General features: G+C 44.5%; 1 protein-coding gene across 1 annotated transcript; it reads right to left on the bottom strand.

Annotated features, from left to right (window-relative positions):
* Positions 1-12,978: 12,978 nt before the first annotated feature.
* Positions 12,979-68,031, bottom strand: PRSS23 (serine protease 23). Its single transcript, XM_073662035.1, has 2 exons — positions 67,703-68,031; positions 12,979-20,859 (listed from the first exon to the last, which is right to left on the bottom strand). The coding sequence occupies exon 2, from the start codon at positions 20,842-20,844 to the stop codon at positions 19,717-19,719; it is 1,128 nt and encodes a 375-aa protein (XP_073518136.1). The 5' UTR covers positions 20,845-20,859; positions 67,703-68,031; the 3' UTR covers positions 12,979-19,716.
* Between the last annotated feature and the right edge of the window lie 4,058 nt (positions 68,032-72,089).

The following is a 72,089-nucleotide window of genomic DNA, read 5'->3' as shown; positions in this document are numbered from 1 at the left end:
AAAAGGTCAATTACGCCCGTATAGCTTGTTTACGCTCTGCAGGAGTATTTCTTTCTGGGAGTACTATTCTGCAGGGAGATTTGATTGAATTTCAGGTAGTTGTGGATTGTGGTTCAACACTTAATGTGATTGATAAAGGGTTTTTGGAAAACCTTAAATTGAAATCCAAACCTTTGTCATCACCTATTTCTGTGGTTGCAATTGATAACACTCCTTTGAAATGTAGTACTCACAAGACTGCTGCATTTCCTCTCACTATCAATGGAGTTCACCAAGAAATTTTGGACTTGGTTGTTTTGGATAATTTACCCTCTCCAATTGTTCTAGGATTGCCTTGGTTAAAACTGCACAATTCTTTATTGGACTGGTCTACTAATGTGATTAAGTCTTGGAGTCCGAAGTGCTATGATAAATGTTGTAATGGTCGCGTTATGGCTGTGGAAAAAGGGGAATTACCTGTACCTATTCAAGATTTTTGGAGGGTTTTTTCGGAGGAGGAGTCGCAAGTTTTACCTCCTCATAGGGATTATGATTGCGCCATTGAGTTTGTTCCTGGAGCTACTCTTCCCAAAAGTCACTTGTTTAATCTGACTGCCCCTGAAAGAAAGGCTTTGGAGGAGTACATAGAGACTAGCCTGGCTGCTGGTCACATTAGACCTTCTAAGTCGCCTGTGGCAGTTGGATTCTTCTTTGTTAAAAAAAAGGACGGCGGTTTACGTCCATGTCTGGATTTTCGTGAAATTAATAAGATTACCGTACGCAATTCCTACCCATTACCGTTAATTCCTGACTTGTTTAACCAGTTAGTGGGAGCCAGGTGGTTCTCCAAAATTGATCTCCGGGGGGCACACAATTTGTTACGTGTGAAGGAGGGTGATGAATGGAAAACTGCTTTAACACTCCGGTAGGTCATTTTGAGAATCTGGTGATGCCCTTCGGTCTTACCAATGCACCTGCATTTTTTCAGAACCTTATTAATGACATCCTGAGACCTTTGATTGGTAAGAATGTGGTTGTGTATTTGGATGATATTTTGATTTATTCACCAGATCTGGAGTCCCATTGGCAGAGTGTACGTGACGTTTTGCAGTTATTGGGTGATAATTCACTCTTTGCTAAACTGGAGAAATGTGAGTTTGCTGTGCAGAAAATTAGTTTTTTGGGCTACATTGTCTCCAGCGAGGGCTTTGAGATAGACCCTGTGAAGGTTCAGGGTGTGCAGGAATGGCCTAGGCCTATTGGTTTGAAATCTATACAGAGATTTTTGGGTTTTGCCAATTATTACAGGAAATTCATTAAGAATTTTTCTGTAATTGTTAAACCTCTAACCGATCTCACCAGGAAAGGTGCGAATACGGCCCAGTGGACTACTGAGGCCATTGAAGCATTTGAGTATCTCAAAGAGAGGTTCAGTTCTGCCCTTATCCTTACGCAGCCTGATGAGACCAAGCCTTTTTTGGTCGAGGTCGATGCTTCATCGGTGGGGGTCGGAGCAGTTTTTGTCTCAGGAGAACAAGGGTGGAGTACATCCTTGTGCCTTCTTTTCGAAAAAATTTTCGGAAACCGAACTGAGTTATGATGTTGGAAATCGAGAGTTGCTGGCTTTTAAACTCGCGTTTGAACATTGGCGTCATTTTTTGGAAGGCGCTAGATTTCCTATTCAGGTTTTCACAGATCATAAGAATTTGATCTATCTGGATGCTGCCAATTGCTTGAATGCCCGTCAAGCTAGGTGGGCACTTTTTTTTTCTCGGTTTCATTTTTCTGTTACCTATATCCCTGGTACTAAGAATGTTAAAGCCGAAGCTTTATCTCGCAGCTTTTCTCCTATGGCCGTTGCCGAGGAGGAGGAGAGCATTTTACAGAAAGGAGTTGTGGTGGTGGCTTTGGACTCCGTTTTGGAGAATGGGATTCTGAAAGCTCAAGATGAGCTAACACTCCCCATGGGAGGTTGTTCGTGCCTAGAGCCTTTAGGAGAGATTTGTTTGTGGAGTGTCATGAGTCTCTGCTGGCAGGTCATCCAGGAAATTCGGAGACTAAGAGACTGATCAGTCGCAGTTTTTGGTGGCCTGGATGGCAGAAGGAAGTCATCAAGTGGGTGCATCAGTGTACTGTGTGCGCTAGGTCAAAGGCTTCACATACTCCTGCTGCGGGGTTGCTTTGCCCTCTGGAGGTTCCTAGTGCGCCTTGGACGCATCTCACTATGGATTTTATTACTGATCTTCCTGTGTCCAAGGGTTTTACTGTCATCTGGGTGGTCGTGGACCGTTTTAGTAAGATGTGTCATTTGGTTCCATTCATAAAGTTGCCCTGCGCCAAGACACTCGCTAAGGCGTTTGTTAAGGAGAATGTCACGCTCCATGGCGTTACCACGGATATTGTTTCTGATAGAGGACCTCAGTTTGTGGCTCGCTTTTGATGTGCTTTTTGTGACAGGTTGGGAGTCCATTTATCATTTTCGTCTGGTTATCATCCTGAGTCGAATGGACAGACTGAAAGAAAGAATCAGGATGTAGAACAGTTTTTGCGTTGTTTTGTGGCGGACAATCAAGAGGTGTGGTCGGAGTTTCTGCCTCTCGCAGAATTTTCTCTTAACAATCATACATCCTCCTCTGCTGGGTGTTCTCCTTTTTTTTGTTGTACTTGGAGACATCCGTCTTTTGGTTCTTTTTTCAAATTGGGGTCGGCGGTGCCGGAGGAGGAGAATTTTTCTGGTGATTTGGAGAGAGTTTGGACTAATGTAGGTTGTAACCTTCAAGAGGCCAACAAAAAGTCCAAGAAGTATTTTGACAGGAAACGTCAAGAGGTTTTGTTTACTGTGGGTGACATGGTTTGGTTGTCCTCGAAGAACCTGTGGTTAAGGATTCCCTCTAAAAAACTGGGTCCTAAGTTTGTGGGTCCATTTAAAGTGCTTCAGGTTGTTAACCCGTCTGCTGTTAGGTTGGATGTCCCTACTTCCTGGAAGATTAATCCTGTGTTTCATGTTTCCTTGTTGAAAAAGGCTGACGTATCTGATAGGGACGCCACTGTCACAGTTCCACCTGTGGTGGAAGACGGCGAATATGAAATTTCACGTATCTTGAATTCTAGATGGCATAGAGGGAGATTGCAGTATCTCGTCTCCTGGAAGGGTTTCGGTCCCGAAGACAACTCCTGGGTGTAGCGTCGGCGTCCCTGCCTCCTGCTAGGCTGGGACACCGTTCCCCTCACCTCTCCGCTCCGTGCCCGGTGTCTTCCTCCCGCTCTGCTGGCAGCGCGCGCTCCTTCCCGGTCACTGTGCTTAGGGCGCGCGCGCGCTCTCTCTCTCTTAAAGGGGCCGCGCGCGCCGTCCTAAGGAGTCCCCAGCCAATGGCCGGAGGATCCCACCATGTATGGGGCACCTCCTCCAAAGTGGAGGTGCCCGAGCAATGTTGTTGCAAAGCCGTTCAACTCTGCTTCAGCCCTCAGGTTCCATTGCCAGCTTGTCTTCCAGTGCTGTCTACCTGCTTGCAATCCTGCGGTCCGACAGTCTGCCTACCAGCACCTGCCAGTCTGTCTATGGATCAGTCCGCCCGCGGACCAGGAAGTACCTGCCAGTTACCTGCCTGATACCTGCCTGCCTGCCAGCCTGTCCAGAGACTCTTTCCCGCTCACCTGGGAGCGCTCACCTGCTACCCGCCTGCTAGCCTACCTGGTGGCTTAGCCGTCACTTGCTGTGACCACCTGCCTGTCCAGAGACTCTTATCCGCTCACCTGGGAGCGCTCACCTGCTACCCGCCTGCTAGCCTACCTGGAGGCTTAGCCGTCACTTGCTGTGACCACCTGCCTGTCCAGAGACTCTTATCCGCTCACCTGGGAGCGCTCACCTGCTACCCGCCTGCTAGCCTACCTGGAGGCTCTGCCGTCACTTGCCGTGATCACCTGCCAGCTAGCTGAGAGACTCTTACCTGCTCACCTGGGAGCGTTCACCTGCTACCAGCCTGCTAGCCTACCTGGAGGCTCTGCCGTCACTTGCCGTGACCCCCTGCCTGTCTAGAGACTCTTACCCTGCTGTCACTTGCCGTGACCACCCGCCTGTCAAGAGACTGTCCCCATCACTTGCTGTGACCGTCCTGCCCTTCTACCCTGAGACTGTTCTTGTCACTTGCCGTGTCTACCTACCCGCCTTCCCTGGGAGCCACCCGCTTCCTTACAAGGACTGCCCCTTTGTATAGTATCTCAGAGGTTCCACCTCCCATACCCGTTACAGTGGGTAAGGACGGATGATGTTTCTGCTCCTAGGCTTGTTAAAGCTTTCCACAGGAGGTTTCCGGATAGGCCTGGGCCTGGAGGATCCGGAGGATCCGCATAAAAGAGAGGGTACTGTTATAACCCTCCTGTTAGTTTTTTCTATCTTGTGATTTGCGGTCACGTGACCATCTGCCTATATATTCCAGCTCCGCCCTTCTGGCCTTGCTGGACTTCAGTGTTGTTTGACTGTCTCTCTAGCCAGGTGCTTCGATACCAATCTCTATCTAGTTCGCTTGGTCCTCTGGGACCTCTAGTACTTTTTGTCAGTTTGCCTTTTGTGCCTTGTAATAACTTCTGTTTAGGAGGTGTCCCATTTTTGTCCCAGTTCTTAGTTCATTTAGGGACCCTCCCTTAATTCTATAGGTCTTCGTTCAGACTAGCTAAGGACTAAGGCGGGTCTGTTCACAAGGAACAGGCAGCCAGCTACATCGTAGGGACTCAGCTTAGTCTTACTGTAGGGACAGCTTTCCCCTATCTTTCCTTAGTTTATGTTGCATAACAATGAGCTGCCACAATCCTCCTATATACAGCGGGAGGCCGCACGTAGCCATCTATACACAGCAGGAGGCCGCACGTAGACATCTATACACAGCAGGATGCCGCACGTAGCCATCTATACACAGCAGGAGGCCGCACGTAGCCATCTATACACAGCGGGAGGCCGCACGGTGCCATCTATACACAGCAGGAGGCCGAACGCCGCCACCCAGATACAGCGGGAGGCCGCACGCAGCCATCTATACACAGCGGGAGGCCGCACGGCGCCCCCCAGATACAGTGGGAGGCTGCACGGTGCCCCCCAGAGACATCGGGAGGCCATCCAGTGCCCCCCCCAGAGACAGGGTGAGGCCGCACGTAGCCACCGATACACAGCGGGAGGCCACACGGCGCCCCCCAAATACAGCAGGAGGCCGCACAGCGCCCCCCCAGAGTCAGCGAGAGGCCGCACGCAGTCACGCACACACACAAACATATACAGACATATACATACACGCATAAACACATTTGAAACACAAAAATACATATAAACAGACATCACACAATGATATCTGCACACACACACTCACACACTCACTCACCATCCCCCGGCTCGGCTCCAGTCGACCAGCTCCTCTCCGGTGCTGCAGTGCAGGGCGCACACTGCGTGACGTCATACTAGCAGACACGGTTGCGCACAGGGCTGTGTCTCCTAGCTGTGACGAGGCCGGGCCAGCACACAGGGAAGTTAACAGGTGCAGTGCTGGCCCGGCCGAAGAAGAAGCAGCGGCCGTGCGCAGCTGCTGGGGGATCGGTCCAGGGCCCCCCACCTCTGCCTGCCGGTATGTGCCGCATTGGCGCCCACATATTATAATGAGGTCAAACTGGCCATGGGCCGCTCGGAGCCTCGGGCGGTAGCCCAGATTGCCCTCATTATATTCCGCCGATGATCCCCAGAATGTGTATAGAGACCTATTAAATCCACTGGATTGCATTGCAGTCACAGACACAGCTGCAGCTGCAATGCAGGAATGAAGGCGAGCATTGACCTGGTCAGGCTATCTGACTAAGGCAGATTAAGTAAAACCTGGCAGGGCCTTCATTTCTTGGAGGAGGTCACAGGAGGCAGTGGGGCGGCCTCCTCCCTCCAACCCGGGTTTTCCAGTGGCTCTTGCCCCAGGTCCTTTAAAAACCCTGCACTAAGGATTAGTGTTGTTCAGTGTTGGGACCTGATAGGAGGATAGCAGGAAATCTTGGCGGGCCTGTAAATAGCTGAACCCACGCCTGGGAAGGCTCTGCACCTGTCAGGCTCTGAGCGGCCTGGCGCGGCCGTTGCCCACGGCAACTGTTGTTATGGACTTATGTTAACCTGCCTGCGAACCGGAGGACTTTCTGTTTACCCATGAGTGCTGAATAAAAGCTGCTTATGTTGGACTTGCTTGGGTCACTGCCTCAGTTACTGCACGGTCTGAACACCGCTGCCTTACAATGGTCAACAGTTCTTGGAAACAGACAGTGTTGTATGGTCTTTATAAATCCAGGGCGGCTACATGGCAAGTTTTGCTCAGACGCAGATGATGTGGAAAAATCACAATCAATTGTTCGATATAATAAATAAGGTCCACAAAGGTCTTGCCATCAAGTTCAAACACGGTAATACGGTTGGATTTTCTTTTGATGTTCAAAAGGTTACATACTATTTGGTTTTCCATTGCAAAACACTTAGGTTCCATTAAAGGGGGTGTCCGGTCCAAGTCTTCCATCACTCTGTGTGATCAGTGGTCAGAGGCATGGTCGAATTGAGGAGGCCGAGCCTGACCACTACTGAGTAAGATACGGAAGTACAAGGTGTTCAGTGCTCAGGGACACGGCAGAAGTGGGGAGGCTGAGCCCGTCCACCACTGAACAAGACACAGAAGTACAAGGTGTTCAGTGCTCAGGGACATGGCAGAAGTGAGGAGGCTGAGCCCGACCACCACTGAGCAAGACACAGAAGAGGAAGTGTGAAGACTGGGCCAGGAAACAGACAGATTGTGCAAAGATTCTATGGACTGAAGAGATGAGAGTGACGCTTGATGGATCTGATGGATGGGCCCGTCACTGGGTCAGTAACGGGCGCAGACCTCGGAGAGGTGGAGGTAGGCACTGCTATGGGCTGGTATTATTAAAGATGAGCTAGTTGGACCTTTTTGGGTTGAAGATGAACTCAAAATCACCTCCCAAACATACTGCCAATTTTTAGAAATCACTTTCTTCCAGCAATGGTCCAGGAAAAAGTCTGCGTTTTCCAAGAAAACTAGGGTGTTTCTGCAGGACAAAGTTCACAACATCGAAGTCTCCACGGCTCGGGACCAGGAAAGGCCTTAAAGTTGAAAGAATAATGACCTGACCCCTTCGTCACCGGACCTAAACCCTACTGAGAACTTGTGGTCCTTCTTACATGGGAGATTAACAATGAAGGAGAACGGTCGCCTCTCTGATCAGTGTCTGGGGCTGTGGTTGGTGCTGCCCAAAGAGTGGATCATGAACAGATGAAGAAACTGACAGACCCCAAGGATGGAGCTCATGGCTGTTATTGAGAAGACGGGCGGCCATATTACTTTATACACTGCTCAAAAAACTAAAGGGAACACTCAAATAACCCATCCTAGATCTGAATGAATGAAATATTCTCATTGAATACTTTGTTCAGTACAAAGTTGAATGTGCTGACAACAAAATCACACAAAAAATCATCAATGGAAATCAAATTTATTAACCAATGGAGGCCAGGATTTGGAGTCACCCCCAAAATTAAAGTGGAAAAACACACTACAGGCTGATCCAACTTTGATGTAATCTCCTTAAAACAAGTCAAAATGAGGCTCAGTATTGTGTGTGTGGCCTCCACGTGCCTGTATGAACTCCCTACAATGCCTGGGCATGCTCCTGATGAGGTTACGGATGGTCTCCTGTGGGATCTCCTCCAGGATGGCACATCAATGCGAGCTGTGGCAAGAAGGTTTGCTGTGTCTATCAGCGTAGTGTCCAGAGGCGCTATCAGGAGACAAGCCAGTACACTAGTAGATGTGGAGGGGGCCGTAGGAGGGCAACAACCCAGCTGCAGAACCGCTACCTCCACCTTTGTGCAAGGAGGAACAGAAGGAGCACTGCCAGAGCCCCGCAAAATGACCTCCAGCAGGCCACAAATGTGCATATGTCTGCATAAACTGTTAGAAACCGACTCCATGAGGGTGGTATAAGGGCCTGACGTCTACAGATGGGGGTTGTGCTCACAGCCCAACACCGTGCAGGATGCTTGGCATTTGCCACAGAACACCAGGATTGGCAAAGTCGCCACTGGCGCCCTGTGCTCTTCACAGATGAAAGCAGGTTCACACTGAGCACATGTGACAGACGTGACAGAGTCTGGAGACACCGTGGAGAGCGATCTGCTGCCTGCAACATCCTTCAGCATGACCGGTTTGGCAGTGGGTCAGTAATGGTGTGGGGTGGCATTTCTTTGGAGCGCCGCACAGCCCTCCACGTGCTTGCTAAAGGTTGCCTGACTGCCATTAGGTACAGAGATGAGATCCTCAAACCCCTTGTGAGACCATATGCTGGTGCGGTTGGCCCTGGGTTCCTCCTAATGCAAGACAATGCCAGACATCATGTGGCTGGAGTGTGTCAGCAGTTCCTGCAAGATGAAGGCATTGAAGCTATGGACTGGCCCGCCCGTTCCCCAGACCTGAATCCGATTGAGCACATCTGGGACATCATGTCTCGCTCCATCCACCAGCGTCACGTTGCACCACAGACTGTCCAGGAGTTGGCGGATGCTTTAGTCCCGGTCTGGGAGGAGATCCCACAGGAGACCATCCACAACCTCATCAGGAGCATGCCCAGGCGTTGTAGGGAGGTCATACAGGCACATTGAGGCCACACACAATACTCAACCTCATCAGGAGCATGCCCAGGCGTTGTAGGGAGGTCATACAGGCACGTGGAGGCCACACACAATACTGAGCCTCATTTTGACTTGTTTTAAGGACATTACATCAAAGTTGGATCAGCCTGTAGTGTGTTTTTCCACTTTAATTTTGGGGGTGACTCCAAATCCAGGTCTCCATTGGTTAATAAATTTGATTTCCATTGATGATTTTTGTGTGATTTTGTTGTCAGCACATTCAACTTTGTACAGAACAAAGTATTCAATGAGAAGATTTCATTCATTCAGATCGAGGATGTGTTATTTCAGTGTTCCCTTTATTTTTTTGAGCAGTGTATATTACTATGTTGGTCAATGAGATTTTTTTTTTGTAATGTCAGGAATGTGTTTTTGTACATTTTGAGCTGTTTGGTTATTATTCTCACTCTAACAGATGAAAATAATTGAGATGGAAAATTTACATTTTTCATTTAGTTGCCCAATAAGACAAAACCTCACTATTACTTTATTAAATATTCAGGTTTTTTTTAACCTTTTGGATTGAAGGACAGCTCTGGAGAAGTTCAATAATGCACTTCACACAGTGTGTTTTAGCTCCACACATACAGCTGCCATTATTTCTTGCAAAGTTACATACAAAAGCAATGTCTGAATGTCTGTCCTCATCCACAAAAGTCCAGGACAATGGTTCTTTCTGAGCTGCTGCCAGGACAAAATGAGTACATGTGACTTCTGGCATTTTGTGACTTAGCAATTCTTTACTCCTTAATACAGATATTTTCTTCCCACTCCCCCTTCCTGAGTACAACTTTTGTCATATTACAGAGAACTGAACATTGTGCGATAAGAGCAAGGTCATCAGGAATGGAAGCTTTCCCAGTTCGCTCAAACACCAGAAAACATTACCCTAGTCTAACTCACAACTTTCTGCCATCGTGTAAATACTAATTTATGTAAAATGTCAAATTTTATTTGGACTTGCCATAATTACTTGATATACGCTTGCTGAATTCACTATTCTGCTGGTACAGTCACAGTGTACATGCATTGCATTACATTACTGATCCTGAGTTACATCCTGTATTATACTCCAGAGCTGCACTCACTATTCTGCCGGTGCAGTCACAGTGTACATGCATTGCATTACATTACTGATCCTGAGTTACATCCTGTATTATACTCCAGAGCTGCACTCACTATTCAGCTGGTGCTGTCACTGTGTACATACATTACATTACTGATCCTGTACTGATCCTGAGTTACATCCTGTATTATACTCCAGAGCTGCACTCACTATTCTGATGGTGCAGTCACTGTGTACATACATTACATTACTGATCCTGAGTTACATCCTGCATTATACTCCAGAGCTGCACTCACTATTCTGCTTGTGCAGTCACTGTGTACATACATTACATTACTGATCCTGAGTTACATCCTGCATTATACTCCAGAGCTGCACTCACTATTCTGCTTGTGCAGTCACTGTGTACATACATTACATTACTGATCCTGAGTTACATCCTGTATTATACTCCAGAGCTGCACTCACTATTCTGCTTGTGCAGTCACTGTGTACATACATTACATTACTGATCCTGTACTGATTCTGAGTTACATCCTGTATTATACTCCAGAGCTGCACTCACTGTTCTGCTTGTGCAGTCACTGTGTACATACATTACATTACTGATTCTGAGTTACATCCTGTATTATACTCCAGAGCTGCACTCACTATTCTGCTTGTGCAGTCACTGTGTACATACATTACATTACTGATCCTGTACTGATTCTGAGTTACATCCTGTATTATACTCCAGAGCTGCACTCACTATTCTGCTGGTGCAGTCACTGTGTACATACATTACATTACTGATCCTGTACTGATCCTGAGTTACATCCTGTATTATACTCCAGAGCTGCACTCACTATTCTGCTTGTGCAGTCACTGTGTACATACATTACATTACTGATCCTGTACTGATCCTGAGTTACCTCCTGTATTATACTCCAGAGCTGCACTCACTATTCTGCTGGTGCAGTCACTGTGTACATACATTACATTACTGATCCTGAGTTACATTCTGTATTATACTCCAGAGCTGCACTCACTATTTTTCTGGCGACCCTACAAGATAGACAGATGATAATACATGATAGATAGATACATTTGAGCATCAGTATTTTGTAGTCTGTTTTGCCCTTTGCATATTAATGATGATGCTTCCGTCTTCCATTGAAGAAAATCTTTGATAATCCCCTACAAATAAGCAGCCCAGTTCTGTGTCCATCTCTGCTGGACTTCTCAATGCTCTAGTTTCTTTTGACAAAGACGCCTTGCAGACAATCGAATTTGGGCAGGAGGTCTAAAAAAGGGCAGGTTAGGTGAAGAATGGAGTAGGAATCTCAGGCATGCAGCCTACTTCATGGGGTGATGACAGAAGGAGCAGAAGCACAGACCTATTGACAGTGAGAGGACGCTGTGACCACTCCAAGATCGAGACACATTCCAAGAATTCTGATCTCCCATGTGGAACTGTCATATTCTTCAGTTATCCTTACTGAAATATTTTAAGATCAGTCTTTTTTTTTTGCCAATGAATTTGGAAACTTAATTAAGTTAATTTATAAAAAAGACGTCTCAGAGGAGATCTCATTTATATGTATAAATATATGTGTGGTCAATGCAAAGGACGGGCACATGACTTATTCCTTCCAAAGACCATATTAAGGACTCATTACGGATGGAAGAAAGGTGATTTAGGCAGCTAAATAGGAAAGGGTTCTTTACAGGTAGAGGAAGTAACTGAAGACACTATGACTGTATTTATTAAAAGGGACCAGATGCTTTTCTCACAATAAATGGCATTGTGGGTTATAACTAATATACCGATAGAGAATATAGAACTTGTGAAGACAGATGGAATTTGATGGACCTGTGTTTGTTGCAAACTATGTAAAAAGGACCATGAATTGTATGTTATTCAGCAAACTGAGACCTGTTGTTCAATATTTATAGTATTTCCTATGCATTTGGATGGAATAGCCCTTTCAGGATCAGCGCTCCTGATTACCCTTCCCCTTTTGGAGGTCAGTGGGCACAATTAGAGCTTAGAAAGTGACATGTTCCTTTCGAGAACTTTCACATGCTTCCCTCGCTGTTGACAGCTGGCGAAACAAAAGATATTAGAAGTGTTATATAATTAAACTCTGTGGTTTTAATTACAGGGCATAATGTGGGGCGGTGTGGCATGCCACACCCAGACATGTGGCTAGGTGCTAAGTGCCAGGAGGGGTGGCAACAATAAGACGTTGATCATACTTGCCATCTCTCCTACAAGGTCTGTGAGGCTTCTGGAAAAAGCAGAGACCAACTGGACTCCCAGCAATCACTTTTAACAGCAACTGAGTTTAGGCCATTAAACAATTATCTTTTCCTTCCTTTCCTGTCCTTCCTGCTTTTCCTTTCCTTCCTTCTCCTCCTTCCTTCATTCATTCCTTCCTTTTCCTCCTTCTCTTTCCTTCATTCCTTCCTTCCCTTCCACTTCAACCCTTCCTTCCATTTCCTTCCTTCTTTTCCGTCTTTCCCTTCCTTTCCTTCTCTTCCCTGCCCTTCCTTCTTTTCCCTCCTTCTTTTCCATCTTTCCCTTCCTTTCCTTCCTTATCTTCACTGCCCTTCCTTCTTTTCCTTCCTTCCTTTCCTTTCTTTGTAATGGGACATCTTTGACTTTGGGGTCCCAGAGATGGTTCTATGCCTGCAGTTGCACTCATCCCTTAGGACAGAATTGATTATTAATATGATTAATTTTTAATAATCTGTGTTATTTGCAGTGGTTTTTCACAGTTGCCCTCCCATGGGTGATCACGTTGTGACAGCTAATCTGTGTCCATGACATGTTTGACCTGTGTTATGAGAAAAGATTAAAGGTTTATTTTTATCTCTGCATTTTATTATTGCATTACAAAAAAAACATTTCTGTAATTTGTTTTGAGTCAACATTTTTAACCGTTTTGTTTCTACAAATTGGAAGAATTACAAGACACTGCAAGCGGCTCTGTGCTGTTCAGCCTCAATCTTGACAGTCTCCAGTCACTCCTCTAATCTAAACACAAATCTTATGTGATTAGAATTAATCTTAAATTTGTGGTTAAAAGAAGACTGTAAGGACCGGAGACTGAGCTGACAGGGTACCCAGCTAAGGGGAATGACATTGATCAGCATCGTGCAGCTTGCAATGTATTGTATTGTATTACATGCAGGCTACAGAAGCAAATGATTACAACATGGTAATTAAAACCCATTACAGATTTTTTTTCCATATAATACATACAATGCAAGAAAAAAGATGTAAAGGAGTCCATAGCCTTTGTTACATAGCAAAGACTAGCTGCTCAGATATTTTAGTTCATATTTTTGCCATAAATTTACACAAGAAAAAAGGCGTCTTGGACAAGGAATTGATTTTTTTTTTTTTTTTTATCAGATTTTTTTTCCACTGGCTTACATTCAAAAAGTGAACCCTTTATATTAAGTGTTACATTCAAGCAATGATCCTTACAATTATTTACATTAAAAAAAAAAACATTTGTACATACTTTTGAGAACTTTTTCTCCGGGACAATAATGAACACAGGATAATCAAGACACAATAATATAACATAGTTCAGCTACGGTGTTACACAATATGAGGGAAACTCCATCAATGATGCTCAATGCCATGACATTTACAAAAAAAAACAAAATAAATATAAAAGCACCATAAACCAGAGAGGTTTAACCAGGAAGATTATATAATACAACATGCTGCTTATTAAATATTAGTAGTTACACCAAACTCTTCTCGCCAAAATTAAAAAAAAAGTCCCAAACAAATATAGTTCCTTAAACCTTTGCAACAAATGAATTAATTCTTTGAAAATAATCTATGTTTCCATGGCTACAGACTACAAACAATGTCTGTGTAGTCTGATGCTACCATCATCTGCCCCCTTTTTTTTGGTAATCTACCCAGTGTATGTAGAAAAGGAGTTTGACACCACGGTCAGGCTTTGTTTGTAGTTTTTAACCATGGAGATATACGAGTCTGCATAAAAGCTGTATGCACAAAACGGCAGGACATTTTCAAAAAGTTGCATTTTTGAAATGGTAAATTTGTTGCAAAGGTTAATATACTTTTAAATCATAACAGTTTCTGTGAAATCTGGATGACAACCGATAGGGGGTCCATTATAATGGCTGAGATTGTGATCATGGACCAAATAGACGGCCCAACCATGATTACCACCATCCCACCAAACATTACTATTTCGCTTATTTGGTTTATAATCTCAGAATGCTTTTGGTGGAAGCCGCCTTTAAGAGACCCTTTAATATGTTAAATTAAAAGCAGTAGTATAGATGAATTTGGATGGATTTCATTCTCTTTTGCTAGATAAGAAAATACAGAAGGGAAATTTCCATGAATTTATGTGTTTCTTTAAACAGGCTTTAAGGGGTAGTGGAATAGAGTTCACCTCTAAAAATATGCATGTAGATACTTTACACAGTAACAAGGTCCATAATATGTAACAGAGAGAAATTCAGGAGGGCAAATTTATTTTAAGGATGGCTGAACTATGTAGAACTGATGAACATTTTACTGGACCTATCAGCAAGTCTTCACTTTTCCTGCACTGCCCCCGCAGGGAAAGTGAAGTATTACCTCATTCTTAAAGAAATCAGTGGGCTGTCAGTGAAGTGCACAGTTCCTCCACTGTGAATAGTCATTTCTACTTTGGCTGATCTGATTTGGAAACAAGTCAGAATTACTTAATGGCAGGGCTGTGGAGTCGGTAAGCCAAACCTCCGACTCCTAGATTTCCATGACACCAACTCCGACTCCCTCATACACGACTCATGTTTAAGTGATAAATTTACTATAGCACAGATTCATCTCAGCTAAAAGTCTAAATCCTTAGATCAGGAATAGGACAGACATTTATAGGACATTTCATAGCTTTCCCAAATTCTTATGAAAAATAGTCCCCACAAACTGCATTGAACTACTGTACCCAATTTATTATATATTTTAGGAGTTTGAGTCAGTGGATTTTATACCGACTCCACCAAAATGGACACTGACTCCAACTCCACAGCCCTGCTTAATGGGGTATTTGTAACCACAGCTAATCAGTTAGGAGAACATCGAATCAGATTGCAAGTCCTCATCAGTAAAGATGGAGGTCACACTGATGGAAGCCCTCCAATAATAAGGGCGAGACTAAAAAAAATTTAGGGTACTATGAGGATATATGATGTCCAGACATGTTACTCAAAGCAAGGATCACCAAGTACGACTTGTCTGCTTTAGACACAGCCTACGCAGATAGCAATTACTGGAGAAGAACATCAAGGTCAGAAGATTAGAAGGAACAAGGTGAAGAGGAAGACCAGCAACCGATAGTATCAAGCCATCTAGATAATGGTGGAGAAGACCCTGGTGGACCTATCAAGGCTTGCACAAGATCGATCTTCCGACAGATTGCTCCTCCATCAAGACGCCATGGCTCCAGATTGAGCCGAAGGACGTTAAACAAAAAAATAAAAGGAGGACATGTGATGTGATATTGAGTAAAGAAATGCGTTGGAGAAGGAGACAAGTTTTAGCCGGTCGACAGTTACATCTTCGAAGACTGACCTCTTGATTTTGCATCAAAGCACCAGTATATTAGAATCTGATCTTTTGTGTAAATCCTGCCCTTTGTGTAAGATGGGTCAAGAAGTTGTGTCCAGGCTTCGGGCCATTCTACAAGTCCAAACCAGAATTAATCCGCAATGGACCTAAGGTAATATTTACCAACCCGTGCCTGTCTAGTCCGGTCAGAGAAAAATGTCTGGAATTTTAATGTGACAATACAAAGTGCCCGATGTTTATCCTGACCTGTTCATACAGCGAGAGGTCACAGTTCATTCTACGTAATTCCATCTTAAATACACATTCAGATTTGTGACTTTTCTATCAATTCATTATTCGAAAAAATGAAAAATTTAATTTTCTTTAACTTTCTAAGTATTAGTAGCTCATGCTAGAATTTTCTAATAATATCTATCTGATAATAGAGGAAAATATACATCGATGCAACTTTAGCACCAGTTGATAATTATTTACTTATACTGCAAAGTGCAATAAAAAAAAGGTGTTTTTCAAAAATGTATATCTTTCTACTTCTACTTTTTACAAATTATGTTTAATTTTCCATTAATTTCAATGCAATCTATATAGCGTGTGCGTCAGTCATCCACAGGAGGCAATAAGAAGCCGACTGCACAACAACTTATAAAAAAAATCACTCACTCATTTTCCCCTTTTTTTTTTGCATCCAAATAAGTTGTGAACAAACTGGAATTTTGCACTGATTGTTTGCTGTTGAAAAATTCAGTTACAGTATTATTACGTTCTATGACTTGCGGTACCTTTTATAACCACTAGAAGGTGATGTAGGACTATTTCATTCCAAGCATGAAATCCCTGAACTTTGTGGATTACACTAGGGATTGATTTTTATATACTTTACCTAAAGGGGTTATACAGAACTAATCATTTTTTTTACTACAAGTCTAAAAGCTTACAGGCAGGTAGTTGCTAACTAAACGCCTGTTGTGTCCGGTGCTGATTTCCGCCTAACTGCGGGGAGCCAGCTGTCAATCAACATGAAACTGGGAGTCACTCCCCATCGACCGAGCAGCCAGAAGATGAAGAGCTGCTCTGCTAATGTGGAGCAGCAGAATCACCGGCAAGAGCAGTTAGTGATTGCCTTGAGGCGATGCCGAGAACAACAGCCAGGTAATTGTTTCAGTTAGTAACTACCTGTCTGTTAGTTTTTTGGCTCATAGTAAAAAAGAAATTAGTCCTGGACAACCCCTTTAAGATGCAGAGAAAATTATCCACTTTTGAAGCGGTTATTACCCTTTCATGTAATTTGATCATCTTCAAAGTTCCTTTTAGCTTGTGACTTCCATCTACCAAGAAGGCTACAAACTTATCAATGCCCCTCACACATAAGCTTAGCTCTTACAGGAGTTATCCAGAACTTCTTTTTTCTATGAGGCAAAACACTCATTGGTAAGTAGGGTCTAACTAACTGCCTATTCTTCTGTGTGACGATCTCTCCCATCATATACCACTCCTGCTGGCAATTCTCCTGCTTCCTGAGATGTCAAGTCGACAGAGCAGCTCCTTCTCTTTTGCTCTGCGCTGTCAACGGGGCATCATTGCCAACGTCATGTTGAATGATAACAGTCTTCCCCCTGCGTTAGGCTGAGCCTGATGTCAATCAATATAAAGCATGACATCAGCAGTGACATCCCATCGACAGAGCAGAGTGGAAGAGAAGGACCTGATCTGTCGCCATGACATCATAGAAAGCAAGAGAATCGCCGGAAGGAGTGATCTATGACTGATCTTGTCCAGTAGAGAGAGTCATACGGCAGAACAGGCAGGTAGTTACCTGCCGATGAGTGCATTGCCCCATAGAAAAAGAATAGGAAGTTTCTTACCCCCTTTAAGAATAGGAAGTTTCTATACAAAGATACGCCACTTGAAATGTATTGTCTTATTGATTGCAGAGGTCGTTAGATTTTTTGCATTCAGTCATTAAGGAAGTCAGGAAAGTTTTAAAAAGTTGCATTGTGACAAACCAAGAGTTTGCTTCCTTGCTCTGCCTCAAACTACAATGGGTTGTACACTATTTTGGTGACATGATTTTCAAGTCAATGGATGTCTATTATTTGAATTGGCAATCCATTTGGTCCCCAATGGTCAAGAAGGGTTGCCAAGTGATTAAAACATTCTTATCTATAGAGGACATATATTATTTATACCTTGTATTATTTTATTTACAACCCTGGAGCCATGTGCTACACCGGGAGTGGCTCTCTGTGCCAGATGCATGGGGCTGCTTTTACGAAGGCCCCTTTTACTAAGCAGTTCGACCCCCAATATTTTGGCTGCATATCAAGCCATCAGACTTCCGATGGAGATCAAGAACACAAATAAAGGGACTGTCCAGTGAAAAAAAGAAACTATCACTTATCCTCAAGGTAGGTGATAACTTACTGATCGCTGTGGATCTGATCGTTGGAACCCAACTGGGAATTTTTATACCCAACGAGAAACTTTTATTGATGTTGCAAAATGGAACAGCATGTTGGATGTCCTACCGTCGCTCCTTTCATTCACTATCGAGCTGCTGGGAAAAAAAAAGTCTAACAGAGTGCTTGGCACTGCAAAGAAAAAGAAAGTATCAGACCTACCGCTCCATTATGTAACATGGATACAGTAAAAGTGCCCTGTTCTGACAATTGGTGAGAGTCCTAGCTAGAGATGATTGGATCAAGTATGTTCGCATACAGGAAAGTCAATTTACGGAAAAGTTATGCTTTGTCAACTGAATGTCTTTTATTATGCTCTGGTGTCTCTCTAGACCCCAAAGCACAATCTACGTAATATGTAAAACATAAAAAAAATTCCTCATACTTAGCCTACCACTCACTTCTCCGGCCCCTCTGCTCCTCACCATCACCCAACTGGTTCTCGTCGTCTAAGCCCCGACACTTGCTATGAAATTCCCAGGCATCTCACACAGAGCTGGGACTTCCAAGCTCTGATTAAGCCTGGGAGGGTTCTGGGCAAGCGCGAGAAAGGTCACAACGTTATGATGACATGACTTGCGTCGTGGCCTTGTGCGCGCATACGCAGGACGGCCCCGGGGGATTTCAGCGCAAGCATAAAGGATTCGAAGATGTGACAAGGACTTGACATGTGTAGTTGAGGAGCGAGAGGCTGTAGAGGTGAGTATAAGTATTGTTTTTTACTTTTTTTGGAACTTTTTGAAGACCTTGTACAGTTGATGGCCACTTCGCTGTAACCAACAGGCAGCAAATTACTAACTATCCACATTTTGGCAAATGGCAATTTTTTTGAAAAATTGGAGTAGAATTAGATTCCACTCAAACTTATTCACTCTCTAGTTCAAGCGGTCAAACCACCATGATCAGTAAGTTATCATCTATCTCGCGGATAGGTGGTTACTTGTTTTCACCGATCAACCCCTTTAATATTGGAAGTTTGCTTTAAAAAAAGATATAGAAAGTCCAGATAGATTCACAAAGTTTTGTAAATTCAATTACTTTCTTGTGTTGAGAATATCATAAAGAAGTAATGGTAGACTGTCCAATTAAAATCTTTGGCAGAAAAGATGTCAAAACATTAAAATTCAAAATTTCCTTCTTACTCCAGCAAAATAATTGTTCATGAATCCTTTCTCTGTTGTTTTTTTCCTTTTTTCACTGACAAAGGTTGATGAATTTTAATTTTTGTTCCGGCTATGAATTTTTTTTTTTGTTAAATGCATTTCGAAAGCTTCTTCCAAAGTGCCGAAGAGAATTTTCATTCCCTTTCACAAATCCTGAAAACGTTAGATAGTAGGAAAAAAAAAAATAAAAAGTATATAAAATTCTGCTAGCTCAATGAATTCAATGAAGAGTGACATCCTAATAATACATTTCAGCTTCCATCTTCATATTCTGTACATTCTGAGATTAAAAGCTACTTAAGGGGCAAAAATGGATATAATAAAAAAAAAACATAAAAGCTTATCTACAGCGGTAATAAATTCAGTAGGCAAATAGCAATTTATAAAAGAAAGACATTTACAGTCATATAAAGAAGTCAGGAAAAGTGCATATTATATATTTTACGAAGCAATGGGCAACTGTAGAAAAACATTCCAACTCTCATTCAGCCGCGAATAAAAACCTACAAACAATATGAATCTTTACTTGACCGTCTTCGGTCAACAAAAAGGTAAAAAACTCCATTTGTCAATACACGACTTATTAGTACTGTGACAGAACCTGAAGTCCAAACGTTCCCATTGTCCTGGACGGACTCTTACATCTCCATGGACAAGTGTAGAAAGAAGAAAAAGTTGCGTTGGCTGAACAATACATTCATACATTGGCCACATTTTTTTGGAAAATGGTTTCAGTTAGTAGAATCGCATTATCCGTCCCTGCAATCAATATAATTTCCTTTAATCCAAAAGCAGATTTGCGCGTATTTAAGAGGAGTTATCCGAACCGCGACATTAAAATCCTGTTTGTCACCGTTTTTGTCCACCCACTGGTGTCCAGAGAAAATTCCAATAACTTTACGTTCCCATCTTTGTTTGTCGCGTTTCCACATCCTGACATAAACTCCCGAACCGCTGGCTCCGGGTTGGGCATCACATTGTTGGTAAAGTAGGTCATAGGTTTCCTCTTTGACATCACAAAATCGATATACCAGGTTCCCCGGTCTATCGTTATCAAAGCCGGAGAAGTGGATCCTTCCACCCGGCAACTGTTGGCCAGTTGGACTCACGCCGATCATCATGAATTTTCTTTTGTGGGGTTTTTTGAGTTCTAATAAGGCGTAATCGTAATCCATGCCAATGTCATTGGTATTGCCTTTAATCCATCCTTTTGGAACATGGGTCCTTTTCACCCGAATCCATTGGAATTTCATTTTTTCACTAGATCCAGAATTTGTTTGGTTCAGACCTTTACCTCCTTCTTTGAATTTAGGCTTTAAGAATCCCACCCTAAGCTTTTGTGCCCCTTTGACGTAACTTTTGCCATCGTGAATGCAGTGGGCAGCTGTAAGGACATGTTTCTCTGCCACCAATGTGCCAGTGCAACCAGTGGACAACTTAACGGAAGTTGAGAATGGATAATTGAGTAAGAAGTTTTTCCCATATATACTAAATCTACTGTCATACCCATAGATTTGTCTTTTACGACGGGACTTCCCATGGCTTTTTTCAGTGTCTGCCCTGTTGGCAAAAACATAAATCCCTACTTGAGTCAAAGTGCGGCTCCCGTTGGAATACAAGGTTTCGTAAGCCATGTTGTCCTTCAATTCATCCAAAGTAGGCATCGGGATATGCTTGTGGCATTCTGAGCCACACGAGCCTGGAACATCTAGCCTGGGTTCTGCATCAAAGTGAGGTTTCTCCAGGCCAGTGGTCGACTGAGGAAGAACCACTGGAACTTTGTATGATGGCCAAGTTGGTTTAGAACTAGAGCTGTGGGAACGGACACAGGAGATCAGGAACACGAGGACACAAGCTGAAGAAATGTATCCTGCCATGATTAGGTCTTCAATCTACAAGTAAGAAAAGGAAATGATTATTGTGCTTTATCGCTATGTTTTTACATCACTGTAAGCATGATCCCTTTACTGTAATATCATTTTCTGCATTATTTTGTATGAAGTGCCATCACTTTGTGCATTATATTTATAGTGTGACATCACTTTGTGCATTATCTTTATGCTGTGACATCACTTTGTAAATTATCTTTATGGTGTGACATCATATGTGCCTTATATTTCAGGTGTGACATCATTTGTGCATTATCGTTATGGTTTTATATCACTTTGTGCATTATCTATATGTTGTGATATTTTTGTGCATTATGTTCATGGTGTAATATCACTGAATTATCTTTATAGTGTGACATCACTTTGCGCATTATCATTATGATATGTTCTCACTTTGTGCATTATCCTTATGGTGTGAAATCTTTGTGCATTATCATTATGGTGTAACTACTTTTTGCATCATCTTTATGGTGTGACATCACTTTGTGCATTACCATTATGATATGTTCTCACTTTGTGCATTATCTTTATGGTGTAACATCATTTGTGCTTTGTGCGAAACCTCTATGATGTTACATCACTGTGTGCATTGTCCCTGGGTACAATGTATTATCTGTGTGTATTAGGTAAAGATACAGCAGAATTGATACCAAATTAATCTTTTCTAAACTCCTTGCTAAGGGAGTGGGCTCTTGTTACAAAGTTTGCTTTTTGATCACATGGTTTCTAGTTATCTACCAGGTTAGATATCAGACTACCACAAAGCCAACCATCATGGTAGAGTCTCCAAGAACTTTGTAACATGGGGTCATGAGGGCTATTGCATATGATTAGAAAAACATAGCTGGTCCAGAAATAGCGCCACACCTGCTTAGAGGTTGTGTGTGGAAATGCAGCCAAGTATCATTAAAGTCAATCAGCCGCAATGCTACACAAATTGTGGACAAAGCATGGACATTTTTCTGACCCTATAACTCTTGTGTTGTATTCTGGGTGATTTTCATAGACATACACACTGTAGCAGCCAACCTCGTCTGTTCACGTATGTACACGTCAAAAATCACAATAACAAATTTCTGGATAATTTCTACTGAAATGCCTGTAGCGAGGGTCAAGCAGCGAGATGGTTGATGACAGCACCTCGAGGCCATGCGCCTGTAAACAGCCCACCAACAGAGAAGAAAACCCATTAGACTTCATGTATCTTTCAGATTAGAGGTTAATCGGCACATCAGATGATCCAGATCGGGAGACTAGAGGCCGGATTGATGATCGTCTCATTACTCTATTAGATGGGAAAGTCATTTGGTTCAAAAACAGGAAACAAGAGAATCAAGATGTTCAGAAGGTCCAAGGATTTCTGCCATTGGGAAATGTAAATATTCAGCCCTGACTTGTACGGAGCAGTAATAGGGCAACCATAAACCACTGAATGGGATCCCACCCGATTCCAAGAACAGGGCTCCGGGGTGCCATAGTGTTGTCATACTCATGGTCTATGAGACTGCCAGACATATCTTCCCCATCTTTACCAACATCAACACCAAAAAATTCCCTTATTCATGGGTGAAAGTAATATAGAAGTAATATTCATGTACATAGGTGGCAGTATTATAGTAGTTATATTCTTGTACATAGAAGTATTATAGTAGTTATATTCTTGTACATAGGGGTAGTATTATAGTAGTTATATTCTTGTACATAGGGGGCAGTATTATAGTAGTTATATTCTTGTACATAGGAGCAGTATTATAGTAGTTATATCCTTGTACATAGGAGGCAGTATTATAGTAGTTATATTCTTGTACATAGGAGGCAGTATTATAGTAGTTATATTCTTGTACATAGGAGCAGTATTATAGTAGTTATATCCTTGTACATAGGAGGCAGTATTATAGTAGTTATATTCTTGTACATAGGAGCAGTATTATAATAGTTATATTCTTGTACATAGAGCGCAGTATTATAGTAGCTATATTCTTGTACATATGGGGCAGTATTATAGTAGTTATATTCTTGTACATATGGGGCAGTATTATAGTAGTTATATTCTTGTACATAGGAGGCAGTATTATAGTAATTATATTCTAGTACATAGGAGCAGTATTATAGTAGTTATATTCTTGTACATAGGGGGTAGTATTATAGTAGTTATATTCTTGTACATAGGGGGCAGTATTATAGTAGTTATATTCTTGTACATAGGAGCAGTATTATAGTAGTTATATCCTTGTACATAGGAGGCAGTATTATAGTAGTTATATTCTTGTACATAGGAGGCAGTATTATAGTAGTTATATTCTTGTACATAGGAGCAGTATTATAGCAGTTATATTCTTGTACATAGGAGCAGTATTATAGTAGTTATATTCTTGTACATAGGAGCAGTATTATAATAGTTATATTCTTGTACATAGAGCGCAGTATTATAGTAGTTATATTCTTGTACATATGGGGCAGTATTATAGTAGTTATATTCTTGTACATAGGAGCAGTATTATAGTAGTTATATTCTTGTACATAGGGGGCAGTATTATAGTAGTTATATTCTTGTACATAGGGGGCAGTATTATAGTAATTATATTCTAGTACATAGGAGCAGTATTATAGTAGTTATATTCTTGTACATAGGAGCAGTATTATAGTTGTTATATTCTTGTATATAGGAGCAGTATTATAGTAGTTATATTATTGTACATGAGGGCAGTATTATAGCAGTTATATTTGTTTCCTATTAATTATATTCTTGTCCCTAGGGAAGAAGTAATCTATTAGTTACTTTATTGCCCTTAGGGGGTATGCTAATTGGAATTATTTTCATGTGCCCCGTTATAGTAATTTTGATGATGAGAAGTTTTAGTGAAGTTTTTTATTCTTTTACCAACTACTGTAGTCGTGGTAATAAGTACTTTGCCCAGCAGGAGGAGACAGTCCTCAGAGGTAACAGATGATTGAAAGTGCAGTATGTGCTGTATAATGGGTACTACATGCTGGAAACGACAGTTTTTTTTTTTTTTATCTTTTTCCATTTTGTTATTTGTTAACTGTATCATTGTTGATAAATTGTGGGTTTAGTAATCTTTATTTCAACCTTTATATTTGTATGCCAAGAAACAGAAAATTAAGAATTAGTTGCCAAACTTATTTGCGGAGTTTATAGATTTTCTTACCAAATTATTGGAATTGATTGAACGCAGCATTTTCTGCGCATACATTTACTGCTATCGACTGGCAATTTCCACAGAGAGCCTACTGCGCACATCGTATGGGATGTCGCTGAGTTATCTGCACGCCTATTAGAGGACATTAAGGTATCTTAATGAGACATCCTTTAACAAAAAACAATAACCCGACAACCTGCTGTCAGGAATCTGACTGTCGCCAGGAATTTCCCTGGACTCCGAGCGTGTCGAATCATTTCTATGTCTAGTTACTTTTCTGCTGGACACAATTATTTTGTCTCTCCCTTGGAGAAAAAAACGTGACACAAAGTCTTGTAGGCTTCACTCACTCCTAGGATAACATCTGGACAATTGGACATTTATCTTGGTTAATTGATGAAGTGCTCCTTCTGGAGAAGCAGGAGTACGGCGCATCATAATTTTCTCATAACCATGTCCATTTTACTGGCCACAGCCCTTGCACCCACCCCTTTCCCACCACCTAAATTTGTTCCTGGAGGCCAGAGCTTCATCTGATGATGGAGCATTTGGCCCCACGCACAGGGTTTTCTGCTTTCCGTGAGACTCCAGGAGGCTTCTATGGCACTCTGGAGATTTGCCAACTCTTCTGGGAATCTGGGAAACTGTGGTGACCTCCTGGACTCCCGGAAGAGCCCTGGCTTCCAGGTGCACATTTAGGTGGCGGGCGATTTTTCAAATCTGGTTACAATCGTGTGCATAGGAATTAATTCACTTCGGTAAAACTTCTGTAACTTTTATTCTTCGGGCATTATTAATATATCAGTACAGACATACAAAGCTCTAGAAGTGTGGTCCACAATGGATTTCAAATTTATCGATTAGAGATAAGCGAATGTTTTGAAATTCAATTTCACCAGCTTTGCTCATTTTTTCCCCCCAAAATATTCTCTACAAATCATCTATTGAGCACTTTTCATGGTCTTTAATGCAAACACGGCCTTAGTAATGTCCAAGTGATCTCATCATACAACGCTATGGGTAAACAGATGTTAACTGTTCTTCACTGCTGTGCTGTCACACACTGTCTGTAAGGTTTATGCGGTATTTTATTGCTTCCCATCCCTATTTCTATGGCTTAAGTGTGACGTCCTCTCACTGTCCAGATTCAACACAAAACAGCTGCTGCATTCCCAGCCTCTGCTTTTATAGTGGCTATGAGAATCCACCCTGATTAACTGTGCTGTACCATGTGATGTGTTAGCTTCAAAGCAACAATGCCAACCACTCTGTACTGTCACCCAAATCATTTCTTCCCTCCATAATGCTTTGCAGCGCTGGGGTCCTGGGTTCAAATCCCACCAAGGACAACATCTGCAAGGAGTTTGTATGTTCTCCCCGTGTGTACATGGGTTTCCTCCGGGTTCTACGGTTTCCTCCCACACTCCAAAGACATACTGATAGGGAATTTATATTGTGAGCACTAAAGAGGACAGCAGTAACAATATCTGTAAAGCGCTGTGGAATAGGATGGTGCTATATAAGTAAGCATAATAAAGATCTAGGTTCCTAAATCTAGACGCTTGCAAATTGTTTTCGGAACCCTAAATGTTTCCAGCATCACATGTACTGGAAACTTTTCAGGAGTGCTGCTTTAATGGAGGTTTGGAGATGTTTGTCAACTTTTTAGGATGTCAAAGAGGTCCCTCTTTTTTTTTTTTGAGGGCCTTCCAGATGTGACTACAAAGTTGGCAAGTTTGCTTGAAGCTGCTGCCTGCTCTCGTAAAAGGGAACCTGTCAGCATGTATGTACATATGCAGGCAGTGGTATAGCTGTATAGGCACACGTCTTCTAATAATAATAATAATACACCTTTTTTTGTAGAGGTCCAATGTACGAGTCCTGCGAAATCTAGTGTAAAGGAAAGAGAAGAAAAAGTACCCCTAGTGCAATCAACCAAAGAAAACGAGGTAGAGACTTGTGAGTAGTTACACTCACTTAGTCATGTTGCGCAGGGCAGGCACAACACTGACAATGATGTGAATGATCTCTCTCCATCGGCTGCAGCTGCAGGACTTGTGTAGCACCCTGAGGATTCGGCTGCTACAGGGGTATTACACCTCAAGCCAGAGGTGTGGTATTCCACTCCCGGGTAAGGATGGAGTGTGGAACTGAGCTCAGTAGGCTGCATGCACTACATACATCCCATTTCCGGGGGACAGACCAATGGTACTCCCACTAGAGAAATGTGCAGGTACGACAGCGTCTGTCCCTGGCTGGAGTGGGAGGGGGGTGGAACATCCCAGTAGTGTAGGGGCAGATAGGGGGAGCAGTCTGGGTAAAGCTAGGAGCTCATTGGGTGCTGGTCACCTGAGCTCACACATAGAGGGAGTATATAAGGTGGGAACCATCTTAGAACAGGGTCTTTTGTAGAGGTTTGGTCCGACAAGCAGAGCAGCTCAGCCAGCTCCAAGGCCAAGAGAGTGAGAGAGAGGAGAAAAGAAGGACCCAGAGGGGGAGAAGAGGGAACTCCAAGAACCCAAAACTAGACCAGAGGGTGAAGAGTTGGCACAAGGGTACCGGATCCCAAGCTGGTGGAGGGCACTAATCCTTAGCCAGAGACCGGAGGTCGTGGGCAGGATCTGCCACGACCACCCACTAAATCCACCTGGAAGGCAAACCAAGAATAGGGTCAGGGAACCCAGAGACAAGGGTTTTACCAACAAGAGGCCCGAGGGAGCCGGACTTAGGTGGATCCCTGGTGGGGAAGGCCAGAGAGAAGGACAAGTCAGAAAGGGAGCTCAGGAACACGCTCCAGAATCACCTGGGGGTTGGCCGAGTCCAGGACCTGGTGGACGCAGCACGGCTCGGGTGGTCACTCAAGGCCGGAGTGACCAACACAAAAGCAGTAAGTAAAAACCCTGTACTGCACAGCCCGACTCTGAGTTTCATTACCATACTCACTGCACCTCCACAACCACCATCCTCTGCAACTGACCCCCTGAGGCTATACCTCTCCCGTTGGGGGTTATACTACCTGAGCTGCACACACACCACCAGCCTCAGCGGACCCTGCTGCAGCGGCGGCTGTAGTGACCGCAAATCAACGGGTGGCGTAGTCGACACTAAAGAACATCCAGTAACATCTGTAGGACTGCCACACACTGAGCTTGACACCCTGGGCACGGACCGGGTCACCGCCACTCGGAGACTACAACCCCCATCTGATCCGGCTCCGGGTATCCCCCAAACAACACTGGCCCAGGGGGCGCGTCAACTTTGGCGTAGTCGGCAGGATTACGTGCCCGCAACAACCGGGTACTGCGTGCCTGAAGAAAAATTCACCGTTACCTCAAAAAGAAGTCTCCCGCCGGTTCCGGAGGGTCCCCGCCAACGGACCCCATCACAGGTCGTTTCCCGCCGGTTGTCCGCCATTTGCAGCTTTTTCCCGCCATCCATGGAGTTTCCCGCCACTGGGAGACGATTCCCGCCATTTCCAAAGATTTCCCGCCTTGGAAGAGCGGACGCCATTATGGGCGTGCCAGAGGGTGGCAAGAGGTCACCTCCCATCGTGGGCCAGGTCGAAGAATGGCGCCAAAAGCGGAAACCGCCCCCACCAACAGAGACTGTGATGCTGGAAGTGTCCATCAGCGTGAGAGAACTGCCCCTGGAACTGACAATCACAAAGTTGCCCCGGGACCACCCTCGATGTGGGCGGAGACAGAACAAGAGAACGAAGATGGGTGTCGCCTGGAGGAGTCTGGAGAGAGCGCACCCGGGGACAAGAAGTCTGGAGAGGAGTCCAGAGAGAGCCTACCCGGAGATGGAGGGAGAGTCAGGCAGCACCGACCCAGTGGTCAGGAGCCTGCTACAAGCCACAACCCCACTAGGCCTAGTGGAGGTCCTGGCACAGCTCCCCCGAGACCGGGAGTGTGCACAGACTGCGCTGGAGGGCCTCGCACGGAGGATGGCCCGGGTGCAGCGCGAGACGTTGGCGGAGTGGAGCCGAGAGATGGCCCAGCGGACCGAAACCCGTCAGCGGAGCACGCCACCCGAGACGAGGAGACAGACCGCCTCTGAGGATGGTGCAGGAGGAGTGAAGGCCGGAGACGGCGCCGAGAAGGGAGCTGAACGAATGGAGGCAGGTAAAGGGGACGTCTCTACCCCGAGCCGGGAAACCGCGTGCCTGCCCCAGCTCCCCGTCGCAGAGCCCGAAATTCCCCCTGCCGTGCCCGTCGCTGCATCGTCACCGCCGCAGACTAGGCCTCAACCGGAAACCGCGGCCGCGACCCCTGTGACGTCACGCGCTTCGACCCTGAGCGCGGCAAAGCAGGAAATACCATCGGCCTGGTCGCAAGGCCTAGTACACCCGGGCGCCGCCATTCCAACAGCGCCCCCTACCTCCGCGGAGCCACCAGCCTGGTCGCAGGGCCGAGTGACCACGGGCGCCGCCGTTCTTACGGTGCCCTTTTCCTTTAGCGTGCCCCAAGCCTGGTCGCAAGGCCTGGTCAACCCGGGCGCCGCTACCACCACAGCGCCCATAACACCTAAAGTACCGCACCTGGGTGAGGACCTGTTCGCCCAGCATACGTGCCCGGATGGGCAGCCCTTCATATGGCCCCAGGAGTACTACCAACTGGAACTAAAAAGGGCGAGGCCCCTGTGTGAGCCCCTGATTCCGGCTCCGAAGCCCGTCAGGAGGACCCAGCCCCTGCTAGAGGAGGCACAGTTTGAGTGGGACCCCACCGGAGGAGACCTCATGGGGTTCACTCAGGAGACTCGGGCGGCCGCAGCGGAGCGTGCAGAGTGCTGCCGCCAGCAGCTCGAGGTCTTCGAGAAGGAGCGGAGAGAGAGGCGGGTCCGGGAACAGCAAGCACAGATAAGGAGCGCGGAGCAGAAGAGCCGGACCAGGAGGAACCCCCGTGCAGCTCATGGTCCCTGTACCACCGGGACTGTGATTAAATTCAACCTGCAGCATGGGTGGGGCTTCATAAAAGACCATCATACCCCCGGCGACGTCTTTGTCACACGCAGAGACGTAGAAAGCCATCTGCCGGAGGGACACAGAGGTCGTGACCTGTATGTAGGGGACGAGGTCACCTTCACCCGGCACAAGTGTGCCAAAGGACCCTACGCCCTCCATGTACATCGCCTGACGGAGGAGGAGCTGCGGTGTGAGGAGGAGCAGGAGGACCCGGACGGGTCTAAATCCAAAGAAGGAGCAGGAGGACGCCGTCGTTAAAGTACGGTAAAGAGACTGTAAATAGTTACCCATCGGGGTACAGTGAACTGTTGCTGCTTTAAATAAGTCCCCGTTGGGACAAAAGTGAACTGTTAACCCGTGTGTCCCTATTCCCATTACCTGGCCGAGGACTGAGAGCGGCCATATTCCCCCTGTATATAGTTGCGCTTCCTAAGGCGCCCCCTACCGGTTTTATAGGAAACTGTTGTTTTTCTTGAAGAGACTGTCGCACTTTTCCCGGTCACAAGTTGCACCGTGGCCGGAGGAGCAAGAGTGTTTACAAGGAGGTTATTTATGAAAAGTTTTATATGAAAAGTTATTGCTGATAATATACGTGATGTTTTATATGTTTATGTTTATGAAAAAATTGTATGTTTTGGATGTTTTTTTTATATCTTACAGCCCGAGGACGTGCTGTGATTTACCGGGGGGGAATGTAGCACCCTGAGGATTCGGCTGCTACAGGGGTATTACACCTCAAGCCAGAGGTGTGGTATTCCACTCCCGGGTAAGGATGGAGTGTGGAACTGAGCTCAGTAGGCTGCATGCACTACATACATCCCATTTCCGGGGGACAGACCAATGGTACTCCCACTAGAGAAATGTGCAGGTACGACAGCGTCTGTCCCTGGCTGGAGTGGGAGGGGGGTGGAACATCCCAGTAGTGTAGGGGCAGATAGGGGGAGCAGTCTGGGTAAAGCTAGGAGCTCATTGGGTGCTGGTCACCTGAGCTCACACATAGAGGGAGTATATAAGGTGGGAACCATCTTAGAACAGGGTCTTTTGTAGAGGTTTGGTCCGACAAGCAGAGCAGCTCAGCCAGCTCCAAGGCCAAGAGAGTGAGAGAGAGGAGAAAAGAAGGACCCAGAGGGGGAGAAGAGGGAACTCCAAGAACCCAAAACTAGACCAGAGGGTGAAGAGTTGGCACAAGGGTACCGGATCCCAAGCTGGTGGAGGGCACTAATCCTTAGCCAGAGACCAGAGGTCGTGGGCAGGATCTGCCACGACCACCCACTAAATCCACCCGGAAGGCAAACCAAGAATAGGGTCAGGGAACCCAGAGACAAGGGTTTTACCAACAAGAGGCCCGAGGGAGCCGGACTTAGGTGGATCCCTGGTGGGGAAGGCCAGAGAGAAGGACAAGTCAGAAAGGGAGCTCAGGAACACGCTCCAGAATCACCTGGGGGTTGGCCGAGTCCAGGACCTGGTGGACGCAGCACGGCTCGGGTGGTCACTCAAGGCCGGAGTGACCAACACAAAAGCAGTAAGTAAAAACCCTGTACTGCACAGCCCGACTCTGAGTTTCATTACCATACTCACTGCACCTCCACAACCACCATCCTCTGCAACTGACCCCCTGAGGCTATACCCCTCCCGTTGGGGGTTATACTACCTGAGCTGCACACACACCACCAGCCTCAGCGGACCCTGCTGCAGCGGCGGCTGTAGTGACCGCAAATCAACGGGTGGCGTAGTCGACACTAAAGAACATCCAGTAACATCTGTAGGACTGCCACACACTGAGCTTGACACCCTGGGCACGGACCGGGTCACCGCCACTCGGAGACTACAACCCCCATCTGATCCGGCTCCGGGTATCCCCCAAACAACACTGGCCCAGGGGGCGCGTCACTTGGATATGGCAATGGAAAAGAAAAGAAAAATACGTGGACTTGGTGAGCGCTGACAGGAAGATGAGGATCCGAAAGGTAAGAGTAAAACCTTTTGTTCAAACGACGCGTTTCGGAGCCGATCTGGCCGCTTCATCAGATACATAGTAGACTGAATGGAAAAGAAAAAAAAATGCAGACTTGGCGAGTGCTGCCTGGAGGATGAGGATACGAATGGTAAGAGTAAAACTTTTTATTCAGACTACGCGTTTCGGAGCCGATCTGGCTCCTTTATCAGGTACGTAGTATATTATCTACTTAATGACGGTGCCAGATTGGCTTTGAAACGCATAGTCTGAATAAAAGGTTTTACTCTTACCGTTCAGATCCTCATAGTGCACTGTGTACCTGATGAAGGAGCCAGATCGGCTCTGAAATGCATAGTCTGAATAAAAGGCTTTACACTTACCATTCAGATCCTCATAGTGCACTATGCACCTGATGAAGGAGCCAGATCTCTCTGAAACGCATAGTCTGAATAAAAGGTTTTACTCTTCCCTGTCTGATCCTCATCTTCCTGGCAGCGCTCACCAAGTCTGTGTTTTTTTTCTTATCCATTGAGAAATCTAGTGTAGAAGTCACATGCAAATCTGGCTGGAAGTGCACTGGGGGCGTGTCAATGCACAGACTTCTTCTTCTTCCTAGTACACTGATACGCCCCCAATGCACCTGCATATGGCTTCTACTTTAGATTTCTCATTACTACCACATCAGATCTCTACAAAAAAGGAGTCATTGAGGGAGAAGCCATTCCACTACTTCAATATGTAAAAAGAAGGCCAACAGGTTCTCTTTAATACATGAGAGTCCTCAATGGGGGCTGGGGTTGGGGAGGGGGTGGGGGGAAGCCCATCTATCAACTCAAAATTCTCTACAGGGTTTTCTAAATCAGACAATGCCTTTAAGAGACTAAAAGGTAAAAAGCTGTAGAATTCTCCTGGGAAATGCATGAATGAAAGGCTCGGATGTAGGCAGAGGTTATATTTGTTTTCGCTGTGAAAATTGTCAGACAAACAGGTAGGGCGGAAACAGACAGGATCTAGACATTATGCCGGGATATCAGTACTGATATAACATTGTCAAGGTCGCTGGGTAACGTTTTATGCAAGTTATTATCAGCAATGTACAAGAAACAAAACATTTCCAGAACACGAAGCCATAGAGACAGCGACTGTAACATCATCATTCATTACGTTTTCAAAATGCTTTTAAAGCGATGAGCGTCATTGAACAGGAACATAACGTAATCCCATTATACTCTGTACATAGACTATTACACCTCCCAGTATGACCGAAACACTGGATATGAATATAACACAATACAGAATGGAATTTTTCTAACTAACGCGAGACCCAAGAGTTTACCGGTCACTGCCGCACACAAGCTCAACACACTCATCTTCTGCTGCTTCTATCATAATTGTCATGATCTAACCAGCTAGTGGTTATTTTATGGTTGTCTACTCTGACACAGTTCCTCTCATGCAACTCTATCTTCACAAAATTTCCAGGTAATTACATTCAGGATACTGGTCACTGTCTCCAGCATGATAAACATACTCCTCTCTTCCGGCTTTCACTTTATTTTTTTTTACAAAATGTTGTATCCTTGTCCTAACTAATAAATCACATAAATGGTCAGGTTGTTGCTTATTATGAGACCAATACATTCTTCTGCTGCAGTTGATATCATTCCCTTGATCTAAGTGGCTCATAACTACCCAGATTATTACTTTGTTCCACTATATCCACAAATGCTCAATAACAACTATCACATGAGAAATTAGGTCACTGCCTTCCACTAGTTCAGCACACTCTTCACCAGTTACGATTTAAGTTACATCAGAGTACTGCCTAGCTATTGACAACATAATCAATTGAGTGAACAGGTCACTGCCTCCCAAAAGATCAACACATTCTTCTGCTTCTGCAGTCATTTCCACAATTGGGTTGATTATAATTCATTAAATTGCTGACTAATCTATAACTCTGTTCCTGTCTTATACATTCTTACCTTTACCAAAATTGAAAACATTATTTTAATGAGAACTTAAGTCACTGTCTCTCACAAGATCAGCATACTCTTCTGCTGCTGTAATCATTCTCATGATCTAACTTTGTAAAGGCTGTTTTGGCAGTGTTAATTCTGCTCCTGCCTCATACAGTTCAATTCCCACAAAACTTCACAATAACCTCATAAGAACATACTGCCAGTCACTACCTACGACAAGCTCAGCTCACTCTTCTTCTGCCGATTTCATCATTCCCCAGATATAGGACTACAGAGTGTTAAGTTATAAGCTACTGCATCCAGTCTTGACTTAAGTAAGGTTGGGTTTTTGTATATTAGTTGGTATATGTCTGAATTGGATCAAAAATCCCAGCATGCAATTATTTTTTTATCTATCCTAGGACAACTCCGGCATAACAACTGATAAGCCTGATAGCAGGCACGATCCATTATACAACTATAAGTTCAGTTTAACATCTGTTTCCCTCCCCATGCTGTGGGTTAAAAACAAAGCATGGTTGTATATACTGTATATGGAAAGGCCTAACATGATCACATCCTCTCACAAGATCAGCATACTCTTCTACTACTGCTATCATTATTTTCATCATCTAAATGGCTACATGGTTGCTTCGATATGATGCCGTTCCTGTTTTCCACAGCCCCATTCTCACTAAATTTCACAACTATATGCTTATGAGAACATAGGTCACTTTCTTCCACAAGATCAGCTTACTCCTCCCCTGCTGCTGCAATTATTCCCATTATATACAGTAGATACACAAAATTCTATCATTGTTCAATATACAACTACGGGATCAGTTCTGGAATCAGTTTCCATCTGGCATTTCACAAAAAAAAAAATGATGGTCAGATATATGGAAATGAGGTTTAACATGATCACATTGGTGGCCAGGTCAATTCTTCCCATGAGATCAACACACTCCTCTACTACTGCTCTTATAGTTCCCATTATCTAAATGTCTACAGCTTCATCCCTTTCTCCTGTATGACACTGTTCCTATCTTCTGCAGCCCTGATCTAACTAAACTTCACCACTATAATCTTATTAGAGCAGAGGTCACTGTCTTCCACAAAATCAGCTTACTCGTCCTCTGCTGCTATCATTATGATCTAGCTACAGAATATTCTATCATTGTTCAATAATTTGATTTACATTGTAAAAGTAAAAAAAAAATAATCAACAATTGAAGTAAATCTAAAAACAAAGTGAACCATTTGCCCGACTTTCAAAACAATGCAGCGATATACTTTTCTGGCAGACTTCACAAAGCATTGGATTAGCAGCCGAAGAGCTGCACAATACTTTAGCAGAGAACAAAGGTTTTTGGGGAGACAGATCGAGTTGTTACCTAAGATGTGGAAATCCATCCCCGAGGCAGAAATGTGGCACAGCAAAGTACAAAAGCTCTTAGGTAATGGATTCCGACTCCTTGTGATGAGTCACTCGCCTCTCCCCAGCATGGAAAGTAATTGGCAAAACTGTAATTTAAAGGGTAATTCCACTTAAAATGCGTACACTTGTAAATTTATTAAGGATGAAAAACACTTTTTAAAATGACTATATAGTTTCTTCACCCAGCAGTATTTTTTCAGTTTCCATGTTGTTTAACCTCCTCCAGTTCTCCAATGATGTCAGAATGGGGAAGGCAAAGTCTGATGATGTCATCAAACTGCCTATATCCACTTCCCCATGAATTGCCAAGGAGGGGAAGAGTAGTCTGGAAGGTGTTGCGGCCTTCAAGGAGAACATGGTAGTGGTTTAAATATTCACTAGTGCTCAACTAGGGTAAAAAGAATATCGAAATGTAACAGTGAAATAGCACAGACGACGCAACAGGGGTAGAAGGGTGAACTCTTGCCTAATGTAAACAGTAAAAAAAAATGTAGATATTTTTGGAAATATTTTTCAGATTTTTAAAAGATATATTTTTGCAATTATTTTTGAGATATGTGTGATGGCATAGGGTTGGAAGGCAGCAATTTTGCCTAATTCAAACGTAAATATTTTTAGATGTTTTTTTTTTTTTTTTATATTTTTAAAAATTGAGATATGTGATGATACTGGGTGCATTTTTGCCTAATGCAAACGGTAACATTTGTCAGATATTTTTGGAAATGTTTTTTTTTTATATTATTAGGAGATCATTTTTTAAATGAAAATTGCGATGTGTGATGAAATGAAAGTGGAAAGGTGCAATTTTGACTGATGCAAATGGTAACATTTGTTAGATATTTTTGACATTTTTTTTTAATATTATTAGAAGATATTTTTAAAAAATTGTTTTAGGAAACAAAAATTGAGAAATGTGATGATTCTGGGTGCATTTTTGCCTAATGCAAACTAACATTTGTTCGATATTTTTGGACTTTTTTATATTTATATTATTATTAAGAGATATTTTTGTAATTGTTTTTGAAAGTAAAAACTGAGATGTGTGATGATATGAAGGTGGAAAGATATAATTTTGACTAATGAAAACGGTAATATACATTTTTTTTATATATTTTAAGACATTTTTATAACAATATTTTCAATATTATTAGGAGATATTTTTTTAATTATTTTTGGGGAAAAAATTGAGAAATGTGATGATATGGGGTGCATTTTTGTCTAATGCAAACAAACATTACTTAGATATTTTTCAAAATATTTTTTTAAATGTTTATTTTATTATTAGGAAATATTTTAGAAATTATTTCTGAAAAAATAATTGAAATGTGTGCTGAAAGGAAAGGTGGAAAGGTACAAATTTGAATAATGCAAACTAACTTTTTTATATATTTTTGGAATTATTTTTATATATTTTATTATTAGGATATAGTTTTGTAATTATTTAACAAAATATGAAGATATGTGAGAGGATACTTTTTATAGAGTATTTAGGGAAATATTATTTGCAAATTTTAATATTATTATTATTATATTATTAATGGCCTTCAGCTCGATCTTGAGTCATAGCGACTTGATGGATGAACGCTCTGTAGGAAGATCGATCTTCTGCAAGCCAAGATAGGTCCACCAGGGTCTTCTTCACTGTTATCTTAATAGTATCAAGCCATTGGGTTGCGGTCTTCCTCTTCGCCTTGTTCCTTCTATTCTTCCGACCATGATGTCCTTCTCCAGTGATTGCTCTCTTCGTATGATGTGTCCATAGTAGGCAAGTCGTAGCTTGGTGATCTTTGCTTCGAGCGACATGTCTGGCTTGATTTGTTCTTCTTGCCATCCATGGTATTGATGACGTCCTTCTCCCATCTCCAGCACCACATTTCGAAGGTGTCGATTCTTGTTCTGTCTTGTTTCTGTCCAGGTTTCACATCCGTAAGATACTACAGAAAAGACCAGACTGTGTACAAGCAGTGTTTTCGTCGCCAGTGAAATGTTCTTTGATTTGAAGACCTTGTCCAGTGACTTCATTGTTGGTTTGCCCAGAGCTATTCTCCTATTGACTTCCGGTGTCGTCGCTGCATCTTGAGCGATCATTGATCCAAGTAGGTTGAAATCCTTTACAACTTCCAGTTCATCGCCGTCCATATTGGAAATATTAGATAATTTTTAAAAAATATTTTAGAGTTGTTTATGGGCCAATTTTTAAAAATATTTTTGCAGATATTTTATGCAATTAGAGTAAGGCCAGAAACCCCAAATTTCTAATGGCTGGGTATAACACGTTGTCTATGTAGAAGGAGATGGTCTAGGCACTGGACAACAAAAGTCATGGTCCCCTTACGCCTAGATCACTATAGTCATGATGTATTAGAGCTCGGCCAACTTGCACCTAAACTGTAGTGTTTGCTGGATCTGACTTATTGTGTGATGGTCCCTTCTAGCCATGGATGACCTTGCATTACCCTAGTGCCCCAATGGTCGGCCCACCCCTCTTTAAATGCAAAAACTCTGTTTCAAATCCTTTTGTAGAAGATCATCCTACACCAAATGGAAAAAGACTAAATATCTTCCAGCAGACATGTAAGCATTGTGTATATTTTTGGCATAAACAGTGTCTTTAAAGTCTGTGTTGCTCCAGGGTCGGAAGATTGTATTTTGGGACCTTTGATGTGATGGAAAAAAAGTCAAGTTTGGCATGAGATGGTTTAATAAAAGGAAGCGGAATATTTTCTTAGCATGCACAGGCGCGCCTTTGTTTCCATTACCAGAAAAGATATATTTAGCCATTTTCACACTTCTGCTCTGCTTCAACTTTTGCCCTAAGAACCTACACATATACTGTAGGAAATCGTGAACCAGCACGGTCATTCTTATAAGGCCATCCCAAAAAGGCTCCATAATTTGCCAATATAAATTATTGCCCGGAACAAAACAAAGGACAATTAGTCTGCAAATTGATAATTGGACCGATTTTTGTAAAAAGCTATAGAGAATATTTTAGGAATTATTTTTGAAGATATTTTGTTTATACTTTTGTAAACTTTTTTTATACATTTTTGAAAATTTGGAGATATGGTACGATGATATTTTGAGAGTGTTTCAGAAGATTATTACAATTAGTATTTTTGAAATAGTATTAGATACATTTTTTTTTATTGTTTGCAAAAATCATTCTAAAAATTGAGCCCAAAACAGATACTACGAGTTCAGATGATTCCTTATTCACAGATAACTAACTACCAAAGTTAATGTTTAAAAAGACATTGGGTAGATGTGGTTTATTTTCCTTTGGAGTTTTCCGCCATGCAAAAAAAAAATAAAAAATTGGGGATCTTCTTGATTGAAAAATTGGACTGACTGGGGAAAAAAAGGAGAAAAACTACTTTCCATGGGCACTTTGGTAAAATTCTGCACCTGCAATGTTTGCTAGGAATATGCAGACATGACTAATCCTGAGTGTGTGACATGAAAGCATATATAAGCAGGGTGTGTGCTATTTAATGACTTGTACTTTGGGTTTAGGAGGCAGATGCTGAGCAGGGTGATTTCAATCATAGATTCACCTTTTTACAGATCTTCATCTTGTAACAGTCTCTTCAATACTAGGGCAGCTATAAAAACACTGGAAGGCAACTGGGTCCTTCTCAACAAGCAAGTCTTGGCTCTGTATGTCTGGCGGATGTAGTGGTGCTGCGGCCATTTCTTAGTCACCTTAGGATGGGTTGCGGTGCACCAAGATGCCAAAACGGTACTTCTGTCACGGGTGTGTTGCCACGAAGATCGTCACGAGTACACAGCCTGACTTCTCGCAGCTGACTTGTTGGTGCTTTGTGTTTTCTCGGCAGTGTAGGAGTTAATTCTCTCTCTCTCTGGGCTAGCTGAGGTCCAGCCTCGCCCAGCTGCAATCAATGCTTCTTTAGTGAGACTCCTTTATATTCCTGCAGGTCTGTTTGGGAGGTGTCGGTGAAAGCTTTTCATTCAGACTTACAGAGCGGATCGTGGTGTTTGGAGTTGCTGAGATAAGTGTATTTGGAAGTGTGTTTTCCCTTTCCTCGCTTTATCATTTATCTCCTTTCCCGTTGGTGTTCCCTCTGTTGTAGTTGTTTAGAAGTTGTATGCAAGGTGGTTTTGGTTTTTCCCTTGTACTGTCTCGTTCGTCTAAATACTGTGTGTGGGCATATTATTTCTGGTTCCCTATTGTTGTGATCGGGGTCCTTCTCAGGACTAGATTACTTAGGTGCAGGGATCCTCAGAAGGTAGGGGTTACGCTGGCGGCCTGGACCTCTGTACCTTTAACAGTACCTCCAGGATGAGGGATTAGTCAGGGCCCCAGCTTAGGGTCAGCTTAGGCCCCCTACCTCCAGTATTCTGTGACAGTGTGACATTTTCACCGACCATCTTAGTTTTTCTCCAGCTACCATGGATCCAGTAGCCGGTCTAGCTCGGCAGTTGCAGAGTTTGTCCATGGGGCTGGCGGACGTTAGGTCCAAGGTTTTGCATCCTCTGGAGCAAGCCGGACCAGAACCTAAAGTAGCTCTCCCTGACAGGTTCACTGGGGGGCGGGACAAGTTTTTTGTTTTCCGGGAGGCATGCAAATTGTACTTTCGGCTGCGGCCTCGGTCATCGGGCAGTGAAGAACAAAGGGTGGGAATTATCATCTCGCTCCTACAAGGGGACCCACAATCTTGGGCGTTCTCTCTTCCCCCAAGCTCCCCGGTTCTCCAGTCAGTGGATAGGTTTTTCGCTGCTCTGGGACTCGTATATGATGACCCAGATCGGATCTCCCTTGCTGAGTCTAAGTTACGTAGGATTCAGCAGGGAGATCGTCCGGCGGAGGAATTCTGTTCGGAGTTCCGTAGGTGGGCCACGGACACCCAGTGGAATGACCCGGCTCTTAGGAGCCAGTTTTGTCATGGTTTATCCGACAAATTACAGGATGTGTTGGCACAGTATGACTCTCCCGCGTCACTGGAAGCCGCTATGGCCCTTGCTATTCGCGTTGACAGACGGCTTCGGGAGAGGTGCGGGATAACTCTACCCCCTGTAATGTCTCCACCTCCTACAAGGTCCCCTCATATGGTGGTTCCCCTGGTCAGTCCGGAGGAGCCTATGCAATTAGGAGGGACATCATTTCGGGGAAGGGGACCGGTGGTGCGCCATAAGACAGGAAGGTGTTTTCTCTGCGGGAAAAAGGGACATTTTATTGGGGGGTGTCCATCCCGTCCCTTGCAGAGTAAAGAGTCGTCGAAAAAACTGTTGATCCCAGGTTGTGTGGTGGACGGCAATCTGGGAGTAGGTATTTCGTCCCTAGGTTCGTCTCAGTTTCTCGTACCGGCGGAGGTGGTGGTGGGTACGAGAACTGAGAGGATATCTGTTCTTCTGGATAGTGGGGCCGGGGCTAATCTGGTTGATGCTCGGTTTGCCCGGGTTCAAGGTATGCGATTGAGTGAGTTGGCTAAACCCATCCCCATATTCTCGATCGATGCCAGACCTCTCGGTCAGGGAAGTTTTTTGCAAGCTGTGCATGGCGTAAAACTTCAAGTGGGGGCAATACATAAAGAACTGTTGTCTTGCTACGTGTTGGAGGGTCTTCCCACTCCTATAGTGTTGGGCCTTCCTTGGTTAGCTAAGCATAACCCGGTTATTAATTGGCAAACCAGAGAGATAAGCCAATGGAGTAAATTCTGTAATAAAAACTGCATGAACACGGTCATCGGTGCGGTTACTCCTTGGGTCTTACCTCCATTTCTGGCGGACTTTGAGGATGTATTCTCGGAGAATGGGTGTCAGGAACTACCTCCTCATCGCGTGTATGACTGTTCTGTAAAACTGCTCCCTGAGGCCAAGTTACCTAAAGCTAGGTTGTATAACCTTTCTGGTCCTGAGAGGCAGGCCATGAAGGATTATATTTCTGAAAGTCTGGCTAAGGGGCATATTAGACCTTCATCTTCTCCGGTGGCCGCGGGGTTCTTCTTTGTTAAGAAGAAAGATGGAGGCCTACGCCCTTGCCTGGATTTCCGTGAACTTAATCGGATTACGGTCCGAGATCCGTATCCGCTCCCACTTATTCCCGATCTCTTTAATCAGATCGTGGGCGCCAAATGGTTCTCTAAGTTGGATCTCAGGGGGGCGTACAATCTGATTAGGATGAAGGAGGGGGATGAGTGGAAGACGGCTTTTAACACTCCGGAGGGGCATTATGAGAACCTTGTCATGCCATTCGGTCTGACTAATGCCCCGGCGGTGTTTCAACACTTTGTTAATGATATTTTTCGCCACCTGGTGGGACAGTTTGTTGTCATATATCTGGATGATATCTTAATTTACTCGCCGGATCTGGTGTCTCATCAGGAGCACGTTAGACAGGTGTTACAGATCTTGCGGGATAATAAACTGTATGCCAAGTGGGAAAAGTGTGTGTTCGCCGTACAGGAACTCCAGTTTTTAGGCTTCCTGGTTTCAGCGTCCGGTTTTCGTATGGACCCTGGGAAAGTGCGGGCAGTTCTTGAGTGGGATCGGCCGGAGAATCTTAAGGCACTACAACGTTTCCTGGGGTTTGCTAACTATTACCGGAAGTTCATTCGTAATTTCTCGTCCATGGTTAAGCCTCTCACAGACATGACTAAAAAGGGGACGGATTTTTCTAGGTGGTCTGACAAGGCTTGTCAAGCATTCTCCTCCTTGAAAAAATGTTTTGCCTCGGCACCCATACTCATTCAACCTGATGCGTCTCAGCCATTCTTTGTAGAGGTAGACGCTTCCGAGGTAGGGGTGGGAGCAGTATTGTCACAGGGTTCGTCCCCTGGTAAGTGGCATCCGTGCGCCTTTTTCTCTAAAAAATTGTCGTCCGCTGAGAGGAATTACGATGTCGGCAATAGGGAACTCTTGGCCATTAAGTTAGCTTTTGAGGAGTGGCGCCATTTTTTGGAGGGGGCAGTTCATCCGGTCACCGTCATCACCGATCACAAGAACCTGCTATATCTGGAGTCCGCTAAACGTCTGAATCCCAGACAAGCTAGGTGGTCATTGTTTTTTACCAGGTTTAATTTCGTCGTTACATATCGTCCTGGGTCTAAAAATGTAAAGGCGGATGCCTTATCTCGTAGTTTCCCTGGGGCCGGGAATACGGACGACCCGATTCCTATTCTTCAGGAGGGGGTGGTGGTTTCGGCAGTATGCTCTGAGCTGGAGGAGGAGATATTGGAGGCTCAGGGAGACGCCCCTGTTGGACCTCCGGGGAGACTGTTCGTTCCAGATCAGTTGCGACAAAAGGTGATCGAGGCACACCATAACTCAGTTTTTGCAGGACACCCGGGGAGTAAAGCAACTGTGGATCTCCTCTCGCGTCGGTTTTGGTGGCCTAACTTACATAAAGAGGTGGTAACTTTTGTCGCGTCCTGTGGGGTTTGTGCGCGCTCTAAGACCTCACATACCCGTCCGTCTGGGGCCCTCTTACCTTTGAAGATCCCGGAGCGTCCTTGGACTCATCTGTCTATGGACTTTATTACTGACCTCCCTCCGTCTTCGGGTAAAACGGTCATACTCGTTGTAGTGGACAGGTTCAGCAAGATGGCACATTTTATCGCTCTTCCGGCTCTCCCTAATGCTAAAACTCTTGCGCAGGTGTTCATTGGGGAGATTGTGAGGCTTCACGGGGTACCCTCCGAGGTGGTGTCTGATCGGGGGTCTCAGTTTGTGTCCAAGTTCTGGAAGGCGTTTTGTGCACGGCGGGGGATGCATTTGTCATTCTCGTCGGCTTTTCATCCTCAGACCAATGGTCAGACGGAACGTATGAACCAGAGCTTGGAGACATATCTTCGGTGTTTTGTGTCAGAGAACCAGGAGGACTGGGCTTCTTTCCTACCTCTGGCAGAGTTTGCTCTCAATAATAGGCGGAGCGAGTCCACTGGTAAGTCCCCGTTTTTTGGGGCATATGGTTTTCACCCCCAGTTTTGTACTTTCAGTAGGGGGGGCTCTTCGGGGGTTCCGGAGGAGGAACGATTTTCCTCATCTCTCGCTTCAGTATGGAGAGGGGTGCTGAAGAATCTGAATACTATGGGGAACCGATACAAACGTATGGCTGATAGGAGGAGAGTGTCTGGTCCGGACCTAAGTGTGAACGATCAGGTATGGTTGTCTACCAGGAATATTAAACTTAAGGTTCCCTCCTGGAAACTGGGTCCCAGGTTCATCGGGCCGTACAGAATCAGTTCTGTTATTAATCCGGTGGCATTCCGTCTTGACCTCCCCCCTACGTTTAAAATTCACAACGTGTTTCACAGATCATTGCTTAAGAGGTATGTGGCGCCGGTGGTACCATCACCTTTACCTCCCCCTCCTGTGGTTGTCAATGGTAACTTGGAGTTCCAGGTATCGAGGGTCATTGATTCACGCTTTAATCGCCGGTCCCTTCAGTACTTGGTTCATTGGAAGGGGTATGGTCCTGAGGAGAGGATGTGGGTTCCTGCGTCGGATATTAACGCAGACCGATTAGTTCGGGCCTTCCACACGACTCACCCGGATAAACCTGGCCCTGAGGGTCCAGAGGCCCCTCGTAGAAGGGGGGGTACTGTCACGGGTGTGTTGCCACGAAGATCGTCACGAGTACACAGCCTGACTTCTCGCAGCTGACTTGTTGGTGCTTTGTGTTTTCTCGGCAGTGTAGGAGTTAATTCTCTCTCTCTCTGGGCTAGCTGAGGTCCAGCCTCGCCCAGCTGCAATCAATGCTTCTTTAGTGAGACTCCTTTATATTCCTGCAGGTCTGTTTGGGAGGTGTCGGTGAAAGCTTTTCATTCAGACTTACAGAGCGGATCGTGGTGTTTGGAGTTGCTGAGATAAGTGTATTTGGAAGTGTGTTTTCCCTTTCCTCGCTTTATCATTTATCTCCTTTCCCGTTGGTGTTCCCTCTGTTGTAGTTGTTTAGAAGTTGTATGCAAGGTGGTTTTGGTTTTTCCCTTGTACTGTCTCGTTCGTCTAAATACTGTGTGTGGGCATATTATTTCTGGTTCCCTATTGTTGTGATCGGGGTCCTTCTCAGGACTAGATTACTTAGGTGCAGGGATCCTCAGAAGGTAGGGGTTACGCTGGCGGCCTGGACCTCTGTACCTTTAACAGTACCTCCAGGATGAGGGATTAGTCAGGGCCCCAGCTTAGGGTCAGCTTAGGCCCCCTACCTCCAGTATTCTGTGACAGTGTGACATTTTCCACTGATCCCGCTTTAACTCCATGACTTTTTGTAAATTATGTGAAAAAGGAGCAATCGGCTCACCTGTCCAGGTGCACAGCAAAATACTCCAGTAATAGCAACAGTGCAAACAAAAAATGGTTGGATACAATTGCACAAAAATGAAAAAAGCAGAAAAGAAATGTCCATTGCGCTCCCAGGCAACATGTTTCAGACCTGCATGGTCCTTTGTCAAGGTTTGACAAAGAACCATGCAGGGTCTGAAACATGTTGCCTGGGAGCGCAGCAGATATTTATTTTCTGCCTTTTTAATTTTTGTTCTGTTTTGTTCAACCATTTTTGTGCCTTTTATACTATTGGATCAATAAAGAAATTATTTTAAGAAGTTGTGTAGTGCCGGCTATCGTTTGGACTGTTGCTACTTTTTGTAGCTTTTCTGTCTCTCTTATCCCTTTGTAATATTTAGGTATCACACTCCCCTCTGCTTAAGCTTCCCTGCGGAACAGATACGAGCACCTTTTACAATTTTTCTAAAATCTGTTCCTCATGTGTTTCCTGATTCAGTGACCACTATTTGAATACCTGAAGCTTCATTATCTTTGGATTTCAAGAACATTATTCAGTGCCGAAACTTGTGAGAAACTAGAAAAATATTCTCCCTATTTTTTACTAATTCAAGATAGTGAATACGGTTGAAAAAGACAACTCTCTTGGATGGGAAAGGACAAATGGAAAAGGCACATGCACAACCACATTGCATGATATAGTCTGCCCCAAAAGAGGTAATCTTTCCCTCCCGATCCCTATGACAATCCACTGGACCAAACATTTAGAAAATAATTTTACACATTTACATAATTATGTTCGCTTGTTTGTGCTATAAAAAAAGTGCATCTAAGCCTTTTTTTTTAACAATCAATGATTCCCACAGTGGCCAGATCTTGAGGTAGGCTATTTAACATTCTAGGATTCTATATCTGAGATGGTTTAGTGATTCCTGCATTGAACAGGGGGTTGGACACGATGACCCTAGAGGTCCCCTCCAACTCTAACATTCTAGGATTCTATATCTGAGATGGTTTAGTGATTCCTGCATTGAACAAGGGGTTGGACACAATGACCCTAGAGGTCCCCTCCAACTCTAACATTCTATGATTCTATATCTGACATCTTTTAGTGACTCCTGCATTGAACACGATGAACCTAAAGGTCCCCTCCAGCTCTAACATTCTAGGATTCTATTCCACAGATTAATAGTTATGGTAAAGACACTATGTCTCTTCTAGAGATTGAACTTGTCTTTCTCCAGAGGGAGGGAGAGCCACCTTGTATTTTAAGGGGTTTTCCATGAAACAGATATTGACAATATTTTGTACAACGTAATCATGTCCCCCTTAGACATCTTTTCACAAGACTAAATGTAATTCTTTTAGTCTTTCCTCATAACCAGGATCCTCCATGTCCTTTATCAGTTTTGCTGTTCTTCTTTGTACCCTTTCAAATTCCAGGGAATCTTTTTAGGAATTAGTGCCCATAACTGAGCTGCATATTCCAGATGAGGTCACACTAACACTTTGTAAAGTAGTAGTATTATGTCGCTGTCCCACGAGTTTATACTTCTTTTAATGCATGACAATTTTCTGCTGGTCTTAGAAGGCACTGATTTGACATTGCATGATTATATTTAGTGTTATTTTTTGAAAATGGGCACCATATTAGCTTTGCATCAGTCGCTCAGCATGGTACCAGTCACTAAAGAGTCTCTATAGATTATATATAGGGGCACAGCAATAACTGAGTTCAGCTCCCTAATAACCCATGGATGAAGCCGAGACCTTTTTTCCACTTAGCTTCAATTGCACCATGTCTACATTTAGCAAACTGAGCATATTAGATGATATATTAGGACCACTGGGATAAATTATAATCTCTATATGGTGTTTCCAAAGCTAAAGTACCTATTTAGTAATTCTGTCTTATTTTGATCCCCAGTGACCAACTCCCCATTACTGTTATTTAGGGCTGTGGGGACTTTGTTATTTTTGCACTTATATATACCCCATTGATAAAGTATAACTTTCAACCTTGAGAATACCCCTTGAAGCCTCTGGCACATTATACATTTTATGTAAAACTGTTCTATTCCCCTTTTTTGGTCCTGTTAATTCTTTTCCAGATGTGTAATCAAATTAACAATTTTGCAGGCTTTTCTAAGAATAAATTCTTCTTAAATTTAATTTTTTTTTAAATTTCAATTTAAAATTGAAATTTGAAATGTTTTTCAGGCAAAACTTAAAATATTGTTTTGTCATCTTGCAAGATTTCTCAATGTCTGTAATTATATATATATATATATATATATATATATATATATATATATATATATATATATATATATATATACACACACACACACACACACACACACACACACACACACACACACACACACACACACACACACACACACACACACACACACACATATATATAAATTTATTTTATTTATTTATTTTTTTAAACACCCATATAGGAATTAAATTGTGTAATAATTGGGATCTCAAATTGGTCTCTATTCACACCCCCAGTTTTTATTCAAGGATTTGGCTGAAGTAATAATTTCCTTGGGAAATCTTTTATTTCCATCTCATTTTGATTTTCCAATTGAATCGAGTTTTAAACCTTTTCTATGCAAATTGCCTCTTCAGAGAAAAAGAGGACTTGTACTCTATAGCGCCACCTATTGGAAGCAGCACTTTTCAGGACATTCAGTTAGCAGCTTGGAAGATGATCAGCTGTCATCTTCCAGGGTTGGTTACTGAATGATCCAAAAATCCATCTCATCTCCATTGCGGAGGTATTAGTAATCAAAGCATTTGGCGCCTAATGAGTTAACTTTTAAGTCCGAGTGGGTGTTATCAGACAGTTTTCACTGGGTGCAGGGATGTGTACTTCTGCCCCCTATAGGACGCTGACCAATCATAAGCAGGCAGGAACACATAGAAGAATAAAGAACACGCCCCCATTGTAGTTTACAGAAGGTTTCTCAGTGTGTGAAATGTATGGCAGACAGCTCCGATCTCCTGGTCTAACCTCCTGCATGATTAGAAAGCACAGATGACTAGCACCTATCAGATAAGGTCCCGGGAGTCAGTGTGGGGGAAGAGGCACCACAGATGAGTTTTTCTGTATCATATTACAAACTATTTTTACCAGTTCTCCTCTCATAGCACTGTCAGCTCTGCTGTACTGCCCTTCTGTCACATTGCCTGTCCGGAGATGTGTCAGTATCAAACTTATATCTAAGGCTGTGTGCCAACTATGCATTGTTTAAGCGTTAAAAACGCTTAAAAAACGCTTGGCAGAAGGTCTGCAATGTTCCCCAATGATAATCCACATGTGCTGTGCACATGCTGCGGAAATTTCCGCTGTGGATTATCATTGAGGAAAAATACGCAGCACTACCAATTATTTTGCGTAAGCGCGGCGTTTTTGCCACCATTGACTTGCATTGAATCGCTTAATATCCACATGACTACATGTGCACATGCGGATATTAAGCGATTCAATGTGCCGGATGGTACCTGGGTCTGGAGAAGAGGAGACTCTCCTCCAGACCCGGGTACCATAGTGCCTGTAAAAAAAAAAAAAAAAGAATTAAAAAAAAAACAACAAAACATTATACTCACCTTCTGATGGCCCGCGGTCTTCTCTCCGGTACGTCTTGGCTGCCCGGTGGCTCGCGATGGTGTAAAAGGACCTTCCATGACGTCATTCAGTCATGTGACAGGTCACACGACCGCTGACGTCGGTGGTCTCGTGACCTGTCACGTGACTAAATGACGTTATGGAAGGTCCTTTTACACCACCGCGGGTCACCGGGGAGACCGGAGAAGGAGACCGGGGCCATCGGAAAGTGAGTATAATTTTTTTTTTTACTATTTTTATTCTTTTTTTTAACTAACTTGGTCACACTATATAAAATCTATGCCGGTTGCATGGATTTATATAGTGTGACCAAGTTGTCAAGCACTTTTCCAAGTGATGCTAAAATCGCTTGGAAAGTGCTTGACAACCCGCATGCGAAATCGCATGTGCAAAACGCATGACAAACGCTTGTCCCTGGCTGAAAAAATGCATGTAAAATCTGCATGTGTTTTTTCTGCCAGGGAGATGCAGAAACGCTCAGGAAAAATTCTGCATCGTGGGCACATAGCCTAATTGTGCTCATAGCAATTTGCAATAGTTTTGCAGTGAGATCAGAGATGTCATTACATCTCACACAGGAGTAGCGAGGATCAGGCAGGTTACTCCTGTGTGAGATGTAATGCCAGCCCTGATCTCACTGCAGAGCGAGTACAAGTTGCCCTGGGCACAGCAAACATACAGTAAGTGTGATTACAACTCACACACTGAGAAATCTGTTCTATGCTATGGTGGGGGTGTGTTCTTTTTCGCTTGAGTGTTGCTGCCTGCTTATGATTGGTTAGCAACATACAGGGAGAAGAAGTACACGCCCCCAGTGATAACTCTGATAACACGCACTTGAACTTAAGAAAAGTTAACTTATTTGATGCCAAATACTTTCATTGCTAATATGCGACATCAAAAACTCACCAAATACTCATTGTGAGGATGTAGCCTAAGAGTCAGAAATCCGCAAGTGCAGTGCTTGCCGAAAAATTCTCCATTGCTGGAGAATCCCTTCAAGAAAGGTAGAGAGGGCTTTCCAAGGACAATGCCTGTTTGGACTTTTCATACCCTTATTTTAGCACAAGACAAAAGAATAGACAGCAACATGGTATGGTATAAAAAGTGTAACTCATCCGTCCCCCCCAAAAAATACCCCATAGTGGTCTAGCTGAATAGATCCTACTACAACAATAAAAACAATACAAATTTTGTAGTAATCCGATGTCCAAGTGCCGAGAAATCGAGCTTTGAAACCACATGCAAATTATTGTGAAAGCACACATCCCCTAATGCTTTTTTTTTTCCGAGCTTATTTGCATATGGATTTAAAGTTTGATTTCTCAGGGCTGGTACATCGGATTACTAAAAAACAGGTAGCATTTTTATACTTGTTCTACGACCTTTATAGCAACACCAATTGTTTTTACCAAATTCGACCAGACAGGTTCCCTTTAAGGCCAAAAACAGCCGGTCCTTAAAGGATTAATACCTGAGCCGTTTGTCTTGTGACATGAAAATTGCACATTATAAAATGGTCTATGGTGTTACTTTGTGACCTACCAAAACTACAACGTTACCGTGCAAAAAATGTTTAATAAATATTAGTCGCAAGTCCCACTTGATTTTCCGTGATAGACTAACTCGGGTACAACTGCGGCTCACGTGCAACCGGTCTGTGCTTTGTCCAAAGCCAAATCGCTGCTATAAAAGTTGCAGATAAGTCACAAAAATATTTTTGGTTGTGCACCTTGCTGCTGTCGGAGTTCTTAGTTTAGCAAATCCTTGATGCACAGAAATGGTTTAGAAGCTTTCTGGCAAGTCCTCGATTGTCTCGGTGGGCAAAAGGTCTCATCGATGTCCTACTTTTTAGAAGAAGGGCTTTTATTCCGTTTTTTTTCTTCCTCGCTGTTTAAAAAACAACCTAAATAGACTCAATAATGAAATACGCAGCAACAAAAGGCAAAAAGCATAAAAGGTGTTGGGCGGATTGATTGACAGAGACCCAACTCCACAAACAAGAAAACAGCACAAAAGAGTCTTTTAAACACAAAAAAAGGCAAAAAAACAAAAGCTTTTCCCTTTGTCAGCCGGACTATTGAAGCGAAGCAGAACGGACCTCACAATGGCCGAACAATTGCCCGTCTCCAGTTTCCGATAAAGTTTTAGCGCATTTTGTTATACGAATGACACGCACTCTGCACAAGGTATTCAGCCGCACCGTTGCGTGCCATGCCGTGGGGTAGACGGGATGACAGACTGGCCCTTTAAGAGAGTTACAGGTAAGCCAAGCAGCCGCAGGGGGAAGAAAAGAGCCAAGCACTGAGACCACCTTTCAGTCGGTAATTGAAGGAGACGGGAGTGCGTGTGTTTTTTCTATGAAATCCTATGAGGTGGAACTGATAGCTTTAAGGTTACACCTATAGACAAAGTCCTTGAACTACTATTGTTTAGGGATTGCAGGAAAATACACTTCCTAGCACGCAAGTTTACAGGATAAGGCTGCAAAAAGTCATTTTGAGGGTCCGATCCAAACTAAGGAACTGTCGAATCAAAAAGGGCTGCCAAAAATGCTTCAAGAAAAAAAACACTTTCAAAACTTTGCAAAAGTTTTTAAGAGAAAGAAAAACTCCTCTGAAAACTCCCCTAAAGTTGAATTTTTCGGAAAACGATTTCCACTTAAAAAATAAACATTGCTTTTGATGAATGCTTAAAAATAAATCTCAGTATGAACATGGCCATAGAGTAGCATATGGACCCACATATTTTCTATGGGAGCCTAACTGATCAGAAGTTTTTTAAAAATTTAGTTAAAGGGGTATTCCCATCTCCAAGATTCTATCCCAATATGTAGTAGGTGTAATAATAATAATATTAGCAAATACCTCCAATTAGAAATGTAGTATAGTTCTTATTCACTATGTCGCTTACCCTATGTGCTGGGCATTACAGTAGCTTAGGAATTCATGGTGACGACTACTCATATAGTGACAGTTAGGCTCGGCCCCACTATCAGTATTCGGTCAGTATTTTTTCTCAGGAGTGGGAGACAAAACCAGGTGAGGAACAATCAAAGAAAAGGTATAATAGAAACAAGTCACCAATTCTGCACTTTTGATCCACTCTGGTTCTGGCTCCCACTCCTGAGAAAAAATACTGACCGAATGCTGACCAAATACTGATAGTGAGGCCATTGCCTTAGTTTGTTGTTAGTGGTCATAACCATGGATACCTAAGCTACTGTAATGCCCTGCACATAGGGTAAGCGACATAGCGAATCAGAAGAACTATACTACATTTCTAATTGGAGGTATTTGTTAATACTATTATAACTAATACATATTAGGATATGATCTTAGAGAGGGGAATACCCCTTTAAGTGAATGGAGTTGGTCTGCCCAACCACACACAACATGTGAACACCAGGTGTGGTCCCGTTTTTTGGAAGAAAGGAGTTGTATTTTTCTAATAGTGGAAAACCCGTGTAAAATGCCAGGGAAACGGAACAACAAAAAAAAAAAAGGTTTGACCCTGCCTTTTTTAGATCATGGCCATTACTTTGCATGTGTACAAAAGAATCTAGATGTGATCAATCAAATGAAATGGCCAAAGCCTAAGGAAATTGACGTTCAGCTCCAATCAGCAGGAACCGTGTTGTCTGTCCATTATAGTCAATAGTAGTGATGAGTAAATCGGCCAAAATTCGAATTCGGCATTTCACTAGATTTTGGCCGGAAATTCACTTTGCATGGTCCTTCTTCACACCGTGGGTCCCATCAGGGCTTCGGTGCCTCCGGTGCTAACTAAGCCTCATGATCTCATGACGAGGTCTAGTGGGTCTTGGAGGTGCCAACTACCTGATGGCACCTCCATGGCGTGAAAAAGACTGGTGAAGACGACTGGTGAAGACCAGACCAGAAAGATAAAGTGTAGAACTTGCACGTACAAGGTGAGGGTTTGGTAGAGGTATTCATTTTTTTTTTTGGAAGCAGGCCACCAGTTTATGGAAGTGGCATCAGGCCACTGGATTCAGACAAAAAATAAATGTAGGATTCTGGTAAATACAAATTTTTGGTGAAACTAGAGACGAATCTGATTCGCCCCGAAGTGATTGTCAATGGCCAACAATGAAGAAAGACAAGCGGAGCCATTGTTGTGGATGACAGCAGTCAGGTCGCCACAGATCAGATCAGAACCACCAATGTCTACCCTAATGAGCCTCCACCCTGACGTTATCACTGGTTAGTCCACAGCTGTCACGGGACATGTAAGCCCTTGGACGATCCATCATAAATGAAACGTATATATTGGTCAATGGCTCGTATGAACAAGCCCAGTCACTTGCATTGGTCTGATTGGGGTCTCATGGGTACATGGACAGCAAACAAACCGAAAATACCCTTATCTGAACGAGCCCTAAATGATAAGACACAGGGCAGACACTCAAGGACTTGGTAGTGTCCAATATGAATCGGCCCCAGTGTCGCATCTTGTCCTAGTACATGGAGGAGTTTCTTAAAAACTCTCTGCTCTAGAATCTTCCGAGGATGTATCCATCACCTAATTGATAGAATGAGCTGAAGCCTCCTCTGTAGTTTATTTCCAAGAATGTCATTCACATCAGATCTGAGACAAGAAGTTGCAGAAGGCAGGTATCTACGAGCCAACAGACCGATCAATCAATGTAACAGATACAGAAAAATTCATTTAATCCAGCATCTGTGGTGCCAGACTATAAAATATTCTGGATTATTCGGCAGTCAACAAAATGTAAACTCACTGTAAAAGGTGGAGACCATTCGATAAGAAAAGTCCAAAAATGTTTGTTTTTTATAATGAGGATATTGGAGGAGATTATGCCCTGATAGTTCATATGGTGCTGATTTTTTTCCCCCAGGTTTTTTTAGAATGTGGAAAAGCAACAATTTTTGTGGTATTTCTGCTTGCAAAAAAGGTCAAAACTTCAGCAGCACAGATACCGTGGCTTGCGAAAATATTCACTGGTTCTTTTGAGGGTTTGCATCAGTTCAAGAAAAGAATATACCGACAACTGTGAACATTTGGTTTTCTTTATATTTTGAAGCAAACAACAAATAGGACAAAATAACTGAAAATTTCAGTGTGCATAACTATTTACCCCCTAAAGTCAATACTTTGTAGAGCCTCCTTTGCGGCAATTACAGCTGCAAGTCACTTTGGATAAGTCTCTATGAGCTTTCCACATCTGGCCACTGGGATTTTTGCCCATTCCTCAAGACAAAACTGCTCCAGCTCCTTCAGGTTAGATGGTTTCCTCTGGTGAACAGCAATCTTCAAGTCTGACCACAGCTTCTCCATTGGATTAAGATCTGGGCTGTGACTCGGCCACTCCACAACATTTACTCATTTCCCGTTAAACCACTCGAGTGTTGCTTTAGCAGTATGCTTTGGGTCATTGTCTTGTTGGAAGGAGAACCTCCATCCCAGGCTCAATTCATTGACAGACTGAAACACGTTTTGGTCAAGAATATCCCTGTATTTCACACCATCCATCTTCCCCTCAACTCGGATCATTTTCACGGTCCCTGCTGTCAAAAAAACATCCCACAGCATGATGCTGCCACCACCATATTTCACTGTGGGGATGGTGTTCTTGGGGTGATGAGCTGTGTTGGTTTGGCGCCAGACATAGGGTTTACCTTGGTGGCCAAAAAAGTTCAGTTTTGGTTTCATCTGACCTCAGCACTTTCCTCCATACATTTGGAGAGAGTGTCCCACATGTCTTTTTGCAAACTCAAAACGAGCCTTACTATTTTTGTGTGCAAGTAAAAGTTTTTTTCTGCCCGCTCTTCCATAAAGGCCACCTCTATGGAGTCTACGGTTTATTGTGGACGTATGGACAGATACTCCAGTCTCTGCTTGTGAACTCTCCAGCTCCTTCAGGATTAATTTTGGTCTCTGTGCTGCCTCTCTGATTAATGCCCTCCTTGCCCGGGCTGAGAGTTTTGGTGGATGGCCCTCTCTCTATAATTGAGCCACTATACTTGCCAGTTCCATACATGTCTATATTCTCCCCATGGGGGCACTTACAGTCAACCAAAAAGTGTAAAAAAAAATGTAAAATTAAAAGCAGGAAACGTGGCCAAATACAGCTGATCAACTGAAGCCAAACATGAACTCTACGGTGGGGGAGGGGGTCAAAAAGTTTCTTAAAACCTTTCAAAAAGAACTTACAAAAGGGAACGTGGTCTACGGGAAGGGTGGAGGGGGGTCATTTCTATATAAACCAGCAGTAGTAGCAGGACACAATAGGTAGGTGACAATGATGGATTCCTAATACCTGGCACAAATATATGAAGGAGGCTTTATGTGTAACCTTTCCTGTGTTACTCATCGCCCGCAGCATCACTAGATGGATGAGTATCAAAGAGAAATAATAGTCCACCTGCCAGTCAGTGTTGTCTGTGACGGTAAGTGGACGAGAAACAGCAAAAGAAGCGGAAACACAAAACTACTCATCAAAACACTCAGAAATCACAATATAAAAGCTGCCATTCTCCAGGCGGGATGATACGCTGTCAGGAAGAGAAGAAAGACGAGTGATGACATGGAGAGTAACCCACAGAGTAAAGACACAACAATTATACAAGGCGTGAAGAGACGCAGATCATAGAAGGAGCGGAGACTCTGGAGGAGCTCGTACACAACAGCAAGAAAGATAAAAGTCACAAGGATGCGCCGTAACTTATTGATGGGAGAATGAGCACGTGCGACCACCAGCTCCCGGCTCAATGGATGGGACCTGCACATTGCCATACACTGTCACCACCAGGTGGCGCCATATTATGTAAGTAAATGTTATAACAGTAACCAGAGCTAATGGAAAATAATATTCACTATTTATGATCTAAATCTAAACTGAGTATGTTATATGTATCGCTATATACACCGCCCACCTACCGCTAGGGGTATTCTATATACACCGCCCACCTACCGCTAGGGGTATTCTATATACACCGCCCACCTACCGCTAGGGGTATTCTATATACACCGCCCACCTACCGCTAGGGGTATTCTATATACACCGCCCACCTACCGCTAGGGGTATTCTATATACACCGCCCACCTACCGCTAGGGGTATTCTATATACACCGCCCACCTACCGCTAGGAGTATTCTATATACACCGCCCACCTGCCGCTAGGGGTATTCTATATACACCGCCCACCTGCCGCTAGGGGTATTCTATATACACCGCCCACCTGCCGCTAGGGGTATTCTATATACACCGCCCACCTACCGCTAGGGGTATTCTATATACACCGCCCACCTACCGCTAGGGGTATTCTATATACACCGCCCACCTACCGCTAGGAGTATTCTATATACACCGCCCACCTGCCGCTAGGGGTATTCTATATACACCGCCCACCTGCCGCTAGGGGTATTCTATATACACCGCCCACCTGCCGCTAGGGGTATTCTATATACACCGCCCACCTACCGCTAGGGGTATTCTATATACACCGCCCACCTACCGCTAGGGGTATTCTATATACACCGCCCACCTACCGCTAGGAGTATTCTATATACACCGCCTACCTGCCGCTAGGGGTATTCTATATACACCGCCCACCTGCCGCTAGGGGTATTCTATATACACCGCCCACCTGCCGCTAGGGGTATTCTATATACACCGCCCACCTGCCGCTAGGGGTATTCTATATACACCGCCCACCTGCCGCTAGGGGTATTCTATATACACCGCCCACCTGCCGCTAGGGGTATTCTATATACACCGCCCACCTGCCGCTAGGGGTATTCTATATACACCGCCCACCTACCGCTAGGGGTATTCTATATACACCGCCCACCTGCCGCTAGGGGTATTCTATATACACCGCCCACCTGCCGCTAGGGGTATTCTATATACACCGCCCACCTGCCGCTAGGGGTATTCTATATACACCGCCCACCTGCCGCTAGGGGTATTCTATATACACCGCCCACCTGCCGCTAGGGGTATTCTATATACACCGCCTACCTACCACTAGGGGTATTCTGTATACACCGCCCACCTACCACCAGGGGTATTCTATATACACCGCCCACCTACCACCAGGGGCATTCTACAGTACATCCTGATGAAGCCACTCCCAGGGCGAAACGCGCGTCGAGGCTGCCACACATCCCCCCAGCATTCCAGGACACACTGCCTTTACCGTTCCTTATATGGCACAAGGTAAATAATATACTACGGAGTCGCTGCTCATGATTCAATAGTAATGCTACCTACTTAGCGCTACCAACTTAGTAAGATTTGTGCATCACGGTCATGTACCCTAGTGTTATCAGCATTATGCTACCTGTTTAGCGCCATCTATTCATTTGTGCATTTATGCGTCTCTGCTATATGCTCTGTTGTCTTACATTCTGTCATGTTATTATGTGTTCACATACTGAGATTGCTATCTTGATTGTTGTACTTCATACTTTGTATTCTGACATGAAGATTATTATCAGTGAAGACACAGATTGATATTATTTATGTTTGTTTTTACTTTAACTATTTATTGATTGGCAGCTCATACGTACACCTGGTTTACCTTTAATGCTGGTCCAGGGATGTTTGTCTCCTTGCAGGGTTTGACCCTGTTTCTATAGTTGTCCTACCACCTCTTTTCCTTCCCTTTGATATATTGCTATGTAACTTTTATATTTTCTAATAAAATTTGATATATTTTGGATTTAAATCCCTCTCATGTCATTTTGGGGTCTACTAATATGTGGATTGAGATATAACTTATAGGGGAGACGTGTCCCCTTTTATTTAAAGTTTCTCTCTCCCCCACTATAGGCTATTAATCAGTTTTACAGTACATACATTGCCCACCCATCTTCTACCAGCGCATTCACATGTAATGCCCACCTGTCTCTTAGCAGGCTCAATCACTGTACCTGTGCACCCATCACTACATCATCTACTCCACTACCTACCAAAGCTGCAGTGTCTACATATGGCTATAGAGGACACCGCTGCCGCTTGTCACCCACATTCCTTCATATGAAATGTCTCCATTCTTCTGCCATACGAGCATTCCAGTATATCATATTTTCACCCACTAACTTCCCAGCTCTGCCAACATTCCTGCTGCCATAATAATAGGAACTTTGTAGGGTTTTATATACAGACGTAGCAGTGCTCAGTTTGTTACATAGCACAAGGAATGGAGATAACACACATAGTGCAGGTTCCTCACTATCACTACTGCTGCAGCACCAAGCAACTAAATGACAAATTCAACTCTGCTGCATTTACTTTCTGGGCAATTCATTTTATTATAGCCAGACAAAGTAGAGCTGACTTTGTCATATCTCAGAGTTTTGTACACACAGCTGGTAATTCTACAGTATTATCATGATGCAATATTAATGCCAAAATGTAGCAGAGTTGACTTTGTCATTTGGCACTTATTAAAGTGATATCACAATGAGCCATTTGTACCTACTCCAAGGTTGGCAGAAAGAACTAGATGCTCTAATAATGCAGCTAACAAAGAGTTAAATTAGATACTCAACTCTGCTACATCTGTGTCTTGGAATTACAGGCAGAGCTGAGTTTGTCATTTGACACAATTCATGTTGATGATATCATGTGCCAGCAATGCATAGGAATAGCAGAGTCGAGTTTGATTTTTGGTATAATTCATGCTGGTCTATGTGATTAGAAAATCTACAGCTGTAATGTACTTCCAATGCAAAGATGTAGCAGAGCTGAGCTGTGTAATTTGGCATCTTTTATGATGAAAATATTTAATCTTACATACTGCACTACCCTAACACAATGTCAATTATATCAGTATAGCAGTGTTGAGTTTGTCATGTGCCATAAAATGAAAAAAATTATATACTTTATTTTCGCACCTTATAGATGCTCTAGCAATGCAGTCCCTAAAGGGTTAAATGACAAATTCAGATCTGTATACTAGCCAGTATCAGTGTAGCGGTGTCGAGTTTGTTGTCTGGCACACTTCACAGTGATATGACAATGTGTATAGCTGTAAAGAGACTACATGTATTTTGGGCTAAAAAAAAAATCATTTTTGCAATTGGGTTTCATTAGAGATTTTGCGCTGTTTGCCTTCTATAGCTCCCGGGTTGCTTTGTTTGTTGTTGGCTGCAGAATAAGTTAATGGAGGAAACCTTCAGTGAGCTTGTTATCTGTCTTGTTTAGCTCCTCTCAGCTGATTTATGACCACAGACCAGATAAAAGATGAGCTGAAATTTGAGGTGGTCATACAGCTGCTGAAAGGAGCAGTGAAAAAGATAAAAGATTTACAAACTACTTCAGAAGGAGCTCACCTATGGAACCTCAGTTAACTCGTTCTACAGTCAGCAATGTACAAGGAAAAACAGAGCCTGTAGAAGACAATAGTTACAACATTTTTTTAATAAAACCCAATTGCAAATATTATTTTTATCCCAAAATAAGTAAAAAAAAACAAAAGTAAAAAATATTAAAATTTGTTAAAAAAATAAGTATAAAAAGTAAAAATTTATTAAAATTAGTAAAAAAAAAAAGTGTAAAAATAAGTTAAAATTTTTTTTTAAAAAATAACATTTTATTAAAATTAGTAAAAAAAAAATGAAGTAAAAAAAAATTAAAATTAGTAAAAAAAAAAAAGTCAAAAAATAATTTTATAAAAAAAATGTCTCCAAAGGTGGACAACCCCTGAACTCAAAAAGTAATCATGTGGTGTAGCAAAATGGCCCAAGCGGATGAAATGACACATTTAGCTCTGCTTCATCTACATGCTGGCCAGTCCTTAGCACACCTCTGTCAGAAGGCCGCCATCTTATCCAGACCTGATTTACAGTGACTACTTCTCAGTTATACCATATACTACTACTACATGGAAGCAATTTCAGCTCTACTCCATCTGCATTTAATTATTAGTTTGTCATTTGGCACACACAAAACTGCAAGAAAATATGCGGCAGTGGATTTATGAGCACAGTCATTGTTGCCCTTAGCAACCAATCAGAGCACAGCTTTCATTTTCTACAGTGCTCTTGAAACACATAAGCTTTGCTGTGATTGGTTGCTATGGACAACAAAGACAAGTTTTTCTTTCACTGTTATCACCCAATTCTGGCTTAATATATGCCAAAAAAAACTGCCATACAAGATTAGGCGCCAAATACAGTACAGACCAAAAGTTTGGACACATCTTCTCATTTAAAGATTTTTCTGTATTTTCATGACTATGAAAATTGTACATTCACACTGAAGGCATCAAAACTATGAATTAACACATGTGGAATTATATACTTAACAAAAAAGTGTGAAACAACTGAAAATATGTCTTATATTCTAGGTTCTTCAAAGTAGCCACCTTTTGCTTTGATGACTGCTTTGCACACTCTTGGCATTCTCTTGATGAGCTTCTAGAGGTAGTCACCGGAAATGGTCTTCCAACAATCTTGAAGGAGTTCCCAGAGATGCTTAGCACTTGTTGGCCCTTTTGCCTTCACTCTGCGGTCCAGCTCACCCCAAACCATCTCGATTGGGTTCAGGTCTGGTGACTGTGGAGGCCAGGTCATCTGGCGTAGCACCCCATCACTCTCCTTCTTGGTCAAATAGCCCTTACACAGCCTGGAGGTGTTTGGGGTCATTGTCCTGTTGAAAAATAAATGATGGTCCAACTAAACGCAAACCGGATGGAATAGCATGCCGCTGCAAGACGCTGTGGTAGCCATGCTGGTTCAGTATGCCTTCAATTTTGAATAAATCCCCAACAGTGTCACCAGCAAAGCACCCCCACACCATCACACCTCCCCCTCCATGCTTCACGGTGGGAACCAGGCATGTAGAGTCCATCCGTTCACCTTTTCTGCGTCGCACAAAGACACGGTGGTTGGAACCAAAGATCTCAAATTTGGACTCATCAGACCAAAGCACAGATTTCCACTGGTCTAATGTCCATTCCTTGTGTTCTTTAGCCCAAACAAGTCTCTTCTGCTTGCTGCCTGTCCTTAGCAGTGGTTTCCTAACAGCTATTTTATCATGAAGGCCTGCTGCACAAAGTCTCCTCTTAACAGTTGTTGTTGAGATGTGTCTGCTGCTAGAACTCTGTGTGGCATTGACCTGGTCTCTAATCTGAGCTGCTGTTAACCTGTGATTTCTGAGGCTGGTGACTCTGACGCGCCCCCTGGGCCAGTGTTGTTAGGGATACCCGGAGCCGGATCAGATGGGGGTTGTAGTCTCCGAGTGGCTGTGACCCGGTCCGTGCCCAGGGTGTCAAGCTCAGTGTGTGGCAGTCCTTACTGATGTTACTAAAGTTCTTTATGTCGACTACGCCACCCGTTGAATTGCGGTCACTACGGCCGCCGCTGCAGCAGGGTCCGCTGAGGCTGATGGTGTTTGTGCAGCTTGGGTAGTATAACCCCCAACGGGAGGGGTATAGCCTCAGGGGGTCAGGTGCAGAGGATGGTGGTTGTGGAAGTGCAGGGAAGATGGTAATGAGAGTCAGAGTCGGGTTGTGCAGTTCAGGGTTCTTTACTTACTGCTGTTCTTGTACCGGTCACTCCGGCCTTGAGTGACCACCCGAGCCGCGCTGCGTCCACCAGGTCCTGGACTCGGCCAACCCCCAAGTAGTTCTGGAGCGTGGTTCTGAGCTCCCTTTCTGTCCTGTCCTCGTCTCTGGCCTTCCCCACCAGGGATCCACCTATGTCCGGCTCCCTCGGGCCTCTTGTTGGCGAACCCTTGCCTCTGGGTTCCCTGACCCTATGCGTGGTCTGCCTTCCGGGTGGATATAGTGGGTGGCCGTGGCAGATTCTGCCCACGGCCTCCGGTTCCTGGCTAAGGTGTGCTGTAGCCTCTGCCAGCTTGGGATCCGGTACCCTGTTGCCAACTCTTCACCCTTTGATTTAGTTTGGGCTCTCAGAGTTCCTTCTTTCTCCCCCTCTGGGTCTTTCTCTCTCCTCTCTCTCTGGGCCTTGGGGCTGCTCTGCTCCTCTGCTCTCTTCCTCTACAAAGACTGACGTCTCACTGGCTGACTGACTGACTTCTCACAGACTGACCCTGATCTTAGATGGTGCCCACCTTAAATACACCCTCTATGTGTGAGCTCAGGTGACCAGCACCCAATGAGCTCCTAACTTTACCCAGGCTGCTCCCCCTATCTGCCCCTACACTACTGGGATGTACCACCCCCCTCCCACTCCAGCCAAGGACAGACTCGGTCGTACCTGCACATTATTAAGTGGGAGTACCATTGGTCTGTCCTCCGGAAATGGGATGTGTGTAGTGCATGCAGCTAACTGAGCTCAGTTCCACACTCCATCCTTACCCGGGAGTGGAATATCACACCTCTGGGTTGAGGTGCAATACCCCTGTAGCAGCCGAATCCTCAGGGTGCTACATTCCCCCCTGGTAAATCACAGCACGTCCTCGGGCTGTAAGATATAAACAACATCAAAACATACAATTTTTTTTCATAAACATAAACATATAAAACATATAAAACATCATATATTATCAGCATAAACTTTTCATATAAACTTTTCATAAAAACATTCTTGTCTTCTGGTACCTCCGGTCACGGTGCAACTTGTGACCGGGTAAAGTGCGACAGTCTCTTGAAGAAACACGGTTTCCTATAAAACCGGTAGGGGGCGCTTTAGGAAGCGCAACTATATACAAGGGGATATGGCCGCTCTCAGTCCTCGGCCAGGTATTAGGGAAGGGATGACCGCTCTCAGTCCTCGGTCAGTGGGGAAATGGGACACACTGGAACAGTTCACACTTGTCCCAACGGGGACCATATTTAAATTAGCAGCATGGCATATACCCTAACGGGTAACTTTATACAGTCTCTTCACTACCGTACTCAACGACGGCGTCCTCCTGCTCTTTCTTTGTGGACAGTTTCAGTTTCAGACCCGTCCGGGTCCTCTTGCTCCTCCTCACACCGCAGCTCCTCCTCCGTCAGGCGATGCACATGGAGGGCGTAGGGTCCTTTGGCACACTTGTGCCGGGTGAAGGTGACCTCGTCCCCTAAATACAGGTCACGACTCTGTGTCCCTCCGGTAGGTGGGACTCAACGTCTCTCCTGGTCACGAAGACGTCGCCTGGGGTGCGGTGATCTCTGATGAAACCCCACCCATGCTGCAGATTGAACTTTATCACAGTCCCGATGGTACGGGGACCATGCCCTGCACGGGGGTCTCTCCTGGTCCGGCTCTTCTGCTCCGCGCTCCTTATTTGGGCTTGTTGTTCCCGGACCCGCCTCTCTCTCCGCTCCCTCTCAAAGACCTCGAGCTGCTGGCGGCAGCACTCTGCACGCTCTGCTGCGGCCGCCCGAGTCTCCTGAGTGAACCCCATGAGGTCTTCTCCGGTGGGGTCCCACTCAAACTGTGCCTCTTCCAGCGGGGGTGAGGTCCTCTTTACAGGCTTCGGAGCCGGAATCAGGGGTTCGTCTAGGGGTCTCTCTTTCCGGAGTCGGGGATGGTGAAACTCCGGTGGCCATATGAAGGGCTGCCCATCCGGGCACGTATGCTGGGCGAATAGGTCCTCACCCAGGTGCGGTACTTTAGGTGTTATGGGCGCCGTGGTGGTAGCGGCGCCCGGGTTAACCAGGCCTTGCGACCAGGCCTGGGGCACCTTGAAAGTAAAGGGCACCGTAAGAACGGCGGCGCCCTGTGTTACTTGGCCCTGCGACCAGGCCGGGGGCTCCGCGGAGGTAGGGGGCGCTGTTGGTATTGCGTCGCCCGGGGGTACTAGGCCTTGCGACCAGGCCGATGGTACTTCCTGCTTGGCCACGCTCGGGGTCGAGGCGTGTGACGTCACAGGGGTCGCGGCTTCCGTTTGAGGCCTAGTCTGCGGCGGTGACGTTGCAGCGACGGGCACGGCAGGGGGTACTTCGGGCTCTGCGACGGGGAGCTGGGGCAGGCACGCGGTTTCCCGGCTCGGGGTAGTGACGTCCCCTTTACCTGCCTCCATTCGTTCGGTTCCCTTCTCGGCGCCGTCTCCGGCCTTCAGTCCTCCTGCGCCATCCTCAGAGGCGGTCTGTCTCCTCGTCTCGGGTGGCGTGCTCCGCTGACGGGTCTCGGTCTGCTGGGCCATCTCTCGGCTCCACTCCGCCAACGTCTCTCGCTGTACCCGGGCCAACCTCTGTGCGAGGCCCTCCAGCGCAGTCTGTGCACACTCCCGGTCTCGGGGGAGCTGTGTTAGGATCTCCAGCAGGCCTTCTGGAGTGGCGACCTGCAACAGGCTCCTGACCACTGGGTCGGTGCTGCCTGGAGTGGCGGCCCGCATCAGGCTCCTGACCACTGGGTCGGTGCTGCCTGGCTCTCCCTCCATCTCCGGGTGTGCTTTCTCTGGACCCTTCTCCAGGCTTCTCGTCTCCGGGTGCGCTCTCTCCAGACTGCTCCAGGCGACACCCATCTTTGTTCTCTTCTTCTGTCTCCGCCCACATCGAGGGTGGTCCCGGGGCAACTTTGTGATTGTCAGTTCCAGGGGCAGTTCTCTTACGCTGATGGACACTTCCAGCATCACAGTCTCTGTTGGTGGGGGCGGTTTCCGCTTTTGGCGCCATTCTTCGACCTGGCCCACGATGGGAGGTGGCCTCTTGCCACCCTCTGGCACGCCCATAATGGCGTCCGCTCTTCCAAGGCGGGAAATCTTCGGAAATGGCGGGAATCGTCTCCCAGTGGCGGGAAACTCCATGGATGGCGGGAAAAAGCTGCAAATGGCGGACAACCGGCGGGAAACGACCTGTGATGGGGCCCGATGGCGGGGACCCTCCGGAACCGGCAGGAGACTTCTTTTTAAGGTATCGATGTACTTTTCTTCAGGCACGCAGTACCCGGTTGTTGCGGGCACGTTATCCTGCCGACTACGCCAAAGTTGACGCGCCCCCTGGGCCAGTGTTGTTAGGGATACCCGGAGCCGGATCAGATGGGGGTTGTAGTCTCCGAGTGGCTGTGACCCGGTCCGTGCCCAGGGTGTCAAGCTCAGTGTGTGGCAGTCCTTACTGATGTTACTAAAGTTCTTTATGTCGACTACGCCACCCGTTGAATTGCGGTCACTACGGCCGCCGCTGCAGCAGGGTCCGCTGAGGCTGATGGTGTTTGTGCAGCTTGGGTAGTATAACCCCCAACGGGAGGGGTATAGCCTCAGGGGGTCAGGTGCAGAGGATGGTGGTTGTGGAAGTGCAGGGAAGATGGTAATGAGAGTCAGAGTCGGGTTGTGCAGTTCAGGGTTCTTTACTTACTGCTGTTCTTGTACCGGTCACTCCGGCCTTGAGTGACCACCCGAGTCGCGCTGCGTCCACCAGGTCCTGGACTCGGCCAACCCCCAAGTAGTTCTGGAGCGTGGTTCTGAGCTCCCTTTCTGTCCTGTCCTCGTCTCTGGCCTTCCCCACCAGGGATCCACCTATGTCCGGCTCCCTCGGGCCTCTTGTTGGCGAACCCTTGCCTCTGGGTTCCCTGACCCTATGCGTGGTCTGCCTTCTGGGTGGATATAGTGGGTGGCCGTGGCAGATTCTGCCCACGGCCTCCGGTTCCTGGCTAAGGTGTGCTGTAGCCTCTGCCAGCTTGGGATCCGGTACCCTGTTGCCAACTCTTCACCCTTTGATTTAGTTTGGGCTCTCAGAGTTCCTTCTTTCTCCCCCTCTGGGTCTTTCTCTCTCCTCTCTCTCTGGGCCTTGGGGCTGCTCTGCTCCTCTGCTCTCTTCCTCTACAAAGACTGACGTCTCACTGGCTGACTGACTGACTTCTCACAGACTGACCCTGATCTTAGATGGTGCCCACCTTAAATACTCCCTCTATGTGTGAGCTCAGGTGACCAGCACCCAATGAGCTCCTAACTTTACCCAGGCTGCTCCCCCTATCTGCCCCTACACTACTGGGATGTACCACCCCCCTCCCACTCCAGCCAAGGACAGACTCGGTCGTACCTGCACATTATTAAGTGGGAGTACCATTGGTCTGTCCTCCGGAAATGGGATGTGCGTAGTGCATGCAGCTAACTGAGCTCAGTTCCACACTCCATCCTTACCCGGGAGTGGAATATCACACCTCTGGGTTGAGGTGCAATACCCCTGTAGCAGCCGAATCCTCAGGGTGCTACAACTCGGATAAACTTATCCTCAGAAGCAGAGGTGACTCTTGGTCTTCCTTTCCTGGGGCGGTCCTCATGTGAGCCAGTTTCTTTGTAGCGCTTGATGGTTTTTGCAGCTGCACTTGGGGACACTTTCAAAGTTTTCCCAATTTTTCGGACTGACTGACCTTCATTTCTTAAAGTAATGATGGCCACTCGGTTTTCTTTTCTTAGCTTCTTTTTCTTGCCATAATACAAATTCTAACAGTCTATTTAGTAGGACTATCAGCTGTGTATCCACCTGACTTCTGCACAACACAACTGATGGTCCCAACCCCATTTATAAACCAAGAAATCCCACTTAATAAACCTGACAGGGCACACCTGTGAAGTGAAAACCATTTTCGGTGACTACCTCTTGAAGCTCATCAAGAGAATGCCAAGAGTGTGCAAAGCAGTCATCAAAGCAAAAGGTGGCTACTTTGAAGAACCTAGAATATAAGACATATTTTCAGTTGTTTCACACTTTTTTGCTAAGTATATAATTCCACATGTGTTAATTCATAGTTTTGATGCCTTCAGTGTGAATGTACAATTTTCATAGTCATGAAAATACAGAAAAATCTTTAAATGAGAAGGTGTGTCCAAACTTTTGGTCTGTACTGTATATTATGTATTTTAGACATTTTCACAGCAACCAATCACAATGCAACTTTCATTTTTCAAGAGCGCTGTAGAAAATGAAAGCTGTGCTCTGATTAGTTTCTACGTGCAATAAAGGCTATTTTCCTTTTTTGACAGTTTCATAAATCTTCCACCATTATCTATATATCCTTGAGAAATTCCTCCGGCAGAGGACTGTGACCTTTATACTAGAAGCATTGGTTAATATATAGATTCTTCTCCTGTGGCCCTCGCCCAATGGTTGTAAATATAAAAACTCCACTGACATTCCTTAAAGTAGGGGCCACACCTGTACTGATGGCTATGTATAGTGTTTAAACTGATGTAGCAGAGCCATGTTGAGCCGGTTGATATCATTATGTGTTATTATAGGACGTGTATGCACACACAAAAAAAAACAGCCCAGCCAGCTCTGCTACGTCTGTACATAGCTACGCGCAGCCAGCTCTGCTACGTCTGTACATAGCTACGCGCAGCCAGCTCTGCTACGTCTGTACATAGCTACGCGCAGCCAGCTCTGCTACGTCTGTACATAGCTATGCGCAGCCAGCTCTGCTACGTCCGTACATAGCTACGCGCAGCCAGCTCTGCTACGTCTGTACATAGCTACGCGCAGCCAGCTCTGCTACGTCCGTACATAGCTACGCGCAGCCAGCTCTGCTACGTCTAAACATATCTACGCGCAGCCAGCTCTGCTACGTCTATACATATCTACGCACAGCTAGCTCTGCTACATCTATACATATCTACGCACAGCCAGCTCTGCTACATCTGTACATAGCTACGCACAGCCAGCTCTGCTACATCTGTACAAAGCTACACACAGCCAGCTCTGCTACATCTGTACATAGCTACACACAGCCAGCTCTGCTACATCTGTACATAGCTACGAACAGTCAGCTCTGCTACATCTGTACATAGCTTCGTACAGTCAGCTCTGCTACATCTGTACATATCTACGCAGTCAGCTCTGCTACATCTGTACATAGCTTCGTACAGTCAGCTCTGCTACATCTGTACATATCTACGCACAGTCAGCTCTGCTACATCTGTGCATATCTACGTATAGTTTTGTACATATGCATCTTGAAAAATATCCACCAATCATTATCACTATTGATAAATAATATACAGTAGGATGTAGCAGAGCTGAGTTTGTTATTGATCGTTTTGGCATCATTTGTGTCAGCTGGAGATCCCCCCTTTCTCATGCCCTACTGGTGCTACGATTTCCTGGTGTCCCCTAAAAACAAAAGAACCGTCATCGATTTCAATGTGTCAGCTGATTCCAGGGGGCTCTAGACCCCCGCTACAATCCGCTGCCGGAATGGGGGGATGATGATAATGTATTATGCTTATCTGCAGTCCCATGTAAAAGCACAAATGTGTGTCTCCACATGACAAACTCCGCTTTGCTACATCTGAAATGCAGTCTATTCACCGTGACAGATGGTATGCACAAAAATAACAAAAATAATTGGTCAGTGACAAACTCAGCTCCGCTACATAAGTCAATTCAGCATGACAGCAGATATGCACAAAAAAAAAAAAAAAAGCAATGACGTACTCAGCTCTGTACTCAGCTCTGTACTCAGCTCTGTACTCAGCTCTGTACCATTTGAAATACAGTCAATTCACAATGACAGCTGCTACGGATGGAAAAAAAAATTAACAATGATAAGGTCATCTCTACTACATCCGAAATTAAGTCAATTCGTCGTGACAGCAAGTATGGATGAAAAATAAATCTGGAAAAATCACACACTCAGCTCTGCTACATCTGAAATATAATCAATTCACCCTGACAGCTGATACGAATGGAAATAAACTGAATAATGACAAACTCCTCTTTACTACATCCAAAATTAAGTCAATTCGCTGTGACAGCTGGTATGGAAAAAAATGGAAAAATTACTAACTCAGCTCTGCTACATCTTAAATTCAGTCAATTCACCATTATAGCAGGTATGCATGAAAAAACACAAAAAAACTGGACAACGTCAATCTCAGCTCTGTTACATCTGAAATTAAGTGAATCACCGTGACAGCTGCTATGCACAAAAAAAAGGACATTTTCAGATGTAGCAGAGCTGACTTTGTCATGCAGTCAAGTCACCATGACAGCAGGTATGCACGAAAAAAGAAATAATCATTGATGAACTCAGCTCTGCTACATCTGAAATATAATCAATTCATCATAACAGCTGGTACAAGTAGAAAAAAAAATAATAATGACAAACTTATCTCTACTATATCCGAAATTAAGTCAATTAGCAGTGACAGCTGATATGCAAGAAAAAAATAGTGACAAACTCAGCTCTGCTACATGTTAAATATAATCAATTCACCGTAACAGCTGGTACAAATAGAAAAAAATAATAATAATGACAAACTCATCTTTACTATATCCGAAATTAAGTCAATTCGCCGTGACAGCAAGTATGGACATAAAAAAAATGGACAAAGACAAACTAAGCTCTGCTACATCTGAAATGCAGTTAATTCACAGTGACAGCTTGTGTGCATGGGAAAAAAAAATTAGTCAGTGACAAACTCAACACTGCTACATCTGAGCAATAATCAAATTCTCCGTAACAGCTGGTATGGGAGTAAAAATCTGGAAAGTGACAACTCAGCTCTGCTACATCTACATTGGTGTAATGCTCCAGGCTGCGCCTCCTGGTAGGGTGCCCATTGCTACTGGGCATCAGATGTTACTTGCAGGACTCACCAGCTTTCCTCTAAGGAATCTCAGTGCTAAGATCTCCACAGGAAACCCTGGATCATGTCTGCAGATCTCTCCAGATTTTACTCCAGGTCACAACCCCCATCCAGGCAGCAGAGGCTGGCAGTGCCCATAGAGCTGGGTGGTCAGGAGCAGCAGGGCAGGTGGCTCTTGTCTCTGACCCCTCTCTGCTGCTACTGCTGCTGAGCTCTGAAAACTTTTCTGAACTGCAGGGAAAACTTTTTTCTCTTTCTCACTCCACAGACTCACGTGATCTCTCCCACCCACAGGCTCCTGGCCCAGAACAATCAGCTCCAGTGGGAGCAGCCTGTGTCCCTGTACAGGGCTGTCCTGACACTTGTGCGCTGAGGGCCGTCTGCAATCTGCCCCTTCTTAAGTCCCATACAATAAGACCCCCCTAGTACATAGCCGGGGATGGGAACAATGCGGGGAACACAATGGAGCAAACACATGGGAGCGCAGGGCTCCGCACGATCTCAGACCCCTACATTGTAATGCATATAGTGCTGCCAGGGGGCCACTACTGTGCCCACTGTTTGCCAGCGAGATGCTGGGAGTAGTGGTGCAAACGCATCGGAGCTGGTATATGTGATTTGGGGTAGGAAATATAAGGCCGCAAATATGGCGTATACTGACGTATCAGCGATCAGGACTTTACCCCTGATAGCAGGCGGGTAGGGTGCGGGGGATTTTGGATCACCTGGCCATTGTGGCGGGCAGGATTGGTGGTGGGCACTGTGGTCTTCTTTATTATTCGGGCACTGTAGATTTTTTTTTTTCTTTTTTGGGAACAGAGTCGCTGTTTTGAGTATATGTGGCTAGCAGAATGGGGAAATGGCTGTCATTTCTATTGTAGCACTGCCAACTGTCTGCACAGTCTATAAAGCCACGGCCCCACTATCAGTATTCGGTCAGTTTTTGGTCAGTATTTTTTCTCAGGAGTGGGAGCCAAAACCAGGAGTGGGTGATAAATGCAGAATTGGTGACTTGTTTCTATTATACCTTTTCTCCGATTGTTCCTCACCTGGTTTTGGCTCCCACTTCTGAGAAAAAATACTGACCGAATACTGACCAAATACTGATAGGGGGGCCGTGGCCTTAAGCAGCACATTGGTAGGCACATAATGAAAGCACTGTGCCTATGACTATTATGGAAGCACTGTGAATGTCCCTATTATGGAGGCACTGTGAATGTCACTATTATGGAGGCACTGTGTCTATGACTATTATGGAGGCACTGTGAATGTCACTATTATGGCGGCACTGTGTCTATGACTATTATGGAGGCACTGTGAATGTCACTATTATGGCGGCACCGTGCCTATAACTATTATTGTAGTCACTGTGAATGTCCCTATTATGGAGGCACTGTGAATGTCCCTATTATGGAGGCACTGTGCCTATGACTATTATGGAGGCACTGTGCCTATGACTATTATGGAGGCACTGTGCCTATAACTATTATTGTAGTCACTGTGAATGTCCCTATTATGGAGGCACTGTGAATGTCCCTATTATGGAGGCACTGTGCCTATGACTATTATGGAGGCACTGTGCCTATGACTATTATGGAGGCACTGTGCCTGTGACTATTATGGAGGCACTGTGCCTGTGACTATTATGGAGGCACTGTGCCTGTGACTACTATGGAGGCACTGTGAATGTCACTATTATGGAGGCACCGTGCCTATGACTATTATTGTAGTCACTGTGAATGTCACTATTATGGAGGCACTGTGGCTGTCGCTATCATTGACGCAATGTGTCTGTAATTATTATGGAGACACCATGTCTGTCACTACTATTGAGGCACTGTACTCAGCACTATTATGGAGGTATTGCATTCTGTCATTATTACGGAAGCACTCTGGCTGTCAGTATCATGAATGCCTTGTGGTTGTTCTTTGGACTCTGGCTCTCATTAATATGGAGGTACTCTATCCATCATTATTATGGAGGCACTCTCGCTGTCACTATTATGGAGGCACTGTCACTCACTATTATGAAGGCCCTCTTGCTGTCACTATTATGGAGGCACTCTTGCTGTCACTGTTATGGAGGCACTCTTGCTGTCACTGTTATGGAGGCACTCTTGCTGTCACTGTTATGGAGGCACTCTTGCTGTCACTGTTATGGAGGCACTCTTGCTGTCACTGTTATGGAGGCACTCTTGCTGTCACTGTTATGGAGGCACTCTCGCTGTCACTGTTATGGAGGCACTGTGATTCACAGGTTGGTCTCCTTCCTGTCCTGATAGTTTGTTACAATGTATCAGCGCAGGTAAAGTGTATGGTATAAGAAGTCCAGCTTGTGGAGCTCACAGAGCACTGTCCGGACTGGATACTATTGTAACGCACCATTATATTTGTGCAGGTTTTCACTGTTTTCATTCACTGACAGCAAGCGGAGTTGTTAAGGTGAACCTGTCACCTTTCAGGGTGTTTTTACATATAGAAGTAGAGATATCCGATGTGTCAGTAGTGAGAAATGTAGTGTAGAAATCATATGCAAATCAGGTGGAAAGTGCACTGGGGGCGTGTCAATGGAAGAAACCGTCTGTGCATTGACACGCCCACAGCGCACTGCCAGCCTGATTTGCATATGGCTTCTACACTAAATTTCTCATGAATGGAATATCGAACCTTTAATAAAAAGGCTATTTTATTTTTTTTCAGGGAGACAAATGCCTATACGGCCATTTCACATATGTAAAGACACGCTGACAGCTTTTCTCCAAAAATCCTTAATGAATCGGAACATAAATGGTGACGTGCACAGATCCCTGTGACCGCTGCGACCACTCACGATCGTTCAGATCTTTTAGTCAAAAATCAAAAGATGCACTTAGATCCTGGAACACAAGAGGGCGCTGTTGGGAGGGTCCGATCACTCCCTGATCTCCATTCACATCCCCATGTGTTGTGAATAACATCTCGGGGTTAAGTGTTTGGACCCAATTGACAGGGCACCCCAGTGCCCCCCTGAGGGTCCAATGACAAACTCAGCTCTGCTACATCTCTATATTATAAAGGGGTTCTCAATTGGGAGCAGCCATGGGTTTATAACAATAAAAGTCACCATACTCATTCCTGCAGCCCGATCAAGTGCTGTCACTCCGACATTCTCGGCCCTGCAGCCAATCATTGTCTGCAGTGGTCAGGATCTCTCCCTAGCAAACCCCTTCAGAGCGGAGTGCTGGGATTAGGACAGAATCCCTTTTTGTTACTAAACAATTCCAATCTAATTTATTTTTCTAATATTTTGGAAGTTAAACAATATACTTAAAGGGACACTCCCACCTTGTACGATACTAAAATACTATTAAGATTAGGACGGAATCGCCTTTGCTGTTTTCCCTGCACAGCAGCGCTTCCCGCCATCCCGTTTCTAGTAAAGGGGGCCAGCTGCAGTCCCCTGCAGGAGACACAAAGTGATGTCCTTCCTTTCTCAGGATTGTGGGGGTCTTTCAGTCCCTACCCCCACTAATCTAAAAAGTGTTGACATTGGTAGGAGCGGGATGTGCAATTCTGTTGAATAGGAGCTGAGCCGCAGTACCCGGCAGCGGCCACTACACAGTAGATGGAGCTGTGCAGCTCTGGGTCCGGTCACTTTATACCTTGCTGCTGCCAGCGCTAATAACTGCTGATGGGTGGGTGTGCCGCATGTTGGACCCACCGCTGATATGATATTGATGACCTGTCCTAAGAAGAAGTCATCATTTTCACCAGAATAGGCAACCCCTTTAAGTCCCCTTTAAGCATATCAGTTAATATCACCTGTAACAGTGGAAAACCGTTTTAACCGCTGCAGTCTGCCAGTGTGAACGCACCTTTCTCCTGATCAAGACAATCGTTGGAATCAGTACCTTGTAAAGATAACAGCCCATAGTCTGCAATCTAATGATACGGCACACGATAAATATTTGCTGCAGATATTTCTGCACCAAAAACGTGTCTCTTGGCAAGAAAAACGCTCCATAAAATATGCACCTTTTTGCCTCGATTTTGCAGCGTTTTTTATGACAATTTTTCCCATTCTTTAAAATGGGTGAAAAATGCTGAAAGAATAGACGCTGAACGAATAGACGCTGCAGACAAGAAACTGCTTCAAATCTGCAAGGAGAAAATAAGCTGCTTCTCCATAAGATTTCAGGAATCTCATTCACTTTATTGGTGATATCAGACATAGTGCTTTTGGGATCATGGAGCTCTTTATTACAAATATAGACTTATTACGGAGAGTCAAGATGGAAAGCTCGAGCATGGGTCTTCTACTCAATACAAGGAAGACAAAGATATTGCCTACTGACACATTTGAGATGGACGGTGACAAACTGGAAGTTGTAAAGGACTTCAACCCCCTCGGATCGATG

This window comes from Phyllobates terribilis, unplaced genomic scaffold (assembly GCF_046119375.1).
Source record: "Phyllobates terribilis strain yellow unplaced genomic scaffold, ASM4611937v1 Scaffold_2__4_contigs__length_985480577, whole genome shotgun sequence".
NCBI lineage: Eukaryota > Metazoa > Chordata > Amphibia > Anura > Dendrobatidae > Phyllobates > Phyllobates terribilis.
The sequence above is the reverse complement of the archived record's forward strand: the minus strand, read 5'-3'. Positions and strand labels throughout refer to the sequence as shown.

Coding starts and splice junctions, on each gene's coding strand:
- PRSS23 (XM_073662035.1), bottom strand. CDS start 20,844: ATGGCAGGATACATTTCTTCAGCTTGTGTCCTCGTGTTCCTGATCTCC.